The sequence below is a fragment of the Mus musculus genome, chromosome 5 (genome assembly GCF_000001635.26).
Source record: "Mus musculus strain C57BL/6J chromosome 5, GRCm38.p6 C57BL/6J".
Classification (NCBI taxonomy): Eukaryota; Metazoa; Chordata; class Mammalia; order Rodentia; family Muridae; genus Mus; species Mus musculus.
The window spans coordinates 86,964,770-87,036,858 of record NC_000071.6 but is presented as its reverse complement, the minus strand read 5'-3'; the positions used below and the strand labels follow the sequence as shown (position 1 = coordinate 87,036,858).

At 37.8% G+C, this 72,089-nt stretch overlaps 1 protein-coding gene and 3 pseudogenes across 1 annotated transcript; all 4 read right to left on the bottom strand.

The window, feature by feature from the left end:
* Gm18635 (predicted gene, 18635) lies at positions 21,930 to 22,708 on the bottom strand (annotated as a pseudogene).
* Positions 23,585 to 35,999, bottom strand: Ugt2b35 (UDP glucuronosyltransferase 2 family, polypeptide B35). Its single transcript, NM_172881.3, has 6 exons — positions 35,247 to 35,999; positions 33,453 to 33,601; positions 31,885 to 32,016; positions 29,462 to 29,549; positions 28,499 to 28,718; positions 23,585 to 25,600 (listed from the first exon to the last, which is right to left on the bottom strand). The coding sequence occupies exons 1-6, from the start codon at positions 35,965 to 35,967 to the stop codon at positions 25,321 to 25,323; spliced, it is 1,590 nt and encodes a 529-aa protein (NP_766469.1). The 5' UTR covers positions 35,968 to 35,999; the 3' UTR covers positions 23,585 to 25,320.
* On the bottom strand, positions 38,444 to 39,767 carry Gm5869 (predicted gene 5869; annotated as a pseudogene).
* On the bottom strand, positions 45,112 to 60,115 carry Gm7631 (predicted gene 7631; annotated as a pseudogene).

The window sequence follows — 72,089 nt, the reverse complement described above, 5'->3', positions numbered from 1 at the left end:
GCTCCACCCCTGAGCAAGCAGGTTTCAGGCTGGGGGAGAGGAGACTACACATAATAATCAGAACACCAAATGCACTAAATAAAGATAGAATATTAAAAGCAGTAAGGGAGAAAGGTCAAGTAACATATAAAGGAAGGCCTATCAGAATTACACCAGACTTTTCACCAGAGACTATGAAAGCCAGAATAGCCTGGACAGATGTTATACAGACATTAAGAGAACACAAATGCCAGCCCAGGCTACTATACCCGGCCAAACTCTCAATTACCATAGATGGAGAAACCAAAGTATTCCACGACAAAACCAAATTCACACATTATCTTTCCAAGAATCCAGGCCTTCAAAGGATAATAACAGGAAAAAAAAACAATTCAAGGACAGAAATCATGCCCTAGAAAAAGCAAGAAAGTAGTCCCTCAACGAACCAAAAAGAAGACTGCCACAAGAAAAGAATGCCAACTCTAACAACAAAAATAGTAGGAAGCAACAATTACTTTTCCTTAATATCTCTTAATATCAACGGACTCAATTCCCCAATAAAAAGACATAGACTAACAGACTGGCTACACAAACAGGACCCAACATTCTGATGCTTACAGGCAACCCATCTCAGGGAAAAAGACAGACACTACCTCAGAGTGAAAGGCTGGAAAACAATTTCCCAAGCAAATGGTCAAAGAAACTAGCTGGAGTAGCCATTCTAATATCAGATAAAATCGACTTCCAACCCAAAATTATCAAAAAAGACAAGGAGTGACACTTCATACTCATCAAAGGTAAAATCTTCCAAGAGGAACTCTCAATTCTGAATATCTACGCTCCAAATGCAAGGGCAGCCACATTCATTAAAGACACTTTAGTAAAGCTCAAAGCACACATTTCACCTCACACAATAATAGGGGGAGACTTCAACACACCACTTTCATCAATGGACAGGTCGTGGAAACAGAATCTAAACAGGGACACAGTGAAACTAACAGAAGTTATGAAACAAATGGACCTGACAGATATCTACAGAACATTTCATCCTAAAACAAAAGGATATACCTTCTTCTCAGCACCTCACGGGACCTTCTCCAAAATTGACCATATAATTGGTCACAAAATAGGCCTCAACAGATACAAAAATATTGAAATTGTCCCATGTATTGTATCAGACACCATGGCCTAAGACTGATCTTCAATAACAACATAAATAATAGAAAGCCAACATTCACGTGGAAACTGAACAACACTCTTCTCAATGATACCTTGGTCAAGGAAGAATAAAGAAAGAAATTAAAGACTTTTTAGAGTTTAATGAAAATGAAGCCACAACGTACCCAAAACGTTGGGACACAATGAAAGCATTTCTAAGAGGGAAACTTATAGCTCTGAGTGCCTCCAAGAAGAAACGGGAGAGAGCACATACTAGCAGCTTGACAACACATCTAAAAGCTATAGAAAAAGAGGAAGCAAATTCACCCAAGAGAACTGGATGGCAGGAAATAATCAAACTCAGGGGTGAAATCACCAAGTGGAAACAAGAACTATTCAAAGAATTAACCGAACGAGGAGTTGGTTCTTTGAGAAAATCAACAAGATAGATAAACCCTTAGCTAGACTCACTAGAGGGCACAGGGACAAAATCCTAATTAACAAAATCAGAAGTGAAAAGAGAGACATAACAACAGATCCTGAAGAAATCCAAAACCTACCATCAGATCCTTCTACAAAAGGCTATACTCAACAAAACTGGAAAACCTGGACGAAATGGACAAATTTCTGGACAGATACCAGGTACCAAAGTTGAATCAGGATAAAGTTGACCATCTAAACAGTCCCATATCCCCTAAAGAAATAGAAGCAGTTATTAATAGTCTCCCAGCCAAAAAAGCCCAGGACCAGACGGGTTTAGGGCAGAGTTCTATCAGACCTTCAAAGAAGATCTAATTCCAGTTCTGCACAAACTATTTCACAAAATAGAAGTAGAAGGTACTCTACCCAACTCATTTTATGAAGCTACTATTACTCTGATACCTAAACCACAGAAAGATCCAACAAAGATAGAGAACTTCAGACCAATTTCTCTTATGAATATCGATGCAAAAATACTCAATAAAATTCTCGCTAACCAAATCAAGAACACCTTAAAGCAATAATCCATCCTGACCAAGTAGGTTTTATTCCAGGGATGCAGGGATGGTTTAATATACAAAAATCCATCAATGTAATCCATTATATAAACAAACTCAAAGACAAAAACCACATGATCATCTCGTTAGATGCAGAAAAAGCATTTGACAAGATCCAACACCCATTCATGATAAAAGTTTTGGAAAGATCAGGAATTCAAGGCCCATACCTAAATATAATAAAAGCAATCTACAGCAAACCAGTAGCCAACATCAAAGTAAAAGGAGAGAAGCTGGAAGCAATCCCACTAAAATCAGGGACTAGACAAGGCTGCCCACTTTCTCCCTACCTTTTCAACATAGTACTTGAAGTATTAGCCAGAGCAATTCGACAACAAAAGGAGATCAAGGGGATACAAATTGGAAAAGAGGAAGTCAAAATATCACTTTTTGCAGATGATATGATAGTATATATAAGTGAACCTAAAAATTCCACTAGAGAACTCCTAAACCTGATAAACAGCTTTGGTGAAGTAGCTGGATATAAAATTAACTCAAACAAGTCAATGGCCTTTCTCTACACAAAGAATAAACAAGCTGAGAAAGAAATTAGGGAAACAACACCCTTCTCAATAGTCACAAATAATATAAAATATCTTGGTGTGACTCTAACTAAGGAAGTGAAAGATCTATATGATAAAAACTTCAAGTCTCTGAAGAAAGAAATTAAAGAAGATCTCAGAAGATGGAAAGATCTCCCATGCTCATGGATTGGCAGGATCAACATTGTAAAAATGGCTATCTTGCCAAAAGCAATCTACAGATTCAATGCAATCCCCATCAAAATTCCAACTCAATTCTTCAACGAATTAGAAGGAGCAATTTGTAAATTCATCTGGAATAACAAAAAATCTAGGATAGCAAAAACTCTTCTCAAGGATAAAAGAACCTCTGGTGTAATCACCATGCCTGACCTAAAGCTTTACTACAGAGCAATTGTGATAAAAACTCCATGGTATTGATATAGAGACAGACAAGTTGACCAATGGAATAGAATTGAAGACCCAGAAATGAATCCACACACCTATGGTCACTTGATCTTCTACAAGGGAGCTAAACCCTTGTAGAAACCTTGTAAGAAAGACAGCATTTTCAACAATTGGTGCTGGCACAACTGGTTGTTATCATGTATAAGAATTCGAATCGATCCATACCTATCTCCTTGTACTAAGGTCAAATCTAAGTGGATCAAGGAACTTCACATAAAACCAGAGACACTGAAACTTATAGAGGAGAAAGTGGGGAAAAGTCTTGAAGATATGGGCACAGGGGAAAAATTCCTGAACAGAACAGCAATGGCTTGTGCTGTAAGATCGAGAATTGATAAATGGGACCTCATGAAACTCCAAAGTTTCTGCAAGGCAAAAGACACTGTCAATAAGACAAAAAGACCACCAACAGATTGGGAAAGGATCTTTACCTATCCTAAATCAGATAGGGGACTAATATCCAACATATATAAAGAACTCAAGAAGGTGGACTTCAGAAAATCAAATAACCCCATTAAAAAATGGGGCTCAGAACTGAACAAAGAATTCTCACCTGAGGAATACCTAATGGCTGAGAAGCAACTGAAAAAATGTTCAACATCCTTAATCATCAGGGAAATGCAATTCAAAACAACCCTGAGATTCCACCTCACACCAGTCAGAATGGCTAAGATCAAAAATTCAGGTGACAGCAGATGCTGGCATGGATGTGGAGAAAGAGGAACACTCCTCCATTGTTGGTGGGATTGCAGGATTGTACAACCACTCTGGAAATCAGCCTGGCGGTTCCTCAGAAAATTGGACATAGTACTCCCGGAGGATCCATCAATACCTCTCCTGAGCATATATCCAGAGAAATGTTTTTAAATCTGGGTCTAGATTTTCGGTTGTGTTGGGGTGCCCAGGAATAGGTGGGGTGGGAGTGCTGCGTTCTGATGATGGTGAGTGGTCTTGATTTTTGTTAGTAGGATTCTTACGTTTGCCTTTCGCCATCTGGTAATCTCTGAAGCTAGCTGTTAGTTGTCTCTGGTTAGAGCTTGTTCCTCAAGTGACTCTGTTAGCCTCTATTAGCAGACCTGGGAGGCTAGCTCTCTCCTTAGTTTCAGTGGGCAGAGTATTCCCTGCAGGCAAGCTCTCTTCTTGCAGGGAAGGTACCCAGATATCTGGTGTTCGAACCTGCCTCCTGGCAGAAGTTGTGTTCCACTCACCAGAGTCTTAGGATCCCGTGGGGAATCCTGTGTGGGCCCTTGCGGGTGTTCGGGAGACTCCGCTGGCAAGGCACCCTGGTGCTAGAGAGGGAGCACTCTTACTTTGCTGGTAGGAGTACAAACTTGTGCAACCACTTAAGAAATTGATTTGGTGGTTTCTCAATAAATTTGGACTAGTTCTACTGTAGAACCCAGCTATCCTATTTCTGGCTGTATACCAAAAGGATGTCCCACCATACCACAGCAACACTTGCTTAACTATATTCATAGTAGCTTTATTTGTAATTGCCAAACAACCTAGATGCCCCTCAATTGAAAAAAAAATGTGGTATATCTACACAATGGAATACTATTTCACTTTTAAAAACGAAGACATCATGAAATTTGTAGGCAACTGGATGAAACTTGTGAATATCATCCTGACTTACCAGACCCAGACCATGAAAGACATATGTGGTATGTACTCACTTAAAAATGGGTAATAACCATAAAGTGCAGGACAAACATGCTACAATCCACAGACCCAGATAAACTAGGTTATAAGGAGGGGAAATGTGTGAATCTTACTCAAAATGCAAAATAAAATAGTCATGGGGTGGATGCAAAGAGGGAACTGTGTGGGAAAGGGGGTGTAGAGGGGAAAGGGAATGGTGACCAGGTGTGAGTGGACAGAGGTGGAGGGGTGGGGAGAGGGCTGGGAGTGAGAATAGAAATCCATAAGGAACATCTCTGGACCTAGTTGTAACTCTTGGATGGGGAGGCTCCAGGAAATCTATGGGGGAGACCTTAGCTCAAAAAAAAAAAAAAAAGTCAACATATTCTTAAAACCAACAAGAACTAGAACCATTACTGAAGACTATTGAAGACTGGCCTTTAGAACAAACAGTGTCTTCCCCAGTGTCACTGAAAATCTTCTAGTGATGAAACATTCAACTGTCAGGTAAAAAGTAAAATGTCTACATTCTTGATTCCATTCAACAAAATGATACCTAAAGGATACACAAAATATCAATATTTCATCTGTTAGCACCCCAAATATTATTGTCTCCTTGGGTATTTGGGAATGTGCAGATAATTATAAGTGGGAGTGTAGTGTTCTTAGAAGCAGTCATTGAACAAGAGATAGAGAATAGAGAGTGTGGCAGAGGTGAGTTTAGTTAGTCAGTGATTCTCCATTTTGGTGGTAAACATTCACCTGATGTCCCAATGTGTGAGCCATCTGAATGTTTTACAAAACATTTTGTGGGATTTTTGCTCCATCTGTACTTACCTCCATCCTGGTTATAAAGGACCAATATAGTTTAGCTCATTTGTATCTTTCATATGCAGCAATTCTCTATGTACACTCACAAGCCAGCACTTTGGTGGCCAAGTATTAGCTGCCTCAGTTATGTTGTTCTAAATACAAGGTTTGTGAAAATAAGAGATTTAAGTAGACAATCTCTACTTAACACCCTGAATAATCATCTTCTTATGTTAATGATATATTCATATGCTTTTGTTTACATCCTATACTCATGTCCTGTGAGGTTTTTTTCTGTTGGGTCTCATTTTGTATGAAGTTAGAATAACATTGGCTTTGCTCAAGCTGCTGAGTCACGGTGACATTTCTAATTGTCACACTCTGAGAAATGAGATCAACAAAGTTTTGATAAAATGGTAATAATTAACCATAAATTCTATGTCAGATAAGGTGAGACCTGGGAATGATTAATTAATAATAACAAATACATGCAGATTGCAAGCATTAAAGCAGTTGTCTATTTCCTTCATTGCCATTGGCTACAAGAAGCCAAAGTTCAATCATGCTTAATTCTTTCTGGTTGCTGTTAAAAGCATAAAACCACTGCACTGTACAATACCCATCAAGTTCATCAATCATTTGGTTTACAAACAAAATCTGACCAGATAGAGCAATTCCCTATTTTTTTGAAGATCTGACATTTTGATTTCTCTCATGGGTGTACAAGTGTCTACTATCGGCAATAGAAGAATATTCCCCCTTATCGTTCATCCTTGCCAGCATGAGCTGTCATTTGTTATTAATCTTAGCCATTTTGACAAGTTTAACACAGAATATCAAAATCGTTTCGATTTGGATTTCCCAGATGGCTAAGTGTGTTGAAAATTTAAGTGTTCCTCAGCCATGCTGAGTTCCCTCTACTGAGAAATCTCCAGTTACACATGTACCCGATTTTAATTGGGTTATTTCGGTTTAGGATACCTAGTTTCTTTAGTTCTTTATATATTTTGGATATTAGTGACCTATCAAATGTGGAGTAGGCAAAAATCTTTTCATTCTGTAGGCTGCTACTTTATCCAAATGATGGTGTTCTTTGCCTTGAAGAATCTTTTTAGTTTCCTGAAGTCCCATTTATTTTTTTATTTATTCTAGTTTTTTTTTTATTCTGGGGATTGTAATATAATTACAACATTTCTTCCTTTCCTTTCCTCTCTCCAAACTCTTTCATATAAACACTCGCTCCATTGTCCCTCTTCCCTGTCCCCCTCACACAGTCCCTAGCCCCTTCCCCCATCCCCTTCTCCTCTGAGAGGGTGGAGAGCCCCTGGGTATACCCCACCCTTTCACATCAAGGTAATCTTTGATCTTAGTACCTGCACTATCACTGTTCTGTTCAGAAAGTTGTCTCCTGTGCCATAGAGTTCAAGGCTATCCTCTAATGTCTCTCCTGGCAGATTCACTGTGTCCAATTTTATGTTGAAGTCTCTGGCCCACTTGGACTTGAGTTTTGTGTAGGGTGATAAATTTGGATCTATTTACATTTTTCTACATGTGAACATTCAGTTTGACAAGCATTATTTGTTAAAGATATTGTCTTTCGACTGGATATTCCTGGTTTTATTATCAGAAATCAGGTGTCCATTTTCTGTGAACCTGATAGTTATAGCTACCCATGGGGATTCCAGGTAAATTGTATTTCTGGGAATGTGGATCTAACACTTAGAAGAAAGGGTAGTCTAGGAGTCTGAAGAGTTTCACAGGAAGGAGGGGAGTAGATTGGGATCTGATTATTTAGTCTGTTTAGAATGAGAGGAGACTGTGATGAGAAATCATTGCAGAAGGTCTGATAGATTTGGGGCAGGGGTGAAACTGGGGAATTGGATCTGGAGGGGCAGAAAGAGAGGTGAAGATCTGCAGCCAGCCTCCTACCAGCTTCCTTGGCAGGAGTGGCACTTAGGTTAGCAGTGGGTGACTGCTGGAGTTGGGGCCCAGGACAAAGTAAGGGTAGGGAAGGGAGGTTAAGCAAGAAAGGGATCCACAGGAATGTGGGAAGAGCAGAGGAGGGAGAGGAAGGCTACAGCAGGTGTTCTGTTACAGAGCTAGAGATGAGACTGGAAGATTGGATTTAAACTGGAGGAGGGAGCAGTGAAGATCTTCATTTGGCTTACCTGTTTCTCTACCAAGTTCAATGGTTGTGTTCCTAGTGAATACTTGCTGGTGTTGAAGCATGGGATAATGAGTTGAGGGAAGGAAGGTTGGAGGTGAAGAAGGTTGTAATCCGGTGAGAATGGGATCAGAAAGGAAAGGGAAACCACATTAGGTGTTCTGCTACAGAGCTGAGGTTGAGATTCGGGTGTTGGGGACCGAAGGAACAGAAGGAGACATGAATCTCTACATGCAGTTTCAGGAGTTATCGTTAACATTCATTCTTACCTTAGAAGATAAACACTTATGAGTGATGTTGTATGAGTATTATCTGGACATGCCAAAATTGATAGCTGATTTTGAAACTGGGCTTGAAAATGATTTTGTTACAACAGCCCATAATAGTCATGGCTTTGCATGCTTTGCAACATGTTGCAAAGAGTAAATGGACAATTGAACAAATTTTGGCATCATTATGATTTTGGACCTTTTCATTTAATTGCAAAGAATTTCCTTTCCTAGTAATACTAATAATACCCTGAATTCATATGGAAAATGCCCTTGCTATTTTTGCCAGGGTTAAAGATAAATAATTTACAGTGTCAACAAGGTATATGCAAATTCTAAGAATAACTCACTATTTCAGAGAGCAAATTCCATACCTTCAAAAATAATACACACCAATCAAAGAGCTTATGTAATAAGTAAATACCATCAAGATCTAGCATTTAAAAATGTGGTTACTAGGGCTGGTGAGATGGCTCAGTGGGTAAGAGCACCCGACTGCTCTTCCGAAGGTCCAGAGTTCAAATCCCAGCAACCACATGGTGGCTCACAACCATCCGTAACAAGATCTGACTCCCTCTTCTGGTGTGTCTGAAGACAGCTACAGTGTACTTACATATAATAATAAATAAATCTTAAAAAAAAAAAAAAAATGTGGTTACTAGAAAGGATGGAGAATGAGGGGGAGCATGGTAAATATATGAAGCAAGTAGTAGTCGTTAGCAATACTAATTTGTTTCTCTTCTTCGCAAAGGAAGGAGACTGTTGAGAAAGCGCCTCCATTAGATCCAGCTGTAAGGCATTTTCTCAATGTGTGATCAATGAGGGAGGGCCAAAACCATTGTGGGTGCTACCATACCTGGGCTGGTGGTCCTAAGTTCAACAAGAAAACAGGCTAAGCAAGCCAGGAAAATTAACACTCCTCCATACCTCTACACTGGCTCCTGCCCCCAGGTTCCTTCTGTTTGATTTCCTGTCCTAAATTCTTTTGTTGATAAAAAGCAATACACAAGCTTACACTGAATTAAACCCTTTCCTCCACAACTTGCCTTTCTGTTGTATTTTGTTGCAGCAAGGAAAACCTGAGACATTTACTAAATATAAGTTGCTTGCAGTTTTAATGCTAAATGTGAAGGCTTTTTGAGTACTGATGTTGGCAAATAGCAGTTCTCTATCAGCTTTCTCCAAGCTTGCACATTAGCATTGCCACATACTTGTTTGTGTCTGGAAATTGTGGTATTATCTTGAGCTGTATGAATCGTGGCCAACTTTGGACATCATGATCTTTAACCTTTCCTCTCGGATTGCTCAATCCCTACGTCCATGACATGACAATTTCTATGGTCCTTCTGTGTTGCCTTTAGCAATTACCTGATTGCAGCCTCTTGTTTTAAGTATTTGGCACCTCTAGATTGTCTTTAAATCCTGTGTTCAAAAGTTATCCCATGGATATCACACTCCCCTCCTGTCACACACATACCCCCACCACCTTTGTCATGAGATACTGTCTGTCCCTCCCCAGAACCTGTAGGGATAATGCATGCTCCCAGCCCCTCTACTTCCCTGTCATCCCACACCTTTTCCTCAAAGCAAGCTGGGCTGGGCCATGAGAGGTCAGGCATCAGGTGGGATCTGTGACCTTCCTCAACACTCATGGGGAGCCCAGATTCCCCTTCCTCTTAGGCATTTCCCAGCACCAGGCCCGGCTAAGACAAGGGCAGGACTCAAGAAGAGCCTGCCCCTCACTATGGCTGCTTGGGACCCCACAGGCCCAGAGGTCCCCTCCCACCAACCCCCCCAGTGCTTCCACATCTCCAAAAGTAGCTTCCTGTCCCTCTTTTCTGTCCCTGCACCTTGGGGCCGGGGTAAGTGAGGCCAAGAGGGACTGTCCACTCTACAAACTGATGAAATAAGACCAAAAGGCTTAGAGAAACTTTAGAACTGACCCTTTGTGACAGCCTCCATCATACCCCTCTTAGTCCCACCCTGATCTGCCTCTGTGGGTCCCCTCAGCCCAAGAGGTCATTCCAAGAGAGCAATGCTCCTGTGGACAGGTAAGGGTCTCAGGACAGGTTTCCAGTCTGGCAGAATTTGTGGGTGTGCGGACGTGCCTGCGGGCGTGCCTGCATAAGAGTGTTAGCTTATTTTTTTTGTTACTTTCTTTTTTAATTAATTAATTTATTTATTTTATTAGACATTTTCTTTATATACATTTCAAATGCTATCCTGAAAGTTCCCTATACACTCCCCCCGCCCTGCTCCCCTATCCACCCACTCCCACTTCTTGGCCCTGGCATTCCCCTGTACTGGGGCATATAAAGTTTGCAAGACCAAGGGGCCTCTCTTCCCAGTGATGGCCGACTAGGCCATGTTCTGCTACATATGCAGCTAGAGATATGAGCTCTGGGGGTACTGGTTAGTTCATATTGTTGTTCCACCTATAGGGTTGCAGACCCCTTCAGCTCCTTGGGTACTTTCTCTAGCTTCTCCATTGTTTGCTTCTAAAAACATGAAGATCAAGAGACAGAAAGACCAGGGTCAAAACCAGGGAGCAAGTTGGGAGACTGCTGTCCTTCTCCCATCAGACCCTAGGCAGGACTGTCAGCCCCCACCCCCTGTACATAACTTTTAGAAACATTTTTTTTTAGCCAAAGAAATATTGAAGTATGAGATTTCCTTTTATTTTTCAGAAAAAGAAATTTTAACTATTATAATCATTAGGTAAATAGATATATTTTGGTTTTACTCCTTGTGTTAAAGTTTCTATCTCTAATCAATATCCACACATCACATGCCCCATCCCAACACTTGAGAGCCACCGTCATCCTCTGTTTATTTTGCTTATTTATATATATAAGTGAGATTGGGAGGTACTGGTGTCTCTGTCCCTGCTTACTTCATTTATAAAATGTCCTAGATAACCATCTATGTTGCCACCAATGACACAATTGCTGTCTTTCTTGAAACTGAATAAAACTGTAGTGTGTGTGTGTGTGTGTGTGTGTGTGTGTGTGTGTGTATGACTACATATGTATGTATATGTGTGAGTTATTTTTGTTACACATTCCATTTTAAATGATAAACTTGATTCTGGAATTACCAGAATTATAAATTTATGAATTTAGAGTAATTATAACTAACGCTTCAGTGGTGAAAGAGGTGCAGATGTCTCTTAAATTAGCCATCTCATTTCTTTTTACAAGTGTACTTACATAGTTTCTTAGATATATACTGAATTTACATGACTTCAACACTCTTCCCTTTCAAACCCTTTGATGTCACCATTCTCTCTCAAATTCATGGCATTCTTTTCTCTAATTACTCTTGTTTATATATATAAACAATATATATAACCATCTATAGGTGTGTGTATTCATGTATATACATATATATGTATACATATACAAAAACAACCTGTTTAGCCTAGTTATTGTTGCATGTAAATATGTGTGTGCACACACACATACACACATTTTCAGATCTGAACTCATTTTTTTTATTTTGAATTTTTTAATAGGTATTTTCCTCATTTACATTTCCAATGCTATCCCAAAAGTCCCTCATATCCTCCCACCCACTCCCACTTCTTGGCCCTGGTGTTCCCCTGTAACTGGGGCATATAAAGTTTGCCCAACCAATGGGCCTCTCTTTCCACTGATGGCCAACTAGGCCATCTTCTGATACATATGCATCTAGAGACATGAGCTGTGAGGAGTACTGGTTAGTTCATATTGTTGTTCCACCTATAGGGTTGCAGATCCCTTTAGCTCCTTGGGTACTTACTCTAGCTCCTCCATTGGGGGCACTGTGATCCATCCAATGGCTGACTGTGAGCATCCACTAATGTGTTTGCTAGGCCCAAGAATAGCCTCACAAGAGACAGCTATATCAGGGTTCTTGCAGCAAAATCTTGCTAGTGTATGCAATGGTGTCTGCTTTGGGCAGCTGATAATGGGATGGATCCCTGGATATGGTAGTCTCTAGATGGTCCATCCTTTTTTTCTCAGCTCCAAACTTTGTCTCTGTAACTCCTTCCATGGGTGCTTTGTTCCCAATTCTAAGAAGAGAAAAAGTGTCCACACTTTGGTCGTCATTCTTCTTGAGTTTCATGTGCTTTGTATCTTATATCTTGGGTATTCTAAGTTTTTGGGCTACTATCCACTTATCAGTGAGTACATATCATGTGAGTTCTTTTGTGATTGGGTTACCTCACTCAGGATGATGCCCTCCAGGTCCAACCATTTGCCTAGGAATTTCATGAATTCATTCTTTTTAATAGCTGAGTAGTACTCCATTGTGTAAATGTACCACATTTTCTGTATCCATTCCTCTGTTGAGGGGCATCTGCTTTCTTTCAGCTTCTGGCTATTATAAATAAGGCTGCTATGAACATAGTGGAACATGTGTCCTTCTTACGGTAGGTACATCTTCTGGGTATATGCCCAGGAAAGGTATTGTGGGATCCTCCGGTAGTACTATGTCCAATTTTCTGAGGAACCACCAGACTGATTTCCAGAGTGGTTGTACAAGCTTTCAATCCCACCAGCAATGGACGAGTGTTCCTCTTTCTCTGCATCCTCGCCAGCATCTGCTGTCACCTGAATTTTTGACCTTAGCCATTCTGACTGGTGTGAGATAGAATATCAGGGCTATTTTGATTTGCATTTCCCTAATGATTAAGGATACTGAACATTTTTTCAGGTGCTTCTCAACTATTCGGTATTCCTCAGGTGAGAATTCTTTGTTTAGCTCTGAGCCCCATTTTTAAATGGGGTTATCTGATTGTTCTGGACTCCACCTTCTTCAGTTCTTTATATACATTAGATATTAGTCCCCTATCTAATTTAGGATAGGTAAAGATCCTTTCCCATTCTGTTGGTGGCCTTTTTGTCTTATTGATGGTGTCCTTTGCCTTACAAAAGCTTTGCAATTTTATGAGGTCAGATTTCTTAATTCTTGATCTAACAGCACAAGCCATTGCTGTTCTATTCAGGAATTTTCCCCCTGTGCCCATATCTTCAAGGCTTTTCCCCACTTTCTCCTCTAGAAATTTCACTGTCTCTGGTTTTATGTGGAGTTCCTTGATCCACTTAGATTTGACCTTAGTACAAGGAGATGGAATGGATCAATTCGCATTCTTCTACATAATAACCGCCAGTTGTGTTTGGTTGATTCTGTGAATAGTTCTTCTTGTTTCCACGTGGTTGATTTTGTCCCTGAATTTGAATATTTCCTGCAGATTACTCCTCTTGGGTGAATTTGCTTGCTTTTGTTCTAGAGCTTTTAGGTATATTGTCAAGCGTCTAGTATGTGCTGTCTCTAGTTTCTTTTTACAGGCACTCAGAGCTATGAGTTTCCCTCTTAGAAATGCTTTCATTGTGTCCCATAAGTTTGGATATGTTGTGGCTTCATTTTCATTAAACTCTAAAAAGTCTTTAATTTCTTTCTTTATTCCTTCCTTGACCAAGCTATCATTGAGAAGAGTGTTGTTCAGTTTCCATGTGAGTGTTGGCTTTCTATTATTTATGTTGTTATTGAAGATCAGCCTTAATCCATGGTGATCTGATAGGATGCATGGGACAATTTCAATATTTTTGTATCTGTTGAGGCCTGTTTTGTGACCAATTATATGGTCAATTTTGGAGAAGGTCCTGTGAGGTGCTGAGAAGAAGGTATATCCTTTTGTTTTAAGATAAAAGGTTCTGTAGATATCTGTTAAATCCATTTGTTTCATAACTTCTGTTAGTTTCACTGTGTCCCTGTCTAGTTTCTGTTTCCATGATCTGTCAACTGATGAAAGTGGTGGATTAAGTCTCCCACTATTATTGTGTGAGGTGAAATGTGTGCTTTGAACTTTACTAAAGTTTCTTTAAGGAATGTTGCTGCCCTTGCATAGATATTCAGAATTGAGTGTTCCTCTTGGAGGATTTTACCTTTGGTGAGTATGAAGTGTCCCTCCTTGTCTTTTTTGACAACTTTGGGTTAGAACTTGATTTTATTCGATATTAGAATAGCTACTCCAGCTTGTTTCTTCAGACCATTTGCATGGAAAATTGTTTTCCAGCCTGTCAGTCTGAGGTAGTGTCTATCTTTATCCCTGAGATGGGTTTCCTGTAAGCAGCAGAATGTTGGGTCCTGTTTGTGTAGCCAGTCTGTTAGTCTATGTCTTTTTATTGGGGAATTGAGTCCATTGATATTGAGATATTAAGGAAAAGTAATTGTTGCTTCCTATTATTTTTGTTGTTAGAGTTGGCATTCTGTTCTTGTGGCTGTCTTCTTTCTGGTTTGTTGAAGGATTACTTTCTTGTTTTTTCTAGGGCATGGTTTCTGTCCTTGTATTGTTTTTTTCTGTTATTATCCTTTGAAGGGCTATATTCATGGAAAGATAATGTGTGACTTTGGTTTTGTCATGGAACACTTTGGTTTGTCTATCTATGGTAATTGAGAGTTTGGCTGGGTATAATAGCCTCGACTGGCATTTGTGTTCTCTTAGTGTCTATATAACGTCTTACCAGGATCTTCTGGCTTTCATAGTCTCTGGTGAAAATTCTGGTGTAATTCTTATAGGCCTGCCTTTATATTTTACTTGACCTTTCTCCCTTACTGCTTTTAATATTCTATCTTTATTTAGTGCATTTGTTGTTCTGATTATTATGTGTCGGGAGGAATTTCTTTTCTGGTCCAGTCTATTTGGAGTTCTGTAGGCTTCCTGTATGTTCATGGGCATCTCTTTCTTTAGGTTTGGGAAGTTTTCTTCTATTATTTTGTTGAAGATATTCGCTGGCCCTTTAAGTTGAACATCTTTATTCTCATCTACTCCTATTATCTGTAGGTTTGGGCTTCTCATTGTGTCCTGGTTTTCCTGGATGTTTTGAGTTAGGATCTTTTTGCATTTTGCATTTTCTTTGATTGTTGTGCCGATATTCTCTATGGAATCTGCTGCACCTGAGATTCTCTCTTCCATCTCTTATATTCTGTTGCTAATGCTTGCATCTATGGTTCCAGATTTCTTTCCTAGGTTTTCTATCTCTAGCGTTGCCTCATTTTGGGTTTTCTTTATTGTGTCTACTTCCCTTTTTTTGGTCTAGTATGGTTTTGTTCATTTCCATCCCCTGTTTGGTCGTGTTTTCCAGTTTTTCTTTAAGGACTTGTAACTCTTTAGCAGTGTTCTCCTGTATTTCTTTGAGTTATTAAAGTCCTTCTTGATGTCCTCTACCATCATCATGAGATATGCTTTTAAATCTGGGTCTAGCTTTTCGGGTGTGTTGGGATGCCCAGGACTGGGTGAGGTGGGAGTGCTGCGTTCTGATGATGGTGAGTGGTCTTGGCTTCTGTTAGTAAGATTCTTATGTTTGCCTCTCGCCATCTGGTAATCTCTGGAGTCAGTTGTTATAGTTGTCTCTGGTTAGAACTTGTTCCTCTTTGATTCTGTTAGTCTCTATCAGCAGACATGGGAGACTAACTCTCTCCTGAGTTTCAGTGGTCAGAGCACTCTGTGCAGGCAAGCTCTCCTCTTGCAAGGAAGGTGCCCAGACATCTGGCATTGGAATCTGCCTCCTGGCAGAAGTTATGGTCCATTCACCAGCAGTCCTAAGATCTGGTGGAGAGTGCTCTGGGGATCTTGGTGGTGTTTGATGACTCTGCGCCCAAGGTGGCCTGGTGCTAGTGCAAACCGGAAGGGACTTGTGACCCTGGTGAGTCAGGGTTTTCTGCTTCCCTAATTAATGCTTTCTCAGGTCCCCTGTGATTAGATTGGAACAGAAGTTGTGTTCCACTCATCAGAGGTCCTAAGATCCCGTGGAGAGTGCTTTGGGACCTTGGGGGTGTCCGTTGACTCTGCGCCCAAGGTGACCCCAATTCATGAAATTCTTAGGCAAATGGATAGAACTAGAAAATATCATCCTGAGTGAGGTAACCCAATCACAAAAGAACACACATCGTATGCACTCACTGATTTACAGACCACATGAAGCTCAAGAAGAAGGCAGACCAAAGTGTGGGTGCTTTGATCCTCCTTAGAAGGAGAACAAAATACTCACAGGAGCATTTATGGAGATAAAGTGTAGAGCAAAGACTAAAGGAAAGGACATCCAGTGACTGGCCCATATACAGTTACCAAACCCAGACACTATAGTGAATGCCAAGAAGTATTGCTGACAGGAGTCTGATATGGCTGTTTCCTAAGAGGCACTGCCAGAGCCTTACAAATACAGAGGTGGATGCTCACAGCCAACCATTGGACTGAGTGTGGGATCCCCATTAGAGGAATTAGAGAAAGGACTGAAGGAGTTGAAGGGGTTCTCAACCCCACAAGAAGAACAATAATATCAAACAAGCAGTCCCCAAAGAGCTCCCAGGGACTAAGATATCAACAAAGGAGTACACATGGCTCCAGCTGCATAAGTTGCAGAGGATGGCCTTGTCATGCATCAATGGAAGGAGAGGTCCTTGGTCCTATGAAGGCTCAATAAATGTCCCAGTATAGAAGAACGGAGGACAGGGAGGTGGGAGTGGATGGGTGGGTGGAGGAACACCCTCATAGAAGCAGGGAGAGGGAGGATGGATAGGGGGTTTCTGCGGGTATGGGGAGGGAACCAGGAAAGGATTTGAAAATATCCAATAAAAAAATAAATAAATAGAGATAGTTCAGCTACTTTAATGGTAGACTTGTGTCATATTATATCCCCATTATGTGAAAAATAATAAATTATTGATAATAAAACCACATACGATACTTTGATAGTAGTGCCCAGAGAAGAAATATACGTTGATTATTTTTGTTAAACTGATTTTACTTATATGTGGTGCACACTTACATAACCAAGAAGAAAAATAACATAAGAATAAAATAAAAAAAAGAAAATGCAATCCATTATTATTATTAAATCTCGTGGGTAGGATGACTGAATTTGATTGGCCATCTTTTAAGTTTATGATGCACTTTTTCTTTTCCGTTTTCACAGGCTACACTCCCCTCTTGTGGAGAATTTATACTAATGTCTAGTTCCAGGACATTAGACTAGCTTGAATCCTAAGCAATGAGGCTCAGAGAAACTGACAGAGAAATTAATTGATTCAGTCAATGACAATAATTAACTAGAAATTCTAGGTAGAAATGCAATATTTGTAAGTCAAAGGTCAATCATAAGGGCATGCCATTTGCAAGGATAATCATATGGCAAAATCAAAACTAATGTAAACACAGTGAATCATAAATATGTACATATAATTAAATAGGTGTTTGTGACTGGGAAAATAACCAGAAACAAGAGAATTTGTGGTGTAAATCTGGATGAAATTGGGCCTACTGTAAAGTGGTAACAACGGTTTGAATCTATTTCCTACCATTTCCACAGCACTTAGCTGACCATTGTGAGCCTCTGAAGGTGTGATTCAATGAGGCAATAAATTTATATTTCCTACCATGACCTTGTTCATTATTTTGCTTTAAGATTTACTTTAGTTTAATTACATGTTTGAGGTTTGTGTGTGCATGTGAGTTCAGGTGCCCACAGAGGCCACAGGCATCCCTTTCGCTTAAGAGTCCGGAGGTGAGGTAGGGATTATGGAACACAGGGGACATGAAAGGAGAAGGAAGGAGAAGGGCCACAGCCATGGCTAAACAAGTAAATGAGTGGAAATAGAAAAGAGAAGTGGTGGGGGAGACAGTAAAACAAAATTAATTATATGTGAAAAAAAAGCATATTGAAACTTAGTACTGTAAAGTCTACCTGTAAAGTATTTAAATGGAGGGACCATGCCTGAGTAAGTGTGCATGAAGCAGCTCTTAGAAACCATGTGATTCATGCTGCCCTTGTTTACTGTGTTCTAATGTAGCCAGAAGACCACCCCACCCCCACCGGCTAATAGTGTTATGCTGTTGGAGCTTGCAACACACCAGGATCATGAACCTCAGATATTTTTATAGCAATACAAAGTATTGTAAAATAAGAAAAATACAAGAGGTATTTGTAATCCTGTCAACATGAAACACAGAATTATTGACTTAAATTCCTGTGTGTTATGTTATGTGTGTTTATATCATCAAAGTTTTCAAAAACAATTACTTATTGACACCTAGTTTACATGCTAGACTGTTCATTCTCCAGCTACTTGTTCTTCCAAATACTTGTTGTTTGAGTCTCACCTGCGTTATTTCTGCTCCATCCAGCTGTCCTCAGGGACCACTCTACCAAGTGGTCCTGATTCATCATGTGTAATGGTTCTCCTGTTCTCTCCATCTTCTTTCTTCTTCTCCCTCCTTCTTTCTCCTTCTTCCTCTTTTTTCTCTTCATGGTCCCTACCTGGGACCATTAGCTTGGAAAGGAAAACCCTGCCTGATTGTAAGAGCCAGAATACCAGGAAGTCAGTTGTAACTTAGACTAGCCTAGAGATTGCTCCATTAACAGGACTGGAATGATTGCAATATCAATAAGCCTGTCAACATGAAAGGGGGGAAAACTCTAGAGATCCTTCCCCTAGATAAGAACTGCAGGGAATTAATGACTCTTGGGAGAAGGAGAATTAGCCTCACCCAGGAATGAGTCTCTCTATTGGTTGTCCAAATCAGAGTGGTCAGCATTGAAACCATGTGCACACAAACAACGAAAATATAACTGTCTTCTGAAAGTAATCTGTTCATTTCATTTAGCCATTTACTGAGTGTTTGTCTCATATTTTCAGTGTTCAATTTTGTGTATTCTTCATATATTCTGTGTATTAATCTTCTATCGGGAATATCACCTCAAGTGGGAGTGGTTTCTCGTTCTCTAGGCTGTGTTTTCCCTTAATTTTATTTTCTGCTGTATACAATCTTTTCAAATTTCATGCAGTCCCATTGGTCAGCTTTTGATTTCATTTCATTATCTATGAGAGCTCTTTTCAGAAAGTCCTTGCCTAACATCATGTCTTCAATTGTTTCCCCTGCTTTCCTCTAACAGCTCTTAAGTACAGGTCTAACCTGTACTTTGATTCATTTTGAATTTTTCTGTTTGTAACTTACACATATGGATGTAATTTTCTGGCATGATTTATTGCATAATTTTCTTTCCTCCAGTGTATGATTTTGTACCTTTAAAAAAAATTAATGGTGGTAGTACCTGTGCATGATCAATAATGGCTTTACTCCCTGTCCCATTGAACTACAGCTCTCTTTTGTTCCAGTATTGTGTCACTTTTGCTGATATGAAGGTGCAGTGTCATTTCAAATTGGACATGGTGATACTTTTGGCATTCTTCTTTTTGTTCAGGTTGACATTGGCTATTTGGAATCTTTTGATCTTCCATGTGAGTTTTATGATACTTTCTATTCTGTAAAAAGTATCATCTTCATTTTGATGAGAATTACACTGAATTGAGAGTAGAACAATCTTTACAATATTAATTGTTATGAATATGGAGAGTCTTTCCATTTTATAGTGTCCCTTTCATTTTCTTTCCTTCAGTGTTTTAAATTTTCTACCATAGACATCTTGCCCTTTATCCCTTTGGTTGTGTTTATTCCTAAATTATGTTTTGGTGGTTGTAATGATGTTTTGTTTTAAAGCTGTCTTGGATAGGATTTTTCCTAATTTCTCAAAATATCCATTATTGACTTAATATAAACCCCTGATTTTTTTACATTTTGTGTATGGTATGCATAGGTCTATTCATATGTGTATTAGTTCATTGTGTGTGTGTGTAGTGCACAAGTGTGTGCATTGTGTGAAGGTCTGAGACTATTCTAGCTAGCTGACTTGTAGTGAGTTCCTGTCTCCACCTTCTAAACAATAAAACATGGGTAGACTACAACGTCCATCTGAGTTAGCACTGTTTCTCGTGCTTGAGTGCCAGGTGCTTTCATTACTGGGCCATCTCCCTGGCCTGCTACTGATATCTGAATACTGAGTCTGTATCAAAACACTCTCCCAACACCATGCATTAACTCTAAGAGTTGTCTGGTGAACTACTGGAGTCTTTTTTACAAATAAGATCAAACAATATTCAAATAATCAGAAAATACTTTTATTTCCTATTTGTATGCATTTTGTTTCATGATCTTATATGATTGTTCTAGCTAAGATTTCAAAGACTATTTTATATACACATGACCAAACTGGTCAATGTCTTATGACTGATCTCAGTGGTAACACGTGTATTTCTCCATATAGTGTAATGTTAGCTATAGATTTTCCATATATAGCTTTCTTATATTTCCTGAGGGCTTTCATCATGAAAGAATGTTAGATTTTGTCAAGGCTCTTTTGTATCGATTGAGATGATATAAGACGTCTTTGTGGCCCTCCAACAACAGACCTTACAACCACTCTGCAGTTTTCTTCCTAGTCTAATCCATTTACTAGACTAAAAAATGCTCATTATCATTTTCTCTTAGGAAAACATTGTGCTCCTCCTGATAATGCAGATTTCACTTAAAAAAAATATTGCCCCATAAAATTGGTTCTGATTGTAAACCAATGACCACACAGAAAAGAAATCAAAACTCCATCACTAGTAAAATAAGGCTATGGGTATTTTGGGGCTTTTTGGTTGGTTGGTTTTTGTTTTTGTTTTTGTTGTTGTTGTTGTTGTTGTTTAGTTTTATTTCTGAGATTATATTTTCAAAGGGGCCTTTCTCCTTTGAAACCCTCGCATATACTCCTCTCAAATTTCCTTCAAACTCAAGACCTCTTTTTTCAAAAATTGTTATTGCATGCATCAATATACTTGTATAAACATATCTATTGCTAAATGTAACCTACTCAGTCCACAATGTGTAGCTCAGATTTGTTTTCAAGGCTGACTGTCTGGCACTGAACAACAAATTGGTGTGCTGTAGCCTAGGGAAGACATCTTCCCCTGCCCTAGCTTTGCCTAGTTGATTATTGCTCTTTGTGTGGGGTTCAAGTTCATTAGTTTTTCTTCATCCAATTTGCCATTTTTTTGTATCCTCCTATTCCATCTCATATTTGGACAGCCATGTTTCTGAAACTTTGGAGTTGCAGCTTCTGACATTTCTAGGATGCACAGTCTCACAGATAACTCTATGATCCTCTGGCTCTTACAATTTTTCTGCTCTCTTTTCTACAATGTTCTTTGAACTTTAAGTGGAGGAATGTTGGGAGCGATCCAGTTTGAATGTCAGCCCTAGTGATTACTTACCTTGGCCTCTGTGGGAAAGTACTAGCCCAGCTGAGTACAAATAGATATAGATCCTGAAGTCAGCGGAGAACAAAGAGCTATAAATCTTGTGGATAGTTGCCTAATAACCCATTCTGTTCTGATCTTCCTGCTGAACTGTTTACCCAGTCAATATTCTGTTCCTGGGAACAGGTGCATTACCCAGAGACAAAACGACCTGCCTCCACTTTCTACTTTTATGAGTATATAACGTGTGTGGGAAAATTAAAAATTTATCAGCTTGAACAGGACCTTGTCTTTCTGTCATTCTTTGTGATTCTTGTACCCCATTCTCTTCCAGGTGCTCCTCAATTCCTTGTTTGACTGTCCCATGGGTCCGGGCAGAGGAGTGTATTTTAGATGTATTTGCAAGGACTGGGCTCTACAACTCTTCACTTTCATCGGTTGATTCAGAAAGTGCATTCTGAATCTTTTGACAGGTTACTTTCATCCCTGCTAAGGGAACTCCCCACACTGATGTCAGGTTACCTATGGAACGTGGAAGGCCTGAGCTTACAGGATACAACTGGTGATTTTTCAACAGTGATGTCAGACTCCAAAGAAAAGCTCTTCACCTCAAGATTTCATATTACGGGAGAAGTTCCATTTGCACTCATGTCTTGAAAACTTCAATTACTAGGTCCTGTCCAAGACATTCAGAAACCTTTTCCATCTACTTGACCTGGAGTTAGTAAGTGTTCCTCAGATTTGCTGCTCTTTTCTGAGCTGAATCTCTACTCTTCCCCAGACTAAATTCAGACAGAGAGATCTTTGGACCTTTTTTTAATGACTGACTTTGGGAGAGAGGCAGCTTTCTTTTCCTGATTCTACCAGGTAAACTTTTTTGGTGGCAATCCTTTTACTTTACCTTAGGTCTGTACTGATCAGGTGGTTTCCACTCACGGCGATTGGTGAAAAAGAACTCTGAGAAGACCTTTTAGGGCTTGTAGTAAAGTAAACTGATACTGGTGTAGAATTGCTGCTGAAGAGATGGCTTGGCAACAGATCAAAATTAAAGTTGTGCTTGGTGGACTTCCTTTTCTTACTCAAGAAGACACGAGAAGATTCTCCTGGCAGTTTATGCTTAATACTTGGTGTGAGAATCAATGGTGATACAAAGGCCTGGGCAGTTCTATTTTATTGATGTGTAATAGAGGGTGTTCTGCTAGATTTGTTTATTTAGGGCTCCATTCACAAAATTTGCAACAGTTTATCTTCTTTTTCTCTTAAATTCACCAGGAATTTCATAGTTGCCTTCAATACCTTCCAGGGGTGGAGTAGAACAGAGTCCATCTATACCTAACATTGCTGGTATCTTTTCCAGGATAAAATCTGGCACTCAAATGTCTGATGTACAGTCAATAAGCACCTATACTACTGCTGTGTGCAGATGTAGCTTCTTCCCTATGTTGGCAGACATCTTCTCATGGCCTTCACTGTTCTAAGAGAGACATCCTTAAGAAAATTAAAGAAGTACCTTAATCCTTCAACTGTAGGATCTGTCACGGGTCAAGCATTCAAACACATGAGTGTTTGGGGACCAAACATTTTAAAAATCACCACAATTGTGATCATGATTTACCTTTCTTCATCTCCTTCTAGATCCTCTTACCACCCATCCAACTCCATACCTTTTCTCTCTTTAGAAATCAAACAGGCAAATAAAATAAAAAATAAAAAAACACAAGAAATATAGATACACACACTGAAAAAATCCATAAACACAAAATCAGGCACCATAAAAAATAAGCAGAAGATCAGGAAGGTAAAATTCCTAAACAAAAATATTACAGAGTTTATTTCATGTTGACCATCTACTGCAGGTGTGGGGCCTGCTCTTCAGTGTGGTTTGTATACCCTGATAGATACTTCTCCATGCCCCATTTAGGAACTGGATTGAAACTTGTAGTTGTAACTTACAAATTATATAGCATCCTAATTACTGAAGTTGACAATATTTCACAAACTGCTCCTAAAAACAAACCTTTGAAAAATCCATTCATCATATAAATTGATTCTGCATGTAGTCAGCCTACTTTAATATACTCTTAGTATAAAATTTCACCTTTAACTTGCTCAAATAATTGGGAGTCATATTATTGATAATTGTATTTAGAGCAGTGGTGATTGGTTTGACCCTAGATCTCTAGATCTTACCATTAAATGTTTTAGGTGGTGTGGCCTAGAGAAAGGAGGTTATTACATTTAGGATGGGCTTTGATATGATGGCCTGTTTCCCACAACTCCAAAACAAATCATGCCAATAGAAGGGGAAATGAAGCTTTAAAACTGAGGGTCAATATATGCCTCATCTCTCCATAAGCAAATTATGCTAACTATTGTTGTAGTAAGTAGAAAAAATCATATAATGGAGTGGAAATTGGGCAATATAGTATCATTTTATTTATAGACAACAACTGGATTTGAAAATGACAAGATTGGGACTTTGACATATGAAAACTCGCTATTTCAAGCACATTTTATCAAAAGCTTTGGGAAGTGGTTAAGCCAAGACCAAGCATCCACCTGTGAATGCTGATAGACAACTTCCATTGTGGCTTAAGTGTTCCCCATAAAACAAAGAGAGCTAAGGGAAGGGTCTTTCTGTACCCGTTATAAATAGCACATACTACAGGAATATTAAATTGATATCAGAGCAGAAAGGTGTCATACCTACCCTGACACATAAAAACAATGAACATTAAACAGGTAAACTGGAGTACATACTTCTTGAATACAAATAGAGATCCTTTAATAAAATTCTGAATCCCAACAACATTAGCTTGAAAAATCAGAATTTCTCCATTATTTCGTCTTTATATTTCTAAGTCAAGGACAGTGTAAGCAAAGTGGTTATGACTTTAAAATAGAAAGGAGACAGGAAATGAACCTTGGCAACCTCCAGGTCATCAGAAATCTGGGAAAGCCAGGTGTATGTGTGATCAAAAAGAAAACATAAAGGTTAGACTTTAACTTCTTGATTGCTTTGTCCTTAATCTGAACCACGAAGCAACAGCAAAATTTGGCAGAAGCATTTATGTTGCAACAAGATACCTATGCAATGGATTTCTGTTCTGCGGACACATACCACAACATATGACATAGGACAACTTGGGAGAATTGGTTCTCTCCTTCTACCACACAAATATGGAGGATTGGATTCAGGTCATGGGGTTAATTGTAAACAGTTTCATGAGGAGAGCAATCTTATTGACCTTAGTCAATGTTTTTTTTAATTGTACATTTTGATTAAATAAAATATAAATTGAAGGGCTTAGATGACTTAAGAGTTAAAAGCTTGGATTGTACTGCCAGGACCCAGGTTTTCCCGTGTAGTGGCTTACACTCTACTGGCCACCCCTAGCATCAGGGACACAGGTGGTGCACAGCCATTCATATAGGCCAAACCAACACTTGTAAAATAAAATTAAACAGAATTTGTGTTCTGATTCCAAGCTTCTACACTGCCTACTGCTTACATTTTCCAAACCCATCAGCATCACTCCTACATCTGCTGGCATAACAGTTACCACAAAGCTCCTGCACAGACTTTTCTAGGTAAATGTCTCCAGAAGCAAGCCTGACCCATCCATCTCAATATTTCAAATAAGTACCGAATGCTTTGTTTGGGGACTTCAATAGAACCTTGCACTTTAATACCATCCCCAAACTCCAAGGCCTACCTCCAGGGATGCAGCTCCTACAGGATCCCAGAATGAAGTTGACTCGAATATTACATCAGACAAAGAGCAGAAAAGTCAAAACAGTGTATCCAACCCCTAACACCACAGTGCTATGCAATGTTTTGATTTTTATGACTTTGTCAAGTATGCATTCATTTTCCATATTTTCTATGGATGCAAATAATATTATACTGAATTGTTTAAATATTAAAATAAATGATGGAATTCTCTGATCAATTTTCAGTAACCACAGATATATATATATATATATATATATATATATATATATATATATATATATATATATATATATATATAAATATATACACACAAAGAAGATGTGCCTTGATAAAGTCATCATTGAATGCTTAAAAGGTAGTTTATAAATTAGAACAATGCTGAAGTTTCATTCATGTAGTGCATTGTCAATGAGCTCTACTCATTCTTCCTTTTCTTTGCCTTCTTTACAAAGAATTGATAAACAAACAAGCAGCACTTTACAGGAAGGACTGCAGTGGCCACCACACAGACTAGTAGGAATCCAATCACATCCAGAGAGTGGTACTGGTACCAGGTGAGGTTGTGTGCAAGTGGTCTCAGGTGCTTGGCTCCTTTGTGGCGCATGACAAACTCAATCCAAAATATAGTCCTGTTCAGTGGCTTCATAGGCTGGTCATGGTGAATGGTTGACAACCACATCACATTCTCTTTATAACTGTAAGAGATAAAATTGTCATGCAAAAAATCATAGAATGAATGAAAAATATGCATTTCTAAAATTTTGTGTAGATGGTAAAGATGATTTTACAAAAAGTAGAAGGAAAATGAATTATGCTTAATATTTATGCCCAGGAAGATGTTAGTAGGCATGTTTGAACTTCTTGAGTAAGCAAAATGGAGGTATATAAATAGAAAAGTAGAAAGACAAAACATTCTGAAGTTATAGCGTGTAGACAGTTAATCCTTAAGTAAAAAATAACAAATGACATATTATTTGAGTATATGAAACTTCAGTTATCCAGAATGAGGATACAGTTCAAGAATAGATTTTTCTGAAGAGATTTCTAAGAGTTTGTGAGAAAACTTCATGAAGACATGGTAACAGTCACATGAGTTCAGTTTCTTCACAAACAGACTTGTTTATGATTATGCTTTTGTGACCCTTTCAGATGTAGCAATTAGGCACACATTTGCTTCATAAATTTATTTATTATAACTAATTATTGTTAATTTTTCATATGCCTCTGTGGAAAGATATGTTTTATTGTGAATGGCTTGTCCACAATGTGCATCTTTCCCCTGTGATTGTACACTTTACTCATATAACTCTTCTTAATCCTCAGAGTATATATTGCCTGATGCTCTGAATAAAGTCAGCTACTGCATGATACTTTACTGATTAAGAAAGTGTCCTGGATCCTATTAATTAGCTCTAATTGCTACTTCTTGTTGCTTTTATCTATTTTGTATGAAGGTTAGTACTTACTAATGTAATTAATAGAAAGGGTAACAATTCTCTATTACAATATTCAAATTATTTGAATTTTATTGCATTACATATATTTTTATTATAAAGTAAGATCAATAATTTTTTTACTCTTATTTTCAATTATAGGCATGTGTGTGCATGTGAGAATGTGGGAATGTATGTGTATGTGCTCGTGTGTGTGTGCTCGTATGTGTGTGTGTGTGTGTGTGTTTGTGTGTAAGATAAGCAGAACTGGAGTTACATATCGTTATAAATTACCTGATATGGGTGTTGTGAACCAAGCTATGGCCCTTTGCTAGTGTGAATCCTGCTGTTGTCCACTGAGCCATCCTATGATCCCAATTTTGCTAGTATTGCTAATCTTTTTTTCTGATATTAAAAAAAATCCAAATTTCACACTGAAGTATGTACATGCACTTGATTCTATTGCTAAAAATATTATTAATGATTATATAAAGAAGGGTGACTTAGAGACATGAGTCACTGGCCCTAAATATCAATTTAATGTAGCAACAGGTAGTAAGTACAATGGTAATAACTTACCCTCCTACAAAGCACAAGAGGAAAATTGTGATTTTTTTTCACTAAAACATCCTCATCTTTTAGTATGCATATTACATTTATTTACAATTTGTGATTCCACTTATTTGAATGGGAGAATGAGAAGAGGAGCGGCTCCTTAGAAATAAAGAGGGAGGTAAATAGAAGAAGGTATGAAGAAGGTGAAGAGAGATTGCAGAATTCAAGTGATCTTATAAGCAAAATGGGAAGAGGAAAAGGCTCCTTAGGGAGAGGGAGGGAGAGAGAGGGAGAGGGGAACAAAATAAATAGAAAAATTAATAAAAAAACAAGAAGGATGTCTGAAAATCCACAAAGAATTATGCTATTGACTATTAATTGAAAGTACCTGTAATGCATAAAATTTCATGTATAAATATACATGTACAGTTTTAATGAACTTTTCTCACCTGGAATGATGGTGCTCCTTCCAAAATCTAAGGGCCACCTACCATAAAGCCCAAAACCAGACATGGAAGCCCTCCTTTGAGATGTTGGCTAGACTATTAAACATATTGTTGCTGCCCTTGTTTATTCCCCAGAGGTAAGAAGCATGCTTTTATTATAGAAAGACCATGTATTTCTGAAACAGGGCCTAGAGACCTCTGAGCTGGAACTGACTTGAAAGTACCTTACCTGAAGTCTACCTTTCATAGTAGACCATAGAATAAAATGTTGAAAGATTATAAGAGACAGAGGGCCAAAAATTCTGCTGTGAAGTTTTTCATTTGAAAAATATCAAGAAAGTTACACTCATGAAGTATAACATCATGGGTGCCTAAACAATATCCAGATAACAATAACACCAATAGTCAGGCAAATATGGAGAGGATCAAACCTTACCTGGTCCAAACAGTACACAAAACTATTATAGGACATACTTATGCTGAAAGTGGGATAAAAAGACTTTTCCAGCAAACACCGTCCAAATGATTTTTTAATCAAAGAAAAATTATGATGGGCATATAACTTTGCTTCACTCAAATGAACTTTCACATTTATATTAACACAACTGGTTGCAGAGTTAAACATTAATAGATAGTATGTTCAATAATAAAAGTTATAAATGACATGTGTCTTTTATAACATTCAAGTTGTTCCTTTGTGATGTTTTCCTATGCCTTCTATATGTAACCAATCTGATACCATGGTTAATGTTTAATTTCTTTTCACTAATTAGCTATTTGAGTTTTGAACTATTTTTAAAACCATAACAAAATAATTGATAAGAAATATTGGCTAGATATGGTGGCATACCTCTTAGCCAAGCAAAGGGGTTGAACATTTAAGATGAGACTGATTTACATAGCAAAGCAACATAAAGCATAACATGGAAATAAAAACAATAACAAACAGAGAATAATGTGTCCACTGAATCATGCCTTTAGTTGTCTCAGTTTCTACAATAATTATTACTCTGAGAATAGTACTTGCTCATTTGTCCTTCAGTAAGAAGGCCAATGACTGAATAACTAACCAAATAAATAAATAAATACATAAATGAATGAATGAATGAATGAATGAATGAATAAACAATGGATATACATTTTAAAAGGTAATACTCACGAAGGATTATTAATTACTTCTTCCAGTGCATTGAGCAAATCTGACCTTGACATTGTTCTGATATTTAATGCAACAGCTGTGCCTTTGGCCACCATGTGTGCAATGTTATCATGTTGTTCTGAAAACAAAGGAATGCCAATCATAGGGATTCCATGATGGATTGCCTCATAGAGTCCATTCGCGCCACCATGAGTTACAAAGGCTTTGGTTTTTGGATGACCTAGAATAAGACGACTTGAGGTTAACATAAATTAACAGTCTTAGACACAAAACGAGAAATGTATATTCTATGAGAAACTGAAAGGAGATATATATATATATATATATATATATAAAGATTCTTATACTCAGGGCTGGTGAGATGGCTCCACAGTTAAGAGCACCAACTTCTCTTCCAAAGATCCTGAGTTCAAATCCCAGCAAGCACATGGTGGCTCACAATCATCTGTAACGAAATCTGATGCCCTCTTCTGGAATTTCTGAAGACAGCTACAGTGTACTCACATATAATAAATAAATAAATAAATAAATAAATAAATAAATAAATAAATAAATAAATAAATAAATAAATAAATCTTGGGGGAAAAAAAGGATTCTTATACTCAAAAAATCACTGAAATATTTTCCTCTCTCAGAGCAAGAAGACACTAAATTTATATACACCTATTTTGCAGATTTGCATGTGACTTGAGACTTGAATGATGAAATACTTGTTTCCAGTTGAACAAATGAAGCACATAGTAGTTAAGAGAAGACAAGTGTGAAATTGTTTTCTTAAATAATCTATATATTTATATTATCTTAAGTAAACAATTTATATATTTATATTGTTTATATATTTATATTATCTTAAATAAATGACTTATTAACTGTGTGTAATAGAAAGGCTTTTGAGTCAACTAGGATAGGTACAGGAATCAAAGAAATCAGTTGTGATTCAGAATTTGTTTTCCAGACTCTTACCGAGAAGGTCATTCTGGGGGAGCCACTTGTAGATTCTGGTATTGGGTCCTAAGGAAGCTGGGGTTTTGCCATCAAATCGCCAAAGAACCTATTAAATGTCAGATAATCTTTAGTGGTGGAGCCAAATTTAACATTATACATCCTGAGCAGGTTATATCTAAAAATATAAATGTAGATACATATATTTACATAATAACAATTAAAGAAAAAATGATGTCATGGATTTCAAAGAGAGCAAAGGCATAGATATGAGAGTGTTTGAAGGGAGGAATGGAAAAGGAGAATGGTATAAAATAGTTTCCAATCTGGGAATAATTTTTTAAAGTACAGCTTTTTTATCTTAGAGAAAACAGATAAACACCTCCCATGGGATAAATGAAAAGTCAGAAGTGGCAAGCCATGAAAACTCATAACAGAATGAGAGAAGAGTGTGCCAGCAGTTTCTGTGTTTATTTTTATACTCAAACAGGTTGCACATAACCCTTATGTTCCAAGCAGATGAATTAGACAAAGGAGAGAGTTAATACATGAAAATATTTGATTCCTTGGTGACATAATTCAACTACAGAGAAGAGTGGCAGGTTACTAATAATTTATATTTTGTATAGAAAATTTTGATAGATCTAACACTGCAGGATTAATATCACAGCATTTTTTTTAAAAACCTATTCTCGTTAAGACCATTTATTTCTTTCCAATAAAACTTGAAGCTTTCATTTGATCCATTGAAATTCTTAATACCATCTTTTTATTTCTCTCTTTAGGAAATTATTTTTTTCATGTTCTAAGCATAATAATTACCTACTTGAAAAATGTATTTCTTTTTTTTTAAATTTTTTTATTAGGTATTTTCCTCGTTTACATTTTCAATGCTATCCCAAAGGTCCCCCATACCCTCCCCCACAATCCCCTACCCACCCACTCCCCCTTTTTGACCCTGGCGTTCCCCTGTATTGGGGCAGTTAAAGTTGGCAAGTCCAATGGGCCTCTCTTTGCAGTGATGGCCGACTAGACCATCTTTTAATGCATATGCAGCTAGAGACAAGAGCTCCAGGGTACTGGTTAGTTCATATTGTTGTTCCACCTATAGGGTTGCAGTTCCCTTTAGCTCCTTGGGTAATATCTCTAGCTCCTGCATTGGGGGCCGTGTGACCCATCAATAGCTGACTGTGATCATCCACTTCTGTATTTGCTAGGCCCCGGCATAGTCTCACAAGAGACAGCTATATCTGGGTCCTTTCAGCAAAATTTTGCTAGTGTGTGCAATGGTGTCAGCGTTTGGAAGCTGATTATGGGATGGATCCCTGCATATGGCAATCACTAGATGGTCCATCTTTTTGTCACAGCTCCAAATTTTGTCTCTGTAACTCCTTCCGTGGGTGTTTTGTTCCCATTTCTAGGAAGGGGTAAAGTGTCCACACTTTGGTCTTCGAGTTTACTTTTAATCATTTCTTCTATGTCATTTTTAATGAATTTCAATTTTTTAGTCTTCATTTTTGCTGTGTATATGCAATCTTCCCAGGTGTAGCAGATAAGAGTGGGTCTATTATTATTACCCATTCCTTGCTATAGTTATTCAGATAATATTTAAACTGTCCTTCATGTACCTTTATGGAAATACATGTTTTAAAGCTTGAACTCATGCAATGTTTACTTATATGAAATTTCTGAACCTCGGATTATGCATTGTCTGATGCTCTGAAAAAGTTAGCTATTTCGTGTGATCTGGGTCTGCCTCATTTTTCACTCTAACTGATTACAATGAGAGTCCTGTGTTTCATGTTTTATGATGCACAGAGAAGCCTGTAGGGCAGCACCCACGTCGACCTTTCTTTTATATATTTCTTCTACAAGTATTGGCAGGAGAACCTAGAATCAGTTGTTTTGTTTATTTGCTTGTTTTGCTTTGTTTTTCTGCTTGTTTGTTATTATTTCATTTTGTAAACAGCCCCTCTCAAATGCACATTGAACATATGTATTTCAAAATTAGGATGGAGACTCATGCTATATTTCAGACATTTTCAATTAGCTGCTTAATATTCTTCTGCTAAAAAAATTAATACAAATTTTCTCCCTCCCAAAGAAAAATCTTATATATTCAGTGACTTTAAATAATTGTCAAATGGAACGAATGACTGAAGAATTTGCTATATCTACAAAACCTTGACAGTGATGTCATCATAATGCCAGCATTTCAGAATGTACCCACAGATATCACAAAGTTAATATCCCAGGTACTCAGAGCCAAAAACAACTTCTGTAGTATTGTAATATCGGTTATGTGTATATGTTTCTAAATTGTCTAAGGTAAATTAGATCTTACCTAAACCTTTAGGTTTCACCCAGTCATTTCCAGAATCAGACTTTCCAAGGACTTTCACAGACTCAGTATACGGTAGCCTCCCGTGGTCACTTTATCTCACCTTTTGTGGAATCTGGGCAAGGGCCCAAGAAATTGCGTTGGCCCTTTCTTCTGTCATGTTACTGACCATCGACCCTAGAGAAAACACCACCACACCATGGACTCCAGAGCTCTGAACAAAGTCTTCCATTTCCTATGAAGAAATAATTTTTTGTGTCACAAAACAACAATTGTAATAAAATCGTCTATGAAATTTTATGAAAAAAAATAGAATAAAAAATTAAGCATTTTCACAAATTTTTAGGATTGCAGTTTTTCATATACACAGAAGACAAAAATGGCAATGTCGAACACTTTGAACATCGCAGGCAGCAGTGTAAAGTGTAGTCACACATGTTCAACAAACATTCCCTGTGGGTATTTTGCTTGCATTCATGTCTGTGTGTCCTGGATATGCAGTGCCCACAGAGGTCAGAAGATGTTAGGTCTCTTAGAACTGGAGTTACAGATGGTTGCTGGGATCGAACCCAGGTCCTCTGGAAGAGCAGCCAGTGCTCTGAACACTGAGCCATCTCTCCAGCCTCAACAATCATTCTCAATACTTTGCTCTGGCAAAGTGAAAGTATAATTTTTGTTACCATTTTAATTTTCCCCCATGATGGCTGATTTAATGCAATTATCTTGTGTTTGAAGAAATAATATCTATTTTATAGTATGTACATATGTGGTAGTTAGTACACATTTCCTACTAAAATTACTGAAATGTTTTGTTTTTTTGAAAAATAACCATAACCTCATGGTAAGCATATACTATGTAACAATTTTATGATAGAGTGTATAAACAAAGTATTTTCAGATATGACCTCCACAATTTACCTATTTGTGGAGAAACTATGAGTATATTGTTTCTCTGGATATCAAACAATAACCTTTAATATATATTAATCACAGCTTTTACATGATTAACAGTTTCTGATGCCCTAAGTTTAACTTACTAAATTTTTCTATTTTGCATGTTTGTGTTTAAATGTGCCTGTGTAATATATGTATTCATGCACATGTGTGTGCATGTATGCATGTGTGTATGTGTGTCTATGGGGGTTGTTGTATTAAGGGTATGCTGCTGATGGAGAAATTCCCTGTCTTTGTTTTAGCACTTGAAGACCTAAAGTTAAAACTAGGTGTCATTCTCTACATGCTTTTAATATAGTTTTGAGACTGTTTCTCATGTTTCTCAGTGAACATGAGTCTCACCATTTTTAACAGGATCATATCCAGCAAACTATCAGTTTTAACCTGTTTCTACAATGTCAGTACTAAAATCATACATGCAATGCCAGGATACCTAAATTTTTAGGTGGATTGTGAGATTCAAACTCATATAATCATAGTTGCTTTGTAAGGACTAAATATCCACATACCCTACTGAACTTAAGTCATTAATATGAATATATACCAAGTCTCGCATGCACTTTCTTGACTTTATTGAACTCCTAGTTAGCAAGATGCTTAATTTCACATCATATATATCTCTATCATTTGGAGAAAAAAAAAGATAGTGAAAGGTGTAGAATCACTTTAATCAGAAATAAAATTAGATGAAAAAGAGATGAAAAGAATTATATTTACCTTAGGCAAGGGCTTAGCAGGTTTGCAATGGAGTCCTCCAACATATTCAACATTTGGTAAGGTTGGGTGAGGAAACTCCAGATCCCAGTAGGATCTTATGAACCACATTTCTGCTTTGCCCATTGTCTCAATTAAGGTGGTGGGCCTTCCTAGATGGAGAAAATGAACAGATGAGACAGGGAAAAGTTAACAGGACTGTCATCTGAGTATACAATATATTTCCTTAAAAATGTTATGTATCAAAAGATGGCCTAGTCGGCCATCACTGCAAAGAGAGGGCCATTGGACTTGCAAACTTTATATGCCCCAGTACAGGGGAACGCCAGGGCCAAAAAGGGGGAGTGGGTGGGTAGGGGATTGGGGGGGTGGGTATGGGGGACCTTTGGGATAGCATTGAAAATGTAAATGAGGAAAATACCTAATAAAAAATATAAAAAAAATGTTGGAAGAATTTGTGTTTGATGGAGAACATGTACATTAATAAAGCAATGATTATGTATATATAATATGATTTGGTGTATTATTTCTGGCTCAGATAACATACATAAATGCTAGTTTAGTTTTATTCTTAAAGCAGACTTTTGAAAGTTACCTCATCTCCTCCATAGTTTGAAGCCATGAATAGTTATTGAAACAACCTACTAAGCCACTGTATAAGTAAACACAAATTTTCTACTGTCTAACTTTTCAAAAGGAACTGTATAAATATAAACACACAATGCTGGTCCAAATCTTACACTATGGTGTGCAGAATTCCCCGGGTCATTGTAGTGTATAGGAAGGACTTCATCCTTCTTTTGTCAAGAGATCTATAAAGTTTATGAATGGCTGACTTTCTAGTAAGTGCTTCTACTCTTGTTTCATATTGATATATCTAATATGATTTATCCTAAAAAAGCAATCATAATATCTATACAAGTAATAAAATAGAAACTTTAGGGTAATCTTAACTATGGTATAATTTTCAAGAGAAGGAACTTGACTCAAAAACTATAGGACAAGTGTATATGGTTCCATACTTCTGTAGAGTACATACAATTATAATAACTTTTAGAAAAGAATAAAAAAGGAAATGTCCTGGTAGAAACCTCAGTTTCATTTGCAAACCTATACATTAACATAATATCTTTGAAGAGAAGGAGAAATTTTTAGGAAATACAGAGAATATATTCTATGATTTATCTTTTCATTTATGTGTATTTGTGCTTGCGTCTATATACTCTAAGATTATTCCAGTGCCTGAGCACTGGAATAAAAGAACAGCAGGTTCCGTGAAGCAAAGTGAGGCCAATGGACATGAGTGGATGCTAGGAACAGAACACAGGTACTAAACATGAACAGAAAACAATCAAACATTTGGACATGTTGTAAGACCCCACATTTTAATATTAAATATAGAAACTGGCTTGTGCAAGAGAACACTATTTCTTCAATGTTAAATACATATTGATACTATAAAATATGTCATTCTTTAATATAAATAAATCAGTATTTGGGTAAACAGGAAGTAACTTATTGAAATAGAGGTTTAAAAATGCATAAAATGAATAAAGGCTCATGTAGTGACCATTTACAATTGTATAGCTAACCAGAAAGTCTTTTTTATCAGGACTGATACCTTCTATTTGAACATTAATATGAGCTTTTACAGAGCATTCATGATTTTGTTAGTAAATATCCTATTATATATTTGATCACCTACAAAAACAACTTCACTTTGAATTTCATGGATATATAGCTTCAAATACATGTGTAGCTAGGGATATCAAGCTACTAAGAAGACATGTAACTTACCCAAAGTTTCACTGTAAAATTGATCCCATTCCTTCTCTGTAAATGTCTGGAACCAAAAGTCAAAATAAAGCATACATATCATATTTTTGACCCTCTCTGTGAATGTCATTTGGCCACCTAATCCTGACAAAATCACAGGTACATAAGAGGGAGGGAGTACAAATCCTCCACTGTTCTTTTCAACTTGGTAGCCAGGAGAGAAGCGAAGACTGTACAGAAAAGGAATCTGGAGCAGTTGAGCTATGAGCTCCCCACAGGAAGCCATGGCATCTAAAATAAGGACATCAAACTTGGATTCCTGGAATTTTGTCATGAGCTGTTTGTTTGAAACAGCTTCCTTACAAAGACTTAGAGAATAATCAGATAATTTACCAAACAGTGTTTGAAGCAGAGAATATGATAAGCATGTATCTCTTGGGACCTCAAAAGTCCATTCATCCACTAACTTGGTCAAAAAAGTTTCCAGATAATCTTTACTGAAAGCTGTAGGAAAAGTTTCAAACTTAAGGCCCGGCGAATATTTGGGATCAACAAAAATGGAAGCTGAAGGTCTCAGAACAGTGACTTCATGGCCCCTCTGTACAAGTTCATCCAGTATTATCTTTAAATTCATCCAGTGACTGAATTCCAGTGGCCACACTAACACCTTCCCACAGCTGGTGGATCTGAAGCAGCAACTCATCTGCAGCAGGAGCAGAGCAGAAATCCACTTCACAGGCATCCTGGAAGTCAAAGGGCTTCTGTTAACTGTGTGTTCCCTTGCTTTACTGCCTGTCCTCTTATCTAAGAAGAAGAAAAAAAAATCCACGAGTTAAAATATAACCTGAGTTGGTGCAAGCAAACTTAATGACCAGATTGAAGTTGGTGGCTGAAGAGAGATAGTAAAAGCAAATATTAATTATTTCAGATTTATTTGGAAGTGTTTAAAATCACGTTTTGTAAAGAAGTAAAGTTAGGAGTTGTGACCTGTGTAAACCTGTTTACAGGAGTTTTGAATCATAGAAAGAACACTGATTAGTGTAAGGTGAGTCTGCATTTTATTCTCAACCTGTGAAATCCAGATGTACTAGTTACCGAACTTATCAGTATATCATGGATATTATTTTGTAAGAATGTCGGATAAAATATTAAGTCACATAGAGTTTGCTGAATAGCCTGACAGTGTGCCTTAGTTACTTGACAGAGAAAAGATCTGTGAATAAAATAGACAAGAGTTTCTATGAATGTCCCTAAGGAAAAAGCCAAACACACTGCCCTGAGTGGTATTAGCTGCTAAGGTTTACAGAGAGCACTCAGTTGATTCAACCTATCTGTCCACAGCCCTTTCCTAGGACCAAGAAGTAGCTGGATAGTTTGATCTTGCTTTAGTTAGAGTTTTTGTTGTTGTTATTGTTGTTGTTGTGAAGAGACACCATGGCCAAGGCAACCCTTATAAAGGATGACGTTCATTTGGTCTACCTTCCACTTTCAGAAGTTTAGTCCGTTATCCACATGGCAGGAAGCGTGGCAGAGTCCAGGCAGACACAATGTTGTAGAAGGGATTGAGAGTTCTACATCTTGATTGGAAGGCAGCTAGGAGACTGTTTCCACATTGTGCAGAAATTGAGCACAAAATCTTGAAGCCCACGAATTACAGTGACACACTTCTTCTAATGAGGCCACGCCTACTCTAACAAGAAAATATCTCTTAATATTGCCACACCTTGTACCATGCATATTCAAACCACAACAGAATCTTAGTGCACAAAGGCCCTGAGAAATCAATGAGTAGATAAAACTTCACCAAGAAACATTGAATCTACCATTTCTGGAATCACCAATGCTTCTATTTGCTCATGAAGATTGTGGGTATTGACATGTGATTTACCTGGATCTTCTTGTTTGTCCTGGTATTGTGAAGCTACAAACAACTCTAGGATGCATCACCTAGAAAAAAAATCGTTGATGACAAAACAATTATATTATAGAGTATATGATTTCTCATCACACTGACCAAGTTCTTTGCCAAAATAAAGTTTTGGAGTCATAGATATATTTTATTGCACAATTTGAAAGGGTGGTATCCATCATGAAAAACAAGGTCTGTAGAGTGTATGTGATGGAAACACAGGGAAGGGATATCTTCACCATGGAAAAATGATAAGTAAATCCTTCCTGAAAGTTTTCTCACAGATATACTCAAATATTTATATTAATAGTGCCTTTAGCAGTCAAGTTAGCAATGAAAAAACCACCAACTTACAAAAAAGATCAATAAGAGAAATATGTATATATAACAAGAGTATATATATATATATATATATATGTGTGTGTTTGTGTGTGTGTGTTTGTGTAAAACAAGAAATAAAACAAATGAATTAAAATAGGATATATTAAATTATAAACAACAAGTTTGACTGTTATCAGGTCAAATTCCTTAGTTAAAATACACACAATGACTATGTCAAGCAAAAATCTAAACATGAGATGCCACCTATAAGATAATAAGTAAAGAAACATTTGCTTTGAAAATTGAAAAAATAAATATTATATAGAAGCAAACTACAAGTGTACTGTAGTATATATATTTAAGTGTCAAAACTAGAATTAAGGCATAGAGTAGAAAGTGTAAAAATGTCAGTTTGTCAAAATGAAATAACAACAGTAATAATATACATCCAATCATATTAAACTAACACTGAATAAGAAAAAGAGACTAACATAATTGTTAGTATCTTAATTATTGTGCAGAAGTTTTGATTATACTGCAAACCCCGAGATTGTGTTTTTTACTGGAAATACTTATTTCTAGTTGTGGTGCCACGCAATCCTAACAAACAAATTTAATCCAAGAGCTTTTCATTTATTTTAAACAAGATTAAATATAGTCAAACCATAGGTCAAGAGGCAGAGCAAGCAACTAGTTACAGGGAGTGAACGTAGGGGGAAAAAAGAGAGAGGAAGAGAGGAGGAAGACAGGCTCAGGCTTTTGGCTTCTAAGTCTTTAATGGTAAAAATGACCACTTGAGATTTTATAAAAAACAACAAATTGTATTTCTTGAGCTTTGATCAAACAGAAACAAAGCTATTTGGGGAGGAAAGGATATACATATCCTGAACATAGTTCACCATAGAATTTTCCATCCATGCCACAGTTCACAAATAATTACTTGGATACTGAATTACTTACAAATAAATGCCTAGGCCATAAGCTTAGAAGGATCGTCAGATAAGCTCTCAACACACATGGGCTTGCCAGGAACCATATCAACAATGGCAGCATCACCAGACTTCAGGAATTTGGGGCCATCTTCCAGCTTCTTACTAGAACGACGATCGATCTTTTCTTTAAGCTCAGCACACTTGCATACTATGTGGGCTGTGTGACAATCCAGAACAAGAGCATAGCCAGCACTGATTTGGCCTGGATGGTTCAGGATAATCACCTGAGCAGTGAAGCCAGCTGCTTCCATTGGTGGGTCGTTTTTGCTGTCACCAGCAACATTGCCTCGTCTAACATCTTTGACCTACACGTTCTTTACATTGAAGCCCACATTGTCCCCAGGAAAAGCTTCACTCAAAGCTTCATGGTGCATTTCAACAGACTTGACTTCAGTTGTTACATTGACTGGAGCAAAGGTAACCACCATCCCAGGTTTGAGAACACCAGTCTCCACTTGGCCCACGGGGACAGTGCCAATGCCTCCCATTTTATAGACATCCTGGAGGGGCAGTCGCAGAGGCTTGTCAGTTGGACGAGTTGGTGGTAGGATACAATCCAAAGTTTCCAGCAGCATGGTGCCACTGGCACTGCCATCTTTGCGGGTGACTTTCCATCCTTTGAATCAAGGCATATTAGCGCTTAGCTCCAGCATGTTGTCACAATTCCAACCAGAAATTGGCACAAATGGTACTGTGTCAGGGTTGTAGCCAATTTTCTTAATGTAGGTGCTGACTTCCTTAACGATTTCCTTGTAGCTTTTCTGACTGTATGGTGGCTCGGTGGAATCCATTTTGTTGACACCAACAATCAGCTGTTTCACACCCAGGGTGTAAGCCAGAAGAGCATGCTCGCGGGTCTGCCCGTTCTTGGAGATACCAGCTTCAAATTCACCAACACCAGCAGCAACAATCAGGACAGCAAGGTCAGCCTGGGATGTGCCTGTAATCATGTTTTTGAAGAAGACTCTGTGTCCTGGGGCATCAATGATGGTCACATAGTATTTGCTGGTCTCGAATTTCCACAGGGAGATGTCAATAGTGATACCACACTCATGCTCAGCTTTCAGTTTGTCTAACACCCAGGCGTACTTGAAGGAGCCCTTTCCCATCTCAGCAGCCTCCTTCTCAAACTTTTCGATGGTTCACATGTGGATTCCACCACATTTGTAGATCAGGTGGCCGGTTGTGGTGGACTTACCGGAATCTACATGTTCGAATAAGACAATGTTGATGTGAGTCTTTTCCTTTCCCATTTTTGCTTTGAATTAGCAGTGGCGTTCACAACACCTGCATTCTGACTGAAAACCCGTTGCAAAAAAGCAATATATTAAAATTTTAATGTGTATAGAACACACCCTTAGAAAGGTGGTCAAGTGAGTTCTTTTGTGATTGGGTTACCTCACTCAGGATGATATCCTCCAGATGCATCCATTTGCCTAAAAATTTCATGAATTCATTGTTTTTAATTGCTGAGCAGTACTCCATTGTGTAAATGTACCACATTTTCTGTATCCATTCCTCTGTTGAGGGACATCTGGTTTCTTTCCAGCTTCTGGCTATTATAAATAAGGCTGCTATGAACATAGAATAGCATGTGTCCTTATTGCCAGTTGGAACATCTTCTGGGTATATACCCAGGAGAGGAATTGCTGGATGTTCATATTATACGCACTCACTGATAAGCAGATAATATCCCAGAAACTTAGACTATCCAAGATGCAATTTGCAACACACATGAAACTCAAGAAGAAGGAAGACCAAAGCATGGATACTTCATTCTTTCTTAGAATTGGGAACAAATACCCATGGAAGGAGTTACAGAAACAAAGTTCAGAGCTGAGACGAAAGGAAGGACCATCCAGAGACTGCCCCACCCAGGGATCCATCCTATATAGAACCACCAAGCACAGATACTATTACATGTGCCAGAAAGATTTTGTTAACAGGACCCTGATATAGTCTCTTGTGAGGCTATGCCAGTGCCTGGCAAATACAGAAGTGGGTGCTCACAGTTGTCTATTGGATGGAATACAGGGCCCCAGTGGAGGAGCTAGAGAAAGTACTCAAGGAGCTAACGGGGTCTGCAACCCTATACGACGAACAACAATATGAACTAACCAGCACCTCCCAGAACTGTGTCTCTAGATGCATATGTAGCATCAATGGGAGGAGAGGACCTTGGTCTTGCAAAGATCATATGCCCCAGTACAGGGGAATGCCAGGGCCAGGAATCAGGTTAGGTGGGATAGGGAGCAGAGGAGGGGAGGATATAGGGGGCTTTGGGGATAGCATTTGAAATGTAAATGAAGAAAATATCTAATAAAACAAAAGAAATGAACAAAAAGAAAGGTGGTCAGTTACATTATTAGGCATTTGCTACTTCAGTTGATGATACATTGAAATTACAGGGATAAGGATCTATCATAATTATAGCACATGGCAACAAACTTTTCTATTTCCTGTTTGACAGATGTGAGTATAGAATAATAATATTTATGAAAACTAGTGTGGCCAAGAATATAGACTCTTCTGCACACTTATCTAACCACTATAGAATGAGAATCCAGCATACTAATATGTCAGTTCTCATTCGTATCTGGTTAACAGTTGAATGACCACTGTAGCAGCTGCAGACCAAGGTCCAGTTCTCAACTCTCCTCTGTCAGAATTCCTCTATGTTCCCTTGATCAAGTATTTTATTTCCAAAAGAACTCCAACTCTCTACATATGGTTACTTTAAGAGGGGTCAGTATCCAGAGAGCACTATGGTACCCATTCTCGAAGTTTGGGATTAAAACAAATAAAAATTTTTAAATAATTTTATTTATTCTTCCAATTTTTAATTTTCTCTGTTTTAAAATTTGCTTTGCTAAATCTCAAATGAAGACATGGACAACATTAATAATATTCCAAATAGCTCATATTTATCTTTAGGAACATGGGACCTTGAAGTGTATAAAATAATATATTATGCATTCTACATAAATAATGTAGGAAGGAGCCTATTCCTATGCCTGTAGGACTAAATATGTAATATCTAATGTAGTCAACATATGTGTCAAATCAAAAAACTATTAGTTGTGCAATGTGTTCATGAAGTAGTTGATTAAATTTTATGTGTTGTTTTCAAAACTAAATTTATCATTCTCTAAGCTTTGTCTGCTGTCTCAAAGGTGGTTGGATATCCCCACCTGTAAGCCATATATTTAAATTAAACATTCCTAGGATATAAAAGACATAGAACTTTATAAAAAAAGCAATTTAATCATTAGTATTCACTGTTTACCTTTAATATTATTAAATTTTTAAATAAAATAGAAGTGAATGAGTTAAAAAGAATAGATATAAACAGAGTTGGACAGAATTCCTGAATTTCCTACTTTCCTTAGTGAAACTTGCCTGACAGATTGAGAATAGCCATTTGTTAAATATCCAAGAAAGAGCCCACAAATTGTCTAATGGTAATGAGAATGAGTTTTCTTAATGCCCTCCATGAGGATCCTCTTCACTTCTAAACTGATCTCAATTGCTCTTTCTTTCCTAATTTACTTCATACCTCTACTTATTGAGATGTGTTTTCAAATGTCATCTTCTTAGGCAAATAATTATTGGTTAATTATTAACAATTCATCTCACAGTTGTTGACCTTATTTCTTTTCCAGTCATTCTGATTCACAGTCATCATGACTCAGTATTTTAGCTTAAATATTTGAGTAATATAAAACTTACCCTCTTTGAACTTTCAAGGAAAGCATGGGAATATAAAGCTCTGAAAGAAGACATGTAAATTTGGTCAATTTTATCTTTTATATTATCTAATTGGTGAGCAATTAATGATAAGTGTTTGAGGCTGTACATAACTTCTTTTTCTAGTTCCTATTTGACAGAGCATTAAGACTTGATTGAAATCAATTGACTCTATCCCATATTGAAATAATTATCACAGAAATTAAAAGATATCTATGTGAATGTATCAACTGCTAGTGTATTTCTGGAAAACACATGAGTAACTATCAGTATTGCTTAAGAGAGATTTCCAAGTCTATGTTCAACTTTCTCAGAATTTCCATGTACCATATTCCTTTCTTCCAGAGCTGCACTTCCAAAAGCACTGCATGACTCTTGCTTATACTATATTAGTATAAACCATTACTGAAGTAGTAATTGTATGGAGAGTTGCTAGGAAAACTGTTCTATAATATCTTTTTCTGAAAATATCTCTTAACTTCAAATAGATTAAACTTTTGCCATACCCTTCAATCAAGTTAATAATATGGGCTACATCTAATTGAGTTGTTGGCCAAAAGTGGTACCATGACAAGTAGCACTCTGGCTACTTCCACGTCTATTGCTCCCTGTCCACAAATTGATGGTAATGCATTGTTGATGAAGACAGTGCCTACATTTCGCACTGAACACATAAAAGTTGAGATGGTGCTTACCTAGAGCCTTTCCCTTGGAGAATAGTAGCCATGGTACTGAGAGACATTCTACATGCTATCAGGAGATAAGACAATCCCCAACCCAGCTACAAACACTGCGATCTACAAGTGCGATTTGCCTTCATAGTATGCTTATATAATAATGTCACAAACATTGTGATAGTAACCAAAAATTCTTTGATGATTTTCAAGGCCCATTCTAGAAAATAGAAATTCCTTCTCTTACATTGGTTGGGTGGATAAGAACCTAGGACAAGATAGGGCATGGTACTAGGGAAAACACAAATACTATTGTTCTGGGAAAAGAAGATAATAATGACTCCTATTAATATTCTGCTATAAACCTAGATCAGTGTCTCCGCAATCATGACATAATCTTCCTCTTGCTGTTCATGGGAACACATACCAGGACACAGAATTTGGAAATATAGAGTGAAGGGGAAACTTTGTAAGACTCATTCGTAAGTGAGATGTCTTAAATCCTTTCCCTCAAGACTCAGGGGAATCTCTGAAAGAAAAGGCAGAAATATTAGAAGAACAAGAAAGGATAGATGACACCACAAAACAGTGTCTTCCAGATACAAGACCTGTAACATGTAAATTCCTACACACTGGGTTAGCACACAGGGGGCCTACACAAGTTCAAGCCAGATGAGGTCTAAATCCTAATAGAGGGACACAAGCTCCCATGCCTCAACAAGAAGCTGTCTACAATTAACAATTGCAAAGGAAAATTGCTTTTTTTTTCTCTCAATGGAATCTAACAGGATGTGTAAACCACATTTAAGTGTAGTCCTCATGCCTAGATGAGATGGTTAACACAGCAAACTCAATGACATTTTCATAGATTTTTAATTTTATCTCATAATGCTTTTGTTTGGACATTTTTATATTACTGCTCTTTTCATTGTGGTTTCTAATTTTGTGTTTTATGAACTTTGTGTGTTTCTTGTGCTTTTTCCTCTAGTATTTTTCTAAGCCACTCTTTTTTGAACTTAAGAAGTCAAGGAGTTGGTTGGGTAGGGACATGGAAAAGACTTGGAGGAGATGAGAGTGGGGAAATGATGATCAGAATATATTGCATAAATTTTTAATAAGAAAGAAAAAAATGCCTTGAGTTCATCTAAAACTCTGTGCTCAAGCTGCTATCCTACTCTGTTCTCAGCCAGTTTAACTTTAATCTGCCATTAAGAAAACAATGAAACCACCTCAGTATAGCATGTAATCAGCTCTTACAAGCTAAGGTAAGCATGTAGCTTTAACCTTAAACTATGTGGTACACCATGCCTGTGATCCAGATTAACACATGTGTGCATATATGCACTGTGGTATTCATTTTCTGCAAACAGAAGCCAAATTGACATTAATCTTCGCAGACCAAAATATTTAAAATTTGGATAGTAGCATATGGCCATATGTTGATAATGTCAATGTGTGGCACTGAGTGGTGTTTTATGTCAGTTGGTTTCAATATAGTAAAGTCATTCCTTATGAAACTTCTTTAAAGATTTCTGTAACAGTATCCCTTATCCTTTCCTATGCCATGTCTTATATTTTGTTCTAAATTTAAATAAATCTCTTTTTAAGCAACAGACAGGAAATATGGGAAGGCAATAGGTTGGATATAGATAAGACAAACAACTACCAGGATATAGAGGACAAAATATAAACATATTAGAATCATGGTGAGAGATGTGGAACATTCAAATATGTTCTCACTCTTATTCCAAACTGTAAGAGGAAGCCTCTCCCCCACCCACCCCTGTGATATTGACACAAGTATTGTGTAATAAAGTAGACTAACAATATTGGCGTTGTTAATAAATGCAGTTTGAAATAATATTATATGTCTTACCTATTTCTGCTTTTTTCTCAGTTTCTATAATGTGCCTTCCCACAGGTCTAGCATATTGTTACTCGTCATTTCAATTCTATAGAATATATTTAAATATCACAGTTTTCATATCTGAGAAGAGTGTAGGAGAATGTCTACAAGGTAGAAGAATGGAACACATCAGTAGTTAATTATCATGTTATATATTTACATTTATTTCCAGTCTGAAGCAGAGCTGCTTATTTGAAAATAGGTCTAAAGCAAGTAATTGCAGGCTTCTTGTGGTAGGAGTGAATATAATTACGCTTTATTAGGTTTCCCAAACCTAAAAAACCTGGTTCTTTTTCTTTCTGTTCCCCCTCTTCTTCCTTGCTTTCATTTAAAAATTTCGACATACCAACAAACAATATTTAGTGATGATGAATGTCAGAGTCACAACACAGGCCAGCAGGAACCCAATCACATCTAGGGAGTGGTACTGAAACCAGCTGAGGTCATGGGCTGCCACACGAAGGTGCTTGGCTCCTTTGTGACCCATGACAAACTCAATCCAGAAGACTGCTCGGTCCAGGGGCTTTACTGGCTGATTATGGTGAATTCTTGATAACCACATTGCGTTCTCTTTATAACAGAAAGATAAACACACAGAAACTCTTTTTCGTGTTTATGGAACATCTGATATCTTATGCAAGCCATAAGTCATATGTAAGTTTAGGGACTAGTTTCTTGGACTTTGTTAGTTTTGGAGATATTCAGGAGTTTAAAGGAAATGTAGTAGAAGCAATCTGTTCCTAAGACAATGTGATCAAAGGCTGATGTAAGAAATGTAACATCTAGTATCAAATCAAGGCTCTCATAATTTTAAAAGAATTATGATATCAAGGAACTATAGTGCCCAAGACTGTTTAAAATAATGATGGGGAGGCATACATGTTTATATAACCACTAGCATCTAGGTAGTTCATGTTAATGATGCAGAGAATAGACAGTCAGCATAAGTCAGTCATTTTAGAGTTCAGGGATTTTTCACTTCTTAATGTGTTGGGAGCCCTACTAAAATTTATAGTTGTTTTATAGAATCAGATAATGTTTTATAGAATCAGACCATGGGAATAAAAACACTATGCCCTATGTTCTCAATAGTCTTAAAACTACCTAGTTTAGTTAACATCAAATTATTTTAAGTTAAATACTATTTTAGTCCATACATACTTAAACACATACACACGCACACACACACACACACACACACACACACACACACACACACATGATATAGAGAGTCTCCACCAGTACCTGACAATTACAGAGGTGGATGTTCCCAGCCTACCATTGGACTGAGCACAGGGTCCCAAATGAAGGATCTAGAGAAAGGATCCTAAGAGTTGAAGAGGTTTGCAGCACCATAGATGGAACAACAATATTAACTAACCAGTAACACCCCACCCACCCAGAGCTCTCAGGGACTAAACAACCAACCAAAGAGTACACATGGTGGAACTCATGGCTCCATCCACGAATGTAGCAGAGGATGGCCTAGTCAGTAATCAATGGGAGGATAGGCCCTTGGTCCTGTGAAGGCTCTATGCCCCAGTGAAGGGGAATGCCAGGGCTAGGAAGCAGGAGTGGATGGGTTGGTGAGCAGGAGTGGGGGGGATAGGGGATTTTCAGAGGGGAAACCAGGAAAGGGGATAACATTTGAAATACAAATTTTTTTAAAAATCTAATTTAAAAAACTCTAAAAAATCTAAAAAAAGAAAACAAAAAAAAAAGGAAAAGAAAAGAAAAGAAAAGAAAAAGAAAAAGAAAAAAAAAGGAAAGAAAGAAAAAATACAAAGTAAACCTTGGAATCAACCACTCAGCAGGAACCCATCTGATCTCATCTAAGGTGAATTTTGGTTTCAACTCAGGATTAATTTGGAACCAAGTACTGGCAGAAGCCAAAGCCTGCTTCTGTTTTAACTTATGTTACTCCCATTGAAAAAAAGTACTCTGTTGACAATTTGAAAAGTATTTTTCTGACCAATGTTTCCTTTATAGCTAGGTTCTGTAACTGGCACTTTGGCATAATCTGTTTCTAAATCCACAGAACTCTTGGCCATCTTCAGCTCTCTTTCTTATTTTCCTGTTATAAAGGTTATTTACATCATGTGATCATGTCAACTCAGGGTCATGAGGTAGAATAATTGGATTTTGTTAACAAAAGCATGTTATCAACATACAGAAATCACACTGTAGTTAGAATCATTCTTCCGGTTTCTAGAATAGCACTATCAAGTTATGTCTGAATTAGCTAGATATCAGATTAAAACAGTTCTGATTTTACACTTAGAATTTTATCCTGCTCATGATCAACTCATAATGTACTTAGGAGTATAAAACTAGATTCATGGTTTCATTCAAAAACTATTCTCTAAGTATTACATTGCTCTATGGAATGTAGACATAAAGATGACTAAGGCATGGTATCTGTCCAGAAGAAACTTAGTATGATGGGGTATAAGCTGTCAGTGAAGGGGCAAATGTGTCTTCCAACTTTTCACAATGCTATGACAGCACTGCTATTTGCTGTTTTATTCCTGATGGTTATGAACCAGGTGTTTTACTAGTGTAAATAGAAATGAAATATGCTGGCTATATAAAAACAGTAACTAATATGATCAGCATATAACTTTTGTGTTTGGATAGGTCTGTGTTCCATAAAATAACTAGAAACATTGACTTTCCTTATGCAGTTGGAAAAGAGAATCTGTATAAATATTGTGGTGCACGGACATTATTACTTATGGGTAGTAAAAAAAAAAATAACAAGAAAGGAAAAAAAAATCCACCAAATGAAGTGAGAGCAGGCCTGGCATTTGTAAAGGTAATTGGTATTTAGGGGTGTTTTGCAAAGGCTTTATGCCCATGCAAAGTGTGTGAGGCACAGTAACCTCAGTGATTGTCATTGGGCATAGCTCCTCAGTTATATCAATATATTCTAAACTGAACACAGGATTTTCCTTCTAGAGCTCTGAATGTATATCTGGCATGAATCCTTACATGCCTTCAATATATAGTACATCTATGAGAGCCATCTTTAATGAAGTCCTGATCCTCTCTTGTTTCAGAGGGAAGGCACCTGGACTGACAACAGGTTTCTGCTGGAAGCAGCTGGCAGAGGCTCATCTCCCAGGACTCTCTGCTTCAGCCTTCATGAAGCTACTCTTTTTTCTTCCTTCCCATGTTAGCAGTCTTATGGCAACAAAAGAGGCAACATTTTGTGATGATGAGTACACAGCTACCACACAGATCAAAAGGAACCCAATTGTATCCAGAAAGTAGTAGTGAAACCAGCAAAGGTCATGTAGAGCTGAGAGAAGGTCCTTAGCTCCTTTGTTGCACAGGACATACTCTATCAAAGTGCTACAGACTTACTTCAGTCAGCCCATCTGCAGGAGAATTCAGGGTCCTGTTACTGATGGGCAGGACTGGGCAAAAAAGGGGTGACAAACAGACACAAGGGTGTATGGTATCTGAAAGTAATTTTGTCAAAGTTAGCATCAGATTTATACAATACAGAAGAAAACAAAGAAGTAGTGTGTCACAGCAGGCAATGTACTTTGAAGTTATCTGACACAAAACAGAGGAATGCCTTCAAAGGACTGACAGGAACCAAGCAATGTTTACAGTTAGGATAAAAACAGCCATGCCCAGAATCAGCTAATGACAGAAGCCAGGAAAGGATTTCACACCCTAGTCACAATTTATGCTAAGCCTTGTGAAAGCTTGCACCAGGGGGTTCTGCTCTAGCAGACATTTTCACGAATAATTCAATACTGTAGTTCCTCCTCAAACCACAAACCTCCTTTTTCCTAGGCCATGGTAAATTCTTGCATATGGGAGTAACTTGGCTGCTCTTTTAAGTATCTGTAGGGAATCTCCATTTGTCAGAACTCACCAACTTTCTTCTAATATGTAGTCTGCCATACCTGACTGTAATGAAGACTCTAAGTATACTTTGCTAAGCTTGCCCTGAGATTTCTAACTCCTATCTGACAAACTGAGATGCCTGATTACTCACTATCAACACTGAGGCATTTTGTTTGGATGAATGACATTCTTAAGAAATTCCAAGCCCAGGGTCAGCTCAAGGACTGCCTAAGACATTCGTGAAAAACAGGGAGTAAAAAGTCAGGGAGTAAAGTTTAACCTGATTTAGGTATTTGTAAAATCATTTCTTGGAGGTACATATAATAAAACAATACTGAAAGAAAGCACACAGATCCATACACCCAAATAACGCAAGGACAGAATTGGAGCATTCATTTTACAGGATGCCACAGTTCCAGGAGACTAAGTTTCCATGAACTTTTTGCCTTGGGACTGTGTCCAGGTTTCTAGGCCTGTCATGCGTGTCACTACTGGAGTGGGTATAGCACAGAAGATAGCTTGGTCCAAGGACTTCATTGGCTGGTCATGGTGGATTCCGGATAATCTCATGGCATTCTCTTTATACATGAAGGGGCAATGCACACAACTAAAATAAAGCAGAAGCTAATTTGCTGACTTACCTAACATTTGTTGGTTTGGGAAAAAATTTCCACAAGAGACTTAAAATTAATCACTTAGACTTGCCACACAAGTGCTGTGTTTCATGAGGTAGCAGGGAGGACAACTGAGTGACAGGGAATTCAATGAAATAGATGAAATAGTCTTGTTTAGCACAGGGTGTTTCAAAACTTGGTGTGTAGCTGACACTGGCCTGGAAGTGCATAATGAACTCCTCCATCCACCTGCAACTAATGAGCTTACCAGTGTACACCAGCTCCTCAGGTACGTACACATACTGCCTTTGTTTTTGCTTTATTTCCCATAGAATACTTATTTTTAATTTGAATTTTGCAGTTGAGCCATATTTTACAAATTGTTGAGAGAAAGTAAGGAGAGACAAATTGTGTGGTGTTTGTGTTACATGTAAGACCAAGAAGTGAAATAGACTCAGAATTCTTTTAAGCTTTACAAGAGCAGGATGTCATGTCAGATATATTTTCTCTAGTAGGAGTTTCTCCTCTTCTCTTCTACCTCTATCTCCTAATTTTTATTTATACCTAGATTCCTATTCTGAAAAAAACTTGTTGAGTTAAGCTTCTTCCTTATACAAAATTTCCACCATAATTGTCCCCACAATGAAAGCAATCCAATCCTGTTTCTGGACCAGGAGACTGTGTATGCAAGAACCAGCAGCACTTTCTCCTGTTATTTGACTTTGAACTTTCTGATTATGTACATTTGATTTTTGGCAAGCTTTGAAACTACCAATAGTATTTCCTGTGTATGGTATGAATTTAATACCATCTTTCATTCCTTGATTACTATTTGTGCAATATCATATATTATTATAGAGATAAAATATTTTTACCAAAACTTGTATAGTATTAACAAATATGGGTAAATGTTTAAACATTCATTAGTATTAAGGTTTATGATTACTTTAATATGTACATTCTATGGTATTTAGATATACTGTCCTGGTTACAAATAGATAAATACTTGGAATATTATTTATTTATTTATGTAGAAATGTTTTAGATTAATTATGTCTCATTCATTGACATATAAATTTAGAGTAACTATTGTTAAACATAAGAACATTTCAGATAGGCAAAATCACTTAAGGTTTTTCAAAATATTCTTTCAGATAGGATGAAAACCAATCTTATAATGAAGTGACTCTATTAATATTTTTTGAGAAGTAGTCATACACAACAAGCATGAATGCACATATTTTTAATCCCAGTACTGAGGAGGCTGAAGCAGTATGATCTCTATGAGTCTGAGGCCTGTCTTATGATTTATAGAGAGGCTATGTTTAAAAAAAAAATCCAATGTATAAAAAAAGAAAAAACAGTGGGGATGAGATTAGTTAAATTACACTGTAAGACCCCCTTTCGGGGACCTCCACTCTAATCTCGGGAGTTTGAGAGCACCCAAAGAAACACGAGGACCCAACTTGCTGTAATTACATGAGGACGTTTAATTACGGAGTTCCGGACTGACATGTATCCCACACAGGAGATACGGATGCCGGCCACGAGGCTCGAAAGCTAGGGGTTTTTATGGGGTGAGGGGCTTAGGAGTGTGGAATTCAGCACAGCGACACACTATTGGCTTATTTAAACATTAACAGAAAAATTACATGTACGTGCAGGGTGTCAGAGTTCTGTGAGTTGTTGACTCAGTTCAGATAGCCCTGCTATGTCTTCACAGTCCCCTTTATCTTATGGTCAAGATGTTCCCAGGAATGTTTTAACTATGAGGCATACCCAGGTTTGTTTTTCTCTTTTCTCAGCCCCAGGCAGCCTCTAGGCTCACAAACAACCAGCAATTTCTGAGTACTTTATATGACTTACAGGTCTTGAAATTTCATCTTTCTTTCAACACAACAAAGGGGAGTGAGAAACAGTAGAGACCACATCCCAGGGTTAGGCAAGGCCCCCCAGTTGAAGGATGGAGCCACACACTCATCTCCAAATTTTTAACCCAGAATTGCTCCTGTATAAAGGAAATATGGGGACAAAGTGTGGAGCAGAGACTGAAGGAAAGGACATCCAGAGACTGTGCCACCTGGAGATCCATCCCATATACAGACACTATTGCTGATTCCAAGAAGTGCTTGCTTACAGAACCTGATATAGCTGACTCCTGAGAGGCTCTGCCAGAGCCTGACAAATAGATTCGCATGCTTGCGGCCAACCAATGGACTGAGCACAGGGACCCCAATAGAGGAGTTAGAGAAAGGACTAAAGGAGGTGAAGGGATTTGCAAGCCCCTAGGAAGAACAATATCAACCAACCAGACCGCCCCCCAGAGCTCCCAGGGCTAAACCACCAACCAAAGAGTACATATGGAGGGACCCATGGCTCCACCTGCATATGGAGCAGAGGATGGCCTTATCTGGAATCAATAGGAGGAGAGGCCCTTGGTCCTGTGAAGGTTTGCTGACCCAGTGTAAGTGAACGCCAGGGCAGTGAGGTGGAAATGGATGTTTGGGTGGAGGAGCACCCTTATAGAAGTAGGGGGATGGAATGGAGGGTTTGCAAAGGGGAAAACGTGAAAGGGGATGACATTTGCAACATAAATAAATAAAATATCTAATAAAAAATAAATGAAAAACTTCAAAGAAACAAAACATACTATGAAGGGTCATTAATTACAGTCTGCAAGGCAGTGAGAAGGTCTGTAGTTGACAGTGTATTGAAGTCCACTCTATCAGCTGCTCACTTAGCTACCATGTGATTAATATTATCAAGATGATCCAAAAATAAGGGAATACCAACAATAGGAATGCCGTGATATATTGCCTCAATATATCAAGATATCTTTTGTTCCACCATGAGATATAAAAGCTTTGGTTTTTTTGATGACCTATAATGAGAAAAAATTATATAATTATTAATAGTAATACTAATGAGATGTGAAATATGAAGGCTTAGAAGGGGGATGTTCTCAAGAAAATACATTATTGTAGCTACAAGTTTGTAGTGAAACTGCTTTGGACTTTTACAGCAAGAAGCACTTAAGTGCACAGGAGAGGAAAGAATGCTTTTTGAAAGAACTAGTATGTGACTCAAGATTTGAAAAATTAAAGCAAGATTATTACATAAGAAAATGAAATGAAGATATTGTGTAAAAGAATCTATTGAAAACGGTCCATGTGGTTAGTTTTATAGTTGCAGGCATTACTTTCCTCTGAGGCTCTGGAACATAAGAGAAACCTATGACTGAAAATAAAATTGCAATAAAAATCTTTATTTGGATATGCACATGTCAATGTAGCTCTCATCCCTCATTGAATGTTTTTCTTTGCAGCAGATAAAGACCATTAGAGAAAGCCAGAATTGTCAAAATTGAGAGCACAACTGACCTTGAAGTAAGAAGCTCAGATGATACATCTGTAACACAAGCCCTAAATTTCAGAAGACACTGGAAATAGTGTAAGAGTCATATGACAAGGAACTTCATGTGGCTTAAACAAGATCAGTGCAATGAATGTACCAGTTGACAGGTCAATGTAGATGTGGGAAAATTTCACAGTGCCCTTTCCCCAGATAAAGAGGCACAGGTACTTAATGACCTATGGGGAAGGGAGAATTACTTTTGCCTAGAGATGACCCAAAATTTGTTATCCATTAACAAATTTACAAAACTCACAAATGGTAAGACCAAAACACACAGATGAGAGCAATATTAAATTGACACAGAAGGTTGTATTTGGATATTCATATGTATGTAGATATGCAACAAAGTAATCAAGGAGAAAGGAGAAAAGGGCAAAGGTGGGAAGGAAAAGGGTAGATCTGAGAGGAGTAAAGAACAGAAGTAGAGTTTAGGATTTAATTTGACAAAAATAGATTGTGTGAAATTCTTTTTGTTGTTGTTGTTCTGTTTTAGGGGGGGTTGTTGTTTTGTTTTGTTTTTGTTTTTGTTTTTGTTTTGTTTTACCAGACAGAGTTTCTCTGTACAGCCCTGGCTGTCCTGGAACTTACTCTGCAGACAAGGCTGGCTTCAAACTCAGAAATCCACTTGCCTCTGCCTCCCAAGTGCTTGGATTAAAGGCGTATGCCACCATGCCTGGCTTGTGTGAAATTCTTAAAGAATTCATCAACATGTCACATCAAAAATCCATAAGTCTTATAGACTATTTATGTAGAAATAGTTATGCCACTGCATCTGGTATATGTAGGATACAGTATGTAGGGTGATGGGTAGTAGAATCTAAGCCTAATCAAGCTTCAACACATCATAAAGGACATTAGCACCCTGTGGTAAAGACAGAGCACTTGTTTGCACAGAAAATAAAGCGTCAGTGCTGAAACAGGAAGGTCTGTGATTTTCAGTGACACCTGAGGTACTCCTGTATTAGAATAAGAGATAATGAAAATCTAAGAAACAAGAGACAAAGGCAATCTGTGCAGTCTCAGAACAACTCTTAGGGAATTGTTACAGCTGATCTGACCATACTTGGATTCAACAACATGGTGATGATGCGTTTGAATAACAGAGTGACAACCTTTATATGAAGCTATTTTCCATTTTGTGTTTTTGAAAATGAACATAATTATTTTGTTTTGTTTTTTAGTGTCTTCATGATATAATGTTCTCTGTTTTCTTTCTTTATGGACCTCTGAATTGCCAAGAAGGTCATTCTGGGGGATCTACTTGTACAGATGAGTATCGAATCCTAAGGTCGCTGGTTTCTTATCAAATCTCCACAGAACCTGTTAAACACAGACAATACTTTATTCAGTTACAGAAATTCCAAAGCTTTGGTATATTTTGATTCCAGAGAATTGAGATTATTTACTTGATCATTATCCAAGTGATTGACAATAAAATTTAAGTGAGGGGAATGAAAATAGTATGAGACATTAAAAGACAAATAAAATACATTTTCTCTACATGAATTTATAGTAGCTAAAGCATGACATATAATTATATTAAATTATATATCTGATAATTAGTGACTAATTAAAGTATACATCAAATTTTTAGACACTTAAATGATCCTTATTGGGAAAACTATAGCCAATTTATAATAGTTTATGGTTATGTATATATCATACATAATTCTACATATAGGATATATTTATATATCATATACAAACTATCTCAATATTATTTTCCATCTTTTTAAGTCATAGGCACAAAGTTTGACATATATTCTCATGATCTTTATTCTATTCCTTATAATTAGGTTTATCTTGATGCACATATAAAGTCACAGAGACTGTAGCAGCATGCCTGCAGAGGTTTAAGCCAGATGGACTCCAGCACAGAGAGTAGAAAATGTTCCGTGGACTCCTACTTCTAACAAAGAAGCTATTTGCAATTGATCTCTGATAAGAAAGGGGAAAATCAGTTCTCTTTAATAGTTTCACTGAGTAAATCAATAATACCTCAGAGAAAGCCCCACAAAATAAACGCCATGATTTGTGTGTGGGGGGGGGGGCACTTTTTCCTTCAGTTTGTATTGCTTGAGGATTTTTGCTTGTATTGTTTTTGAGTTTATTCCTTTGAATTTTATTTTTCTGTGATGCCTTTGAGAGAAGGAAGGTGGAGGAGGAGAGAAGGACGGCAGGGCAGAGAAGGAGGAAAAGAAAGAGAGAGAGAGAGAGAGAGAGAGAGAGAGAATATAATGTACAATTGTATATGGGTATGGGAGTATGTATATTCTGGCAGGAGTTGAGCATAATATATTAAATGAAAAAAGTTTTTTGAATAAATAAATATTCTAGTACAAATGGCTATTGAAAATTCAACTATGACACTTCCTTCCAAAATTCATATCCACATGTCTTTGTCTTTGTCTTGCCTTTATTATTATACTTTATTATTTTCTCTCTACCAATCTCTTTGCTTAAAATCTATACTATAAATATCTTTTAATAAATGTCAACTCTGCTTTAAAAAATAATGCAAACCAATATGCAAACACATCTGGATAACTTGAATTGAAAAAAAGCTGAGGATATAAGTACTCCATTGAAAACACACACGCACACTCAGATGCACAGGTTACACATATGATACAGTATTGAACAGTAAGTTTTAAGCCATATTTTTTACAAAGCAAAACACTTCACATGAAGTAGATTCAGTACTGAATGTTACCCAGCTATAAGGAATACATAATAGCACTGTTGCTCAAATAGATTCATACAGTGTAAGTGACCGTAGAGCCTTTCTACCAAGCTAGTATTTTTATTATTTTTTTTCTTTTTGTAGGGGATAATGGTTTACTAGTTCATTCAAAAATTTAAAATAATATCTAAATTTTCACATACTTTTATCTACTTACATAAATGTATATACTTTAATATGAATTTATTATCTGTGCTTTACTCTTACTTTCATACACTAATATATCCATCCACGCATGACTGCACAGACATATTTTTACATTTACATACGTATAAAAATATGTATGCAATTATATAAATGTTAGAAAAAGCAAAAATCCCATGTAAAACACAAACAATGACCTATGAATTACTGTATGACTTTCAGAGCAGATGAAAGCATACTATAATGTTAAATATGTTTTTTTTTCCAGTTCATAAGGGTTTATTAGGAGTTGATTTCAGCCATATATGTGGCTAGAAACATCATACAGTCCCCAATTTCCAACAGCAACATTAGTTCAGTCCCACGTGGACCATTCCCATGTCCTGCTCTTGCCCCTGAATCTGGTATTCTCCTTTTTCTCAGACTAGCTCTTGTCACCTAGTGTTCTAATCTACTACATGTAAGGGCATTTCTGTTGTTTGCTGCCAGTGATAAAGCCTGACCGAAGGAACAATTTTTACTTGCTCGGATTTAATGAGCATGTATGTTGTTTGTACCCAATCAATGTTTATTCTGGTTTTTTTTTTTTTAGAACTTTTCTTTATTTACATTTCAAATGTTATCCCATTTCTTGGTTCCCACTCTGAAAACGCCCATTCCATACCCCCTTCCCCTGCTCAACAACCCACCCACTCCTGCTTCCCTGTCCTGGCATTCCCCTACACTGGGGCCTTGAGCCTTCACAGGGCCAAGGGCCTCTCCTCTTATTGATGTCCAACAAGGCCATACTCTGATACATATGTGTCTGAAGCCATGGGTCCCAGCATATGTACTTTTTGGTTGGTGGTTTAGTCACTGGGAGCTCTGGTGGGTACTGTTTGGTTCATATTGTTGTTCCTCCTATGGTCCTGCAAAACCCTTCAGCTCCCTCTGTCCTTTCTCTAGTTCCTCCATTGGCTCAGTCAAATGGCTGAGAGCATCCTCCTCTAGATTTGTCAGGCTCTGGCAGATCCACTCAGGAGACAGCTATATCAGGCTCCTGTCAGCAAGCACTTGTTGGCATCCACAATAGTGACTGGATTTGGTAACTATATGGGATGGAACCCAGGTAGGGCAGTATCTGAATGGTCTTTGCTTCAGTCTCTGCTCCATACTTTGTCTCTGTATCTCCTCCCATGGATATTTTGTTCCTCCTTCTAAGAAAAACTGAAGTATCCACATTTTGGTCTTTCTTCTTCTTGAGGTTCATGTGGTCTGTGAATTGTATTGTGGGTATTCCAAGCTTCTGGGCTAATATCCATTTATCAGTGAGTGAATAACATGTCTATACTTTGTGACTGGTTTACCTCACTGAGGTTGATATTTTCTAGTTCCATCCATTTCCCTACAAATTTCACAAAGTCATTGTTTTTAATAGCTGAGTAGTACTCCATTGTGTAAATGTATCCATTTCTCTGTTGAGGGACAACTGTATGTTTTCATCTTCTTGCTATTATATATAAGAATGCTATGAACATAGTAGAGTATTTGTCCTTATTACATGTTAGAGCATCTTCTGGGTATATGTCCAGAAGTGGTATAGCTGGGTTCTCAGGTAGTACTATGTCCAATTTTCTGAGGAACAGCCAAACTGATTTCCAGAGTGGCTGTACCAGCCTGCAATCCCACCAGCAATGGAGGAGTGTTCCTCTTTCTCCTTGCCAGCATCTGCTGTCACCTGAGTTTTTGATCTTAGTCATTCTGACTGGTGTGAGGTTCAATCTCAGGATTGTTTTGATTTGTATTTCACTGTTGACTAAGTATGTTGAACATTTCTTTAGGTGCTTCTAGGCCATTGGAGTTTCCTCAGTTGAGTATTCTTTGTTTAGCTCTGCTCCCCATTTTTAATAGGGTTATTTGGTTCTCTGGAGTCTAACTTCTTGAGTTCTTTGATATCAGAGATTAGCCCTAAATTAGATATAGGATTGGTAAAAATCTTTTCCCAATCTGTTGGTTGCTGTTTTGTCCTATGGGCAGTGTCCTTTGCCTCACAGAAACTTTTCAATTTTATGAGGTCTCATTGTTCATTCTTGATCTGAAAGCATAAGCCATTAGTATTCTATTCAGGAAATTTCCCCCTGTGCCCATGTGATCGAGGCTCTTCCCTACTTTCTCTTCTATTAGCAGTGTATCTTGTTTTATGTGGAGGTCGTTGATCCACTTGGACTTGCACTTACAAGGTGTTAAGAATGGATCAATTTGCATTCTTTGACATGCTGACTGACAGTTGAACCAGCACCATTTGCTGGGTTTTTTCCCACTGGATGGTTTTAGATCCTTTGTCAAAACTCAAGTGACCATAGGTGTGTGGGTTTACTTCTGTGTCTTCAGTTCTGTTCCATTGATCTACCTGCCTGTCTCTATACCAATATCATTTTCCTACTATCAATTTAGATAATATTTTACTTAATGGAATGGCATTTTAAAAACAAATCAATGAAAATATTTTCATTTTGCAGTAAGATTATAGACTTTAAGACAAAAGTCTTATGGATCTGAGAGATCTCAAAGTTTAAGAAAACTAAGTTGCCTTGACTGTTTTTGGTTCTAGCAATACCATTTAATGGTGAAAAACCTGTCGTAATATTCTAGATAACTGTTTTAATTGGTAAATGAAGCAATTTTTATAAGGGACCATGTTTTCTTCAGTGCTACACAGTCAGTTGTGCTAGTAAATTTTGAATCTGTAGTGTTCTCATCTTCAATAATTAAAGCATTCAATGAAACCTAGAGTTTCTTTTTCTTTTTTTTTTACAGAGTAGGAGGTCATATTTAATAATATATAGCCATATATAACAGGAAAAAACAATTAATCGACAAAGAGACCATGATTTAAAAATCATTAATATGTGGAGCATAGGAGAGTATATGTAAGGAGGAGACAGAAGGGGGAAATTATGTAATGATAATCTCAAATATTAAAATAAATAACACTAAGTAAGAAAAAATGCATGCAACATATTTTAATCTCATTCTTTTTCTTCTACCAACTCTATCCAAATCCTTTTGTTTTCTTTCCTTTTCACATACACACACAAAGAAAAATAACAAAAAGTTAAAACAAAGATACAAAACAAATCATACACAAACGCGGGAGTGGGTGCACACACACACACATTTTCTGTAAACCTGCTTCCCATCTTAATTTGTAAAATAAAGGAGAGCTGATGATTGGGCAGATAAAGGGAAGGTGGAACAGAAGGTGAGGAGAGAGAAGAAGGAGAAATTGGGAGAGGACTCAGAGGAGGAGGAAGAAGAAAAGCAGAGCAGAAGCACATGGCCTGGAGAAACCACATGTTCTAAGAGGTCTTATAGATGGAGAAGATGGTAGTGTAGCAGCAGATCTGCCCAATCTAGGCACACAGCATGTATTCATATTAATTGAGTTGTGTTTTTATTGCAGGAGCATATTTGGGTTGGAGATTTACCACAACAGTCTTGGAGTGTGGTTCACACACTCAGTGACATTTTCCCTTTCCAGCAGGCATCAATTCCCAATAGAGTCTTGATTAGCAAACGTGGAGTTTCTTTTACTGAGATAAACATAGAGCAGATGAAATGATTACCAAGAGAAGTCTTCTTTGTCTCACCTTGCACAGTTAGTAATTTCTGGAGTGTTCTCAACAGTTACTGTACAATATTTTGCCTTGCTTTGAGGCTATTTGATTGTTTTCTAACTTTACTCTATCAGCTCACAATTAAGAATCTCTTTCTATGCCTTTATATTCACCTATACACATTCTCATTCAAAGAAACATCAAATCAGGATTTCACAGTAACAATGAAAGGCACAGTTTACCTAGAACATCACTGTAAAACTGACTCCAGGATTTCTCATGAAATGGTTGAAACCAAAAGTCAAAATACAGGACCTGCAACATATTCTTCACCCTTTCCACAAATGTCATGCGGTCACTTAATTCTGACAGAACCACAGGCACATAGGAAGTGGGGAGTAGAAGGTCCCCACTGTACTTTTCATATCTGTATCCAGGACAGAAGTGGAGACTGTACACTAAAGGTGTCTTAAGCAGGTCTGATAGCAGCTCACCACAGGGACCCACGGCATCTGCTAGAATGACATCAAACTTAGATCCTTGGAGTTCTTTCATGAAACTCTAGTCCCAAACTACTGCTTTGCAGAGATTTTCAATGCTATTACAATATTCACTGAAGATTTTTTTGCAGTTTTAAATAATATGGCCAAAGTGAGGGGTTTTTGAAAATCATGTATCCATTCATCTACACATTTTCCAAAAATATTTTCAAGATTGTTTTTACTCAAAGGGACAGAGTAAATCTCAAAATTAATAGAAGATTCATTAGTAGGCTCAATGAGGATGGAAGCAGAAGCTGTCAGGACAGTAATTTCATGATCTCTCTGGACAAGTTCATTCAGAATTATCTTTGGATTCATCCCAATGTCTGTATTCAGTGGGCCACAGCAGCACTTTTCCACAATCTGCAGGTCTAAAGCAGCAGATCAGCTGAATCAACAGAAAAACTGAAGTTTGTTTCATAGACATCATGCTGAAAGGGAATACTTTTGATATCTGTCATTCTTTGCAGATGTTCATGCTTTTATACAAAGTTCAATCAAGCAAGAAGTTAATATATAACTTCAAAACACATCATCGAATAGATGACTCTCATGGTGTAGTATTATGTGTAATATACACATGAAACATGAAGTATAGGCTAACCAAGTGTATTTGTAATTTTTTGCCCCTGACATTACTGAGATAAAATTGAATTACTTCTCATGTGCAAGTATCCTGTCTCCAATATAACATGTTAGTGTCATGTAAAGTGTCACAGATAAAAAGCTCCTATTATTAAATGTTCTTACGTAACAGTAAAGACCAAACAAGGATATACGTGAGTCAGCATTTCTTAGACCTTGACGTCTTTTAAATTTTTTATTATGTATAATTCATTATGTTTTGTTGCTGGGATCCTCAAATGCATGTTTCCTCCAGGCAGTAGGAGGGGAACCTGTAACATTCAAGAAACAAAGAAATCTTAGAATACCTCTCTTCTACTATATCACACACAATTACTTGGGTACAGGATATTTTTTGGTGGTCATATCCTCAAATGTGTCCTTTTTCAGTTTCTTTTTTCATGAGAAACATGATTATTAAAAGCAATTTTGAGAGCATGACAGTTATTTCATCTTAGAGTTGTAGTCCATTATGAAGGGAAGTTAGGGCAGGAAATTAAGGGAGGAACATGGAGATAGGACTGAAGTAGAGGCCATAGAGGAACAATACTGGTTTGTCATGATGGTTCTCACAGTTGCCTCTCTCTTACATAGAGGAACACCTTCCTAGGGATATAAAAAGTCACAGTGAAATGGGCTTTCCCAGGCATTCTTCAAAGAAGAAAATTATCTATAATCTGAAGTATTTTAGCAACTAAGGTTCCCTTCTCTCAGATGACATTAACTTGTGTCGAGTTAACTAAAAACTCACCAACACAAAATGACACAGGAAACTCCAGTGATGCACCTCTACTAGGATTTCACCATGATGGGGTGGAATTTGAGTGGTGTAGTTGCCTGAGTCTTTAGTGCTCTTGTAACTCCTCCTGCATTACTCTTGTTAACAACCCAATAAATTCCTTAGGTCAGCATGTCACACCTGAGTAGAGTCACTAATTTGGATTTTAGTTGTTTTTCTTTGTTGTTGTTGTTTTATCAATGCCTTTTCTGATCTTAATAGACATTAGACATTAGTTCTCATGTTTTCAGCAAAAATCTTTATGTAATTGTATCTCAAAGTGGGACAGATACAGATAAAAATCTATTATTCTAGGATGAGCAGTTTGTGTGATTGTTGTAGATGATGTAAATGCAACACACAATCAGGTCCTGCTTTGTAAAGAACTTCCTAAGGATGGTGCTACAAAACATACTCACACACACACACACACACACACACACACACACACACACGGCATGTCGTGGTCTTTTCCTAGCTAGTCTCTAATTTGGAAGGGAAAGTAGAAAAGAAAGGGAAGACAAGGTAGAAGTGATGTTTGCTGTTTCATAGAGTGTGTTGAGTACAACCAACACTAATATGTTTACATATTACATTACCTTCTACCTTAATATGCTTATGGCCATTGCCTTTGTTTTCAGCTTGTGTATGCCTGCAGTACTGGGAGAGCCTGTTTCCCTGTGAACTTACACTTCATCTTATATTCTGACTCTAACAAATATGCTGATCCCTCTTTCATCATATTCTGTGAACTGCAGATATAGGAACTCTGATGTAGATATATCTACTGGGGAAGGATTTTCTGACCTTTTGACATCTGCATTGTGCCAGGCTGTGCTTTTCTGTGATGGCTAGCTTTGTGAAGATGCTGATGAAGTATGTTAATTTCTATAAGAAAGGATTCCATAGACTCATATATTTGAATGCTCGGTCACGAGCGAATGGCACTATTAGGAGTATGTGGCTTTTTGGAGTAGCTGTGGTCTTGTTGGAGTAAGTGTGTCACTGGGGCTTGGCTTTGGGATTTCAAATATATAAGGCAGGCTCAGAGTCTCTTCCTTCCTGCAATCTATAGATCGAGATGTCACCCTCTCAGATATTCTTCAGTACTAACTCTGCCACAGTGCTTCCAGCCATGATGAAAATGGAGTAAATTTATGAACTGTAATCAAGTCCCAAGCAAAGGCTTAACAGTATAAGAGTTCAGTGGTCACAGTGTTACTTTACAGCAATAGAACACTGACTAAGACACACAACTGTGTATATGAGGCTAAGATGTAGAATGTAATAAGGAAATATGCTGCTCTAGTGAAGTTAAAGTAGATTTTTCCCCCTAAGGTCAATGATGTTACTAGCCTCAGGAAGCTGGCTAGGTGTTCAATACCAGTCATGCTTTTCTTCTGTGATAATATACCTTTGTGATGGCTAGGCTTATGTCTACTTGACATACAAACTACATTTATGTGAAAGGAGAGAGATTCGATTGAAAAGTGCCTACATAAATCCAACTGTATGCCATTTGCTTAATTAGTGACTAATGGGCAGATGGTGCAGACTGTTTTGGGTGGTGCCATCCTTGGGCACTTGGTCTTGGGTTCTCTAAGCAAGCAGTTTTAAGCAAGCCATAGGAGTGGGCCAGTAAGCAGCACCTGTCAGAGGCCTCTTCATCAACTCCTGCCTCCAGGTTCCTGCCTGATTTGAATTCCTGTCCTGACTTCCTTCAGTCTTGAACAGTGATATAGAAGTATAAGCAACATAAACCATTTCTTCCCTACTTGCTTTGTGTCATGGTGTTTCATCATAGCAATAAAAACCCTAAGACTTCTTTTCCAATGGTGGGTTAGGTAGTCCAAGTTACTACCCAACTTTCCCAAGGGCTCCAGATGCAGCCATTGTTTTCCCCTTAAGGGCACAGTTAGGGACCTCATTTCTGAAATGGCAGGAAGCCATGGAGTTGGCCTGGTGAGCTGACTTGAGAGTAATGCATCATAGGTTTTATTCAGGTAAGAATCCATGGCCATGGGGGCACTGTCCTTTCCATTTCCTGAGAGATTGATGCCCTTCCTCAGGCAGTGAAGCATTTGGGTAGCTTTGTGTTTCTTTGTAGTCAAGGAAGCATAAAATCTCTACAGGAGTATTATACAAATCTTAGACATAAATCTTGTGAATTAAGGCTTTAAACTGTGTAGCTTGCAAATGTTATTGTATCCCTGCAACTACAACTGTATTGATCCTGGCAATTATCCTTATATTCTATTCATGGTAAAGTTATAAACACTGTCATTGCTCTCCATAAAATTGACATAGCTTAAGTTTTGCCATGGACCCTCCAGTGAGAATGGTTTCCTTCCTTGTGGCCATATTGGGTAACTTTTACCCAATAAGTGAGTGTGGGTACTTACAGGTAATGCCAAGAACAGGGACCTGAAATATGATAATTTAAAGAAGAAGATGAAAAGGATAAAAAAGGTTAAATGCAAGGAACTCCTGGAAATAATACAAAACAAGTATTAAAAGACAGAACAATTATTGGAGATACAAAAATGGAATAGGCAGAGTCAACGGATAGACACTTGTTTGAAGAATTCTGTGGACTTTGTTGCTGGACTCAGAAGTTAAAGCAGAACACCATCAGTTGATGGAATTCTGGCAGTTCATCAGTGAACGTTAGCCTTCATTCCCTGAAGAGGACCCCTAGATCCCAGGCTTCGTTCCCATTAAGAAGAACAATTTAGGAATAATTAGATTCAAGGGGACCAGAAAATTTTCTTAGTGAATATTTTCAGCTTTGAAAAAAATTAAAACCATAATAGATAAAATGACAGTTAAATTAAAAATGAAAATGATCAGAAGAAAGTGTAACAATGGGAATAACAGAAAATATACCAAGGAGCTGAAGGGGTTTGCAGCCCCATAAGAGGATGAACAATATGAACTAACCAGTAGCCTCAGAATTCCCAGAGACTAAATCACCAACCAAAGAGTACATATGGTGGGACACATGGCTCCAGCTGAATATGTAGCAGAGGATGGCCTATTCGGTCATCAAAGGGAGGAGAGGCCCTTGGTCCTGTGAAGACTCTATACCTCAGTGTAAGGGAGTACCAGGGTCAGGAAGCAGAAGTGGATGGGTTGGTGAACAGGGGGGGATAGGGGATTTTTGGAGGGGAAACCAGAAAAGGGGATAACATTTGAAATGTAAATTAAGAAAATATCTAATACAGAAAGAAAGAAAGAAAGAAAGAAAGAAAGAAAGAAAGAAAGAAAGAAAGAAAGAAAGAAAGAAAGAAAGGAAGGAAGGAAGGAAGGAAGGAAGGAAGGAAGGAAGGAAGGAAGGAAGGAAGGAAGAAAGAAAGAAGAAAGAAAGAAAGAAAGGAAGGAAGGAAGGAAGGAAGGAAGGAAGGAAGGAAGGAAGGAAGGAAGGAAGAAAAGAAAATATAGAACCTGAAGGTCTATTATCTATTGTCTCTGTGATGAGGTTGAAGAGTCCCCTTCTCCATACGAATTTTGTTCCCCCATCTCCGGATTAGATTTCCTGTACTCCTAAATCCTGTCCATCAAATGCATTTTCTGACAGCATGGAGAGTTTTTTCACTGCCCCATACCATCTCTTACCGAGAATGTTAAGGAGGTTTCTCATGCCCCATAAGAGAATTAATTCCTTCTAAATCAGTGTACATGTCCCCAGTGCGAGAGGCTCTGCCTTATGCCCAGGAGATTTCAGAAGACATGAGGATTTTCTCTTTTCCTAGAGAGTGAACGCACCTGATCCCAATAACCTTCGGCAAAGAGAAAGTACATCCATTTCATTTAAGACTCTTAAGGATCTTAAGCAAGTTTGAGCTTAATATGGACCAACTGCTCCTTTTACACTGTTTTGCCTTGATTCTAATTCTTGGGAAACTTTTCTTCCCCTAATGGAGGATCTTAGGAAAATCTTGTTTGGCTGGGGGTAACTATTCACTGTGGAAGATTGACTATTCAGAAAGAATTCAGCACCAAGCTATTAACAAAATAATGTACCCATAACTTTTAAAGTGTTACTAAGTGAAGGTATGCATAGTGATGTTCAACAATAGATATATCTCCTGAGACTTACAGACAAATCAATTCTTTGGTTTACAAGTATGGCATAAGTTATAAGATTTGGGGGAAAGAGAAATATCATAAAAGTAGATAGGGGCCTGTTAAGCCTTATCAAGATTTTGTTTCCCGACTTTTGCATTCAATCAGTCACCTGAAGGTTGATGGGGGAGATTTGGTTATGGCAAAGCAACAGGAGAATGATAATGCTAATGCAGAATGCCATACTACCACCCATCTGTTTATACAGAAAAGAGATATTTTCATTGCAGTGATCTCTTGCCAATATTGGGCCTTTGCATACTAAAGGGTTAAGTATGGCTGTGGTCCTCCAAGGGCCTTCATTCAACAAGAAAAATGAAATAAACAGTGGCAAATAGTCCAAGTTTATGTCGAAGTTTGTTGCTACTGCTTTAAGGAGAACTAAAGCGAATAGATTTCCATGGATCATATTCTACTCTCTATTAAAAATAATAAAATACTAAGATATTTGTTTATTAAAATAAAAATTGGTTTGGGATAGCATTGGAAATGTAAATGAGGAGAATACCTAATAAAAATACATATAAAAAATTGGATTGTCCATTTAAATTTGCAGTCCTTGGTTAAAAAAATAAAATTTTCATTATTAAAGAATTTGAATGGCTTAGAACTGGCTTTTGCTATTTTAGACCTCTGCAAATTATTAAAAATTGACAACAGACAATGCTCCCTCATACACTGGCATGCCTCATCCGAAAGTGACACAGAACTCAGATGATTCTTCTTGGATGTGACCACTGGTAATTCCCCTCCTGTAGTCTGACTTTCATGGTTCCAGAATATTAATATTAAGAAAACAGCCAAGAGAGGAAGCAATGGAGGAGTGTTCCCTAGCTGTAGGTGTCAGTGTCCTGTGGTTCAGCTCAGTAGTTTTCACTGGAGAGCATTTCCATAGCACTGTGGTGTGAGGGGTTGGACACACTGTTTTGTCTTTTCTGATCTTTGTCTGATGTAATATTCGAGTCAACTTCATTCTGGGATCCTGTAGGAGCTGCATCCCTGGAGGTAGGCCTTGGAGTTTCGGGGTGGTATTGAAGTGCAAGGTTCTATTGAAGTCCCCAAACAAAGCATTCGGTACTTATTAGGGGCTTAGCTTTGAAATATTGAGATGGATGGGTCTGGCTTGCTTCTGGAGACATTTACCTAGAAAAGTCTGTGCAGGAGCTTTGTGGTAACTGCTATGCCAACTGATGTAGAGGTGATGCTGATGGGCTTGGAATATGTAAGCAGTAGGCAGTATAAAAGCTTGCAATCAGTGCACACATTCTGTTTAATTTTATTTTACATGTGTTGGTTTGGCCTATATGAATGGCTGTGCACCACCTGTGTCCTCGGTGCTAAGGGTGGCCAGTAGAGTGTAAGCCACTACATGGGAAAACCTGGGTCCTGGCAGTACAATCCAAGCTTTTCACTGTTGAGTCATCTAAGCCCCTCAATTTATATATATATATATTTTTAAGGCATTTTTTATTAGATATTTTCTTCATTTACATTTCAAATGCTATCCCCAATGCCCCCTATTCCCCCCCTACCCTGCTTGGCCTCTCCTCAATGCCTTCTGCCCTAAAATCTGGAAAACAAAAGGAAAAATCACACCCAAATGGAGTAGACAGCAAAAAATAATCAAATTTAGGGCTAAAATCAATACAATAGATACAAACAAAAACCAAAAATGCAAAAGAATCAATAAAACAAAGGGTTGGTTCTTTGAGAAAATCAATAGGATTTACAAACTATTCTCTGAATTAATTAAAAGGTTGAGAGAGATGTTTCAAATTAGTAAAAATAGAAATCAAAGTAGGGTTGTAACAAAAGATACTGAAGAAATTCAGAGAATCCTAAGAATATACTTTAAAAACCTGTTGTGTTGGCTTGAAAGGATATGGCCCAAATAGGCCCATAGAGCTTTTTTTTTTTTTTTTTTTTCCATTTTTTATTAGGTATTTAACTCATTTACATTTCCAATGCTATACCAAAAGTCCCCCATATCCACCCACCCCCACTCCCCTGCCCACCCACTCCCCCTTTTTGGCCCTGGTATTCCCCTGTACTGGGGCATATAAAGTTTGCAAGTCCAATGGGCCTCTCTTTCCAGTAATGGCCGACTAGGCCATCTTTTGATATATATGCAGCTAGAGTCAAGAGCTCCGGGGTACTGGTTAGCTCATAATGTTGTTCCACCTATAGGGTTGCAGATCCCTTTAGCTCCTTGGCTACTTTCTCTAGCTCCTCCATTGGGAGCCCTATGATCCATCCATTAGCTGACTGTGAGCATCCACTTCTGTGTTTGCTGGGCCCCGGCATAGTCTCACAAGAGACAGCTACATCTGCGTCCTTTCAATAAAATCTTGCTAGTGTATGCAATGGTGTCAGCGTTTGGATGCTGATTATGGGGTGGATCCCTGGCTATGGCAGTCTCTACATGGTCCATCCTTTCATCTCAGCTCCAAACTCCGTCTCTGTAACTCCTTCCATGGGTGTTTTGTTCCCAAATCTAAGGAGGGGCATAGTGTCCACACTTCAGTCTTCATTCTCCTTGAGTTTCATGTGTTTAGCAAATTATATCTTATATCTTGGGTATCCTAGGTTTGGGGCTAATATCCACTTATCAGTGAATACATATTGTGTGAGTTTCTTTGTGAATGTGTTACCTCACTCAGGATGATGCCCTCCAGGTCCATCCATTTGGCTAGGAATTTCATAAATTCATTCTTTTTAATAGCTGAGTAGTACTCCATTGTGTAGATGTACCACATTTTCTGTATCCATTCCTCTGTTGAGGGGCATCTAGGTTCTTTCCAGCTTCTGGCTATTATAAATAAGGCTGCTATGAACATAGTGGAGCATGTGTCCTTCTTACCTGTTGGGGCATCTTCTGGATATATGCCCAGGAGAGGTATTGCTGGATCCTCCGGTAGTACTATGTCCAGTTTTCTGAGGAACCGCCAGACTGATTTCCAGAGTGGTTGTACAAGCCTGCACTCCCACCAACAATGGAGGAGTGTTCCTCTTTCTCCACATCCTCGCCAGCATCTGCTGTCACCTGAATTTTTGATCTTAGCCATTCTGACTGGTGTGAGGTGGAATCTCAGGGTTGTTTTGATTTGCATTTCCCTGATGATTAAGGATGTTGAACATTTTTTCAAGTGCTTCTCTGCCATTCGGTATTCCTCAGGTGAGAATTCTTTGTTCAGTTCTGAGCCCCATTTTTTAATGGGGTTATTTGATTTTCTGAAGTCCACCTTCTTGAGTTCTTTATATATGTTGGATATTAGTCTCCTATCTGATTTAGGATAGGTAAAGATCCTTTCCCAATCTGTTGGTGGTCTTTTTGTCTTATTGACGGTGTCTTTTGCCTTGCAGAAACTTTGGAGTTTCATTAGGTCCCATTTGTCAATTCTCGATCTTACAGCACAAGCCATTGCTGTTCTGTTCAGGAATTTTTCCCCTGTGCCCATATCTTCAAGGCTTTTCCCCACTTTCTCCTCTATAAGTTTCAGTGTCTCTGGTTTTATGTGAAGTTCCTTGATCCACTTAGATTTGACCTTAGTACAAGGAGATAAGTATGGATCGATTCGCATTCTTCTACACGATAACAACCAGTTGTGCCAGCACCAATTGTTGAAAATGCTGTCTTTCTTCCACTGGATGGTTTTAGCTCCCTTGTCGAAGATCAAGTGACCATAGGTGTGTGGGTTCATTTCTGGATCTTCAATTCTATTCCATTGGTCTACTTGTCTGTCTCTATACCAGTACCATGCAGTTTTTATCACAATTGCTCTGTAGTAAAGCTTTAGGTCTGGCATGGTGATTCCGCCAGAAGTTCTTTTATCCTTGAGAAGACTTTTTGCTATCCTAGGTTTTTTGTTATTCCAGACAAATTTGCAACTCAATTTATATTTTATTTAATGAAAATATACAATTAAAAAAAAAACATTGGCTAAGGTCAATAAGATTGCTCTCCTTATGAAAGTGGGTACAACTAGCCCCGTGACCTGAATCCAATCCTCCATATTTGTGTGGTAGAAATAGAGAACCAATTCTCCCAAGTTGTCCTATGTCATATGTTGTGGTATGTGTCCGCAGAACAGAAATCCATTGCATAGGTATCTTGTTGCAACATAAATGCTTCTGCCAAATTTTGCTGTTGCTCTGTGGTTCAGGTTAAGGACAAAGCAATCAAGAAGTTAAAGTCTAACCTTTATGTTTTCTTTTTGATCGCGTGCACACCTGGCTTTCCCAGATTTCTGATGACCTGGAGGTTGCCAAGGTTCATTTCCTGTCTCCTTTCTATTTTAAAGTCATAACCACTTTGCTTACACTGTCCTTGACTTAGAAATATAAAGACGAAAGAATGGAGAAATTCTGATTTTCAAGCTAATGTTGTTGGGATTCAGAATTTTATTAAAGGATTCCCTATTTGTATTCAAGAAGTATGTACTCCAGTTTACCTGTTTAATGTTCACTGTTTTTATGTGTCAGGGTAGGTATGACACCTTTCTGCTCTGATAACATTTTAATATTCCTGCAGAATATGCTGTCTATAATGGGCACAGAAAGACCTTTCCCTTACCTCTCTTTGTTTTATGAGGAACACTTAAGCCACAATGGAAGTTGTCTATCAGCATTCACGGGTGGATGTTCGGTCTTGACTTAACCACTTCCCAAAGCTTTTGATAAAATGTGCTTGAAATAGCGAGTTTTCATGTGTCAAAGTCCCAATATTGGCATTTTAAAATCCAGTTGTTGTCTACAAATATAATGATATTGCCTAATTTCCACTCTGATATATGCTTTTTTCCACTTACTACAACAATAGCTAGCATAATTTGCTCATGGGGAGACAAGGCCTATTTTGACCCTAAGTTTTAATTTTTCATTTCCCCTTTTATTGGCATGATTTGTTTTGGAGTTGTGGGAAACAGGCCATCATATCATACCCCATCCTAAATGTAATAACCTCCTTTCTCTAGGCCACACCACCTAAAACATTTACTGGTAAGATCCAGAGATCTAGGGTCAAACCAATCACCACTGCTCTAAATAGAAGTATCAATAATATGACTCCCAATTATTTGAGCAAGTTAAAACTGAAATTTTATACTAAGATTATATTAAAGTAGGCTGACTACATGCAGAATCAATCATGTGATGAATGGATTTTTCAAAGGTTTGTGTTTAGGAGTAGTTTGTGAAATGCTGTCAACTTCAGTAATTAGGATGGTATATAACTTGTAAGTTACAACTACAAGTTTCAACCCAGTTCCTAAATGGGGCATGGAGAAGGGTCTATCAGGGTATACAAACCACACTGAAGAGCAGGCTCCACGTCTAGCAATAGATGGTCAACATGAAATAAACTCAGTAATATTCTTGTTTAGGAATTTTACCTTCCTGATCTTCTCCTTATTTATTATGGTGCCTGATTTTGTGTTTTATCGATTTGTTTTTTTCAGTGTGTGTATCTATATTTCTCATGCATTTTTTTTGCCTGTTTGATTTCTAAAGAGAGAGAAGGTATGGAGTTGGATGGGTGGTAAGAGGATCTAGAAGGAGATGAAGGAAGGTAAATCATGATCATAATTATGGTGGTTTTAATAAGTGTGGTCCCCAAAGAGTCATGTGTTTGAATGCTTGACCTGTAGAGAGTGGCACTATTAGTAGGTGCGACCTTGTTGGAGTAGGTGTGACCTTGTTGGAGAAAGTATATCACTGTGCATGTGTGCTTTAAGGTCTTATATATGTATTCAAGCTTTGCCCAGTGTGGAGCTAAGTCTCCTTATTCTGTCTGTGGATCATGACCATCAAGATGTAGAGTTCTCAGGTTCTCTAGCACATTGTCTCCTTGCACACTGCCATGCTTCCTGCCATAATGAGAATGGAATGAACCTCTGACACTGTAAGCCAGCATGAATTAAATGTTTCCTATATTAGAGTTCCATTTGTCATGATGTCTCTTCATAGCAATAAGACCTTAACTAAGATAGTGATATATTGCCCAGAAACATAGAACACCCAAGATACAATTTGCAAAACACAAGAAAATCAAGAAGAGGGAAGACCAACTGGTGGATACTTCATTCCTCCTTAGAATAGGGAACAAAATACCCATGAAAGGAGTTACAGAGACAAAGTTTGGAGCTAAGAAGAAAGGATGGACTATCCAGAGACAACCCCACCTAGGGATCCATCCCATAATCAGCCACCAAATCCAGACACTATTGCATATGCCAGCAAGATTTTGCTGAAGGGACTCAGGTATAGCTGTCTCATATGAGGCTATGCCAGTGCCTGGCAAATGCAGAAGTGGATGCTCACAGTCATCTATAAGATGGAACACAGAGCCCCCAATGGAGAAGCTAGAGAAAGCACCCAAGGAGCTGAAGGGGTCTGCAACCCTATAGGTGGAACGACAATATGAACTAACCAGTACCCCCAGAGCTCGTGTCTTTAGCTGCATATGTAACAGAAGGTGGCCTAGTCGGCCATCATTGGGAAGAGAGGCCCCTTGATATTGCAAAGTTTATATGCCCCAATTCAGGGGAACGCCAAGGCCAAGAAGTGGGAGCGGGCAGGGGTGGGGAGAGGGTATAGGGAACTTTTGGGATAGCATTTGGAATGTATATAAAGAAAATATCTAATAAGATTTTAAAAAAAAAAAGAGTAATATATTGTATAAAAATTTATCTTCAATAAAAACAATGGGGCATATTGTATAAAAAATGTATCTTCAATAAAAAATGGGGCATCATATTGAGTAGAGAGTTCTCAAAAGATGAATACTAACTTTGAAGCAATACTTAAAATTTTTTCACATCCTTATACATCAGGGAATAGTAAATTAAAAATACTCTGAAATTTCTTCTTACCTTAG

What these genes read in the sequence shown, in the direction of transcription:
- Ugt2b35 (NM_172881.3), bottom strand. Translation starts at nt 35,967, where the DNA reads ATGCCTGTGAAGTGGATTTCTGCTCTGCTCCTGCTGCAGATGAGTTGC. An exon ending in TTGCCCAGATTCCACAAAAG is followed by an intron (nt 29,550 to 31,884) that starts GTGAGATAAAGT and finishes GACATTTAATAG; the next exon opens with GTTCTTTGGCGATTTGATGG. An exon ending in CCCCCAGAATGACCTTCTCG is followed by an intron (nt 28,719 to 29,461) that starts GTAAGAGTCTGG and finishes GTCTTATTCTAG; the next exon opens with GTCATCCAAAAACCAAAGCC.